General features: G+C 40.8%; 2 pseudogenes; one reads left to right on the plus strand and one right to left on the minus strand.

Annotated features, from left to right (window-relative positions):
- Positions 1 to 9,588: 9,588 nt before the first annotated feature.
- LOC120302712 lies at positions 9,589 to 12,201 on the minus strand (annotated as a pseudogene).
- Positions 12,202 to 13,942: 1,741 nt separating this feature from the next.
- LOC120302687 lies at positions 13,943 to 36,964 on the plus strand (annotated as a pseudogene).
- The last annotated feature ends 35,125 nt before the right edge of the window (positions 36,965 to 72,089 follow it).

Below are 72,089 nucleotides of genomic sequence, written 5' to 3' on the forward strand. Positions count from 1 at the left end.
AAGATGAGCCCCTCAGGTCGGAAGGTGTCCAATATGCTACTGGGGAAGAGCAGAGGACTAGTACTAGTAGCGCCAGAAAGAATGAAGTGACTGGGCCAAAGCCGAAAGGACGCTCAGCTGTGGATGCAACTGGTGGTGAAAGGAAAGTCCGATGCTGTAAAGATCTTTTCTCCATAGGAACCTGGAATGTAAGATCCATGAATCAAGGCAAATTGGACTTGGTCAAACAAGAGATGACAAGACTGAACATCAACATCTTAGGAATCAGCGAATTCAAATGGACAGGAATGGGTGAATTTAACTCAGATGACCATCAGGTATACTACTGCGGGCAAGAATCCCTCAGAAGAAATGGAGTAGCCTTCATAATCAATAAAAGAGTAGGAAAAGCAATACTGGGATACAATCCCCAAAATGACAGAATGATCTCAGTTCGAATCCAAGGCAAACCAGTCAATATCACAGTAGTCCAAATATATGCCAAAGCCACTGGTGCTGAAGAGGATGAAATTGACTGGTTCTATGAAGCCCTACAGCACCTTATAGAATTAACACCAAAAAATTATGTCCTTATCATCATGGGGGATTGGAATGCTAAAGTAGGAAGCCAAAAGATAACGGAATAACAGGCAAGTTTGGCCTTGGAGTACAAAATGAAGCAGGGCACAGGCTGATAGAATTTTGTCAAGAGAATACAATGGTCATAACAAACACTCTTTTCCAACAACCCAAGAGATAGCTCTACACATGGACATCACCAGATGGTCAACACAGAAATCAGATTGACTATGTGCTCTGCAGCCAAAGATGGAGAAGCTCTATACCAGCGGTTCTCAACCTGTGGATCGTGACCCTTTTGGGGGTCGCATGAGCCTTTCACAGGGGTTGCCTAAGACCATCGGAAAACACACATTTCTGATGGTCTTAGGCAGGGCTTGTCAACCGCCTTCTCTCCCTTCCCCCCTCCACTCCACCTCACTTGTTTGTGGAAAATATGCTGCTTGGCGGCAGTCTGCATGAATTCTACCAAATGTGCCCTGCAGGGGGCGCATGAAGAGCGCAGGCGCAGAGCAAGGCCCCGCTCTCCCCAGAGACTCATTGTGCAGCAACCGGATTGACTTCTTCTCGTGCACTCAGGTCAGTGAAGGGGAGGCCGCCGCAGCACCCAACTCCTGTGCCCATCAGCTGGCAACCCCCAAACTTGCGCTTGTCAGACGGGAGGTCTGACGATGGCCACCAGTCTCCTTTGCCACCCTGCCCATCCTCGACTCCTCCTCCACCCGTTCATGTCAAGCCCGCCGGGGTTTGACAGGGAGAGAGAGAGGGAAGGAGGAAGGGACTCCTCCTCCTCTCCTAAGCTTCAAAGCACAATCGGCTTCCCAAGGGCGCCACAATCCTCATGAAAGCAGAGGGGAGAGAAGCAAAGGGGGCAAGAAAGCTTGTGGTGGGCTCGAAGGAGCACCTGTCAGTGTTGGTGATGAGAAATTCCCCACAAACCCAGGGAAGGGGTGGAGAAAAGGAGCCCCCTTTGGGAGGAAACTGCCACCTTCTTATCCTTGGCTTTGTGCTCTTCTGTTCCTCGGCAGCCGGGCTATCAAGCCTCTGCTGGCTGGAACTTCCTTTCCTTCCCTCCCTCTTGGTCTCTTCCTCCTTCCCTCCCTCTCCCATCCCTTTCTTCCTTCTTTCCTTCCGTTCTCCTCCCTCTTTGTCCCTCCTTCCCTCCCTCTTTCCCCTTGTCCCTTCCGTCCTTCCTTCCTTCCCTCTTGTCCAGGATCAGGGCAAACCTCTACAGCTGATCCGCGCTTCTGCAGAACAGAGCAGCCAAGAAGCAGGTCAGCTGTAGCTGCTCTCCTTGACTCCTGCCCAGCAACTTGCTCGAGCTTTGCTAGAAAACATTCCGCTTGCTAATTTAGCAGAAGCATGAATCAGCTGTAGCCCGGCGCTAATCCTGGGTCTTCTGCTAACTTAGCAAGCGGCATGTTTTCTGGCAAAGCTGAGCAAGTGAGCTGAGCGGAGCTCTCCTCTGCCTCTGGCAGCCTGCCCCTCTCCCCTTGTCCCTTCCTGGGCACGGAGGAGGGGAGGAAGGAAGGGATGAAGAGGGAGGGAAGGAAGGGACAATGAGAGAGGGAAGAAAGGAAGGAACAATGGAAGGGAGGGAAGGAAGGAAGGGACAAAGAGGGAAGGAAGGAAGGGACTAAGAGGGAGGGGAAGGAAAGGAAGAAAAGAAGGAAGGGACAATGGGAAAGGGAGGGAAGGAGGAAGAGACTAAGGGAGGTGAAGGAAAGGAAGGAAAGAAGGAAGGGACAATGGGAGAGGGAGGAAAGGAGGAAGAGACTAAGAGGGAGGTGAAGGAAAGGAAGAAAAGAAGGAAGGGACAAGGGGAGAGAAGGGAGGGAAGGAAGGCAGGCATCCACCCCAGTCCCATCCCAGAGACCGACAGATTCCCCCTCACAGGCACTCTGCAACCTGAGTGATCAGCTGGCCACGCCCCCTGGCCATTGATCACATTCATACTTATGACACTGTGAACGTCATAAGTATGAATCAGTTGTCAAACATCTGAATGTAAATCACATGACCCTGGGGATGCTGCAACAATCATAAGTGTGAAAAATGATCATAATTCGCTTTTTCAGTGCTGTTGTAACTTCAAACAGTCACTAAGCGAATTGTTGTAAGTCAAGGACTACCTATACTTTCCCATTTTCTTCCTCTTTTTTGGTCAAGTTTTTGATACCCCCTGGCCAGCTGGATGGAGGGTTGGGGGTCACCACAACATGAGGAACTGCATTAAAGGGTCGCGGCATTAGGAAAGTTGAGAACCACTGTTCTATACAGTCAGTAAAAACAAGACCAGGAGCTGACTGTAACTCAGATCATGAGCTTCTTGTTGCAAAATTTAGGCTTAAATTGAAGAAAGTATGGAAAAGCACTAGGCCACTCAGGTATGAACTAAATCATATTCCTGATGAATATACAGTAGAGGTGACGAATAGTTTAAGGAATTATATCTGATAGACAGAGTGCCTGAAGAACTATGGACGGAGATTCGCAACATTGTACAAGAGGTAGCAACTAAAACCATCCCAAAGAAAAAGAAATGCAAGAAAGCAAAATGGCTGTCTGAGGAAGCTTTGCAAATAGCTGAGGAAAGAAGGGAAGCGAAAGGCAAAGGAGAAAGAGAAAGATACACCCAATTGAATGCAGAATTCCAGAGAATAGCTAGAAGAGATAAGAATACCTTCTTAAATGAACAGTGCAAAGATATAGAAGAAAACAATAGAATAGGGAGGACCAGAGATCTCTTCAAGAAAATTGGAGATATGAAGGGAATGTTTCATGCAAAGATGGGCATGATAAAGGACCAAAATGGCAGGGACCTAACGGAGGCAGAAGAGATTAAGAAGTGGTGGCAAAACTACATAGAAGAACTATACAAGAACAAACTTAACGTTCCAGATAACCACAATGGGGTGGTCACTGACCTTGAGCCAGACATCCTAGAACGTGAAGTGAAATGGCCCTTAGGAAATCTGAGCAACAACAAAGCTAGTGGAGGTGACAGTATTCCAGCTGAGCTATTCAAAATCTTAAAATATGATGCAGTAAAAGTGCTACACTCAATTTGCCAGCAAATTTGGAAAACTCAACAGTGGCCACAGGATTAGAAAAGGTCAGTTTACATTCCAATTCCAAAGAAAGGCAATACCAAAGAATGTTCAAACCATTGCACCATTGCACTCATTTCACATGCTAGCAAAGTTATGCTTAAAATCCCACAAGCTAGACTCCAGCAGTATGTGTATCGAGAACTACCATAAGTACAGGCAAGATTTTGAAGAAGCAGAGGAACTAGAGATCAAATTGCTAACATACGCTGGATCATGGAGAAAGCTAGGGAGTTCCAGAAAAACATCTGCTTCATTGACTATGCTAAAGCCTTTGATTGTGTGGATCACAACAAATTGTGGTAAGTTCTTAAAGAGATGGGAGTACCCGACCATCTTATTTGTCTCTTGAGAAACCTATATGCGGGTCAAGAAGCAACAGTGAGAACTGGACACGGAACCACTGATTGGTTCAAAATTGGGAAAGGAGTCCGGCAAGGCTCTATACTGTTGCCCTGCCTATTTAATTTATATGCAGAGCACATCATGAGAAAGGCAGGGCTAGATGAACCAAATGTTGGAATTAAGATTGCCGGGAGAAATATCAACAACCTAAGATATGCAGATGATACCACTCTAATGGCAGAAAGTGAAGAGGAACTAAAGAGCCTCTTGATGCGGGTGAAGAAGGAGAGTGCAAAAGTTGGCTTGAAACTCAACATTAAGAAAACCAAAATCATGGCATCCGGCCCTCTCAATTCCTGGCAAATAGATGGGGAAGAAATGGAGGTAGTGACAGATTTTATTTTTCTGGGCTCAAAGATCACCTCAGATGGGGACTGCAGCCAAGAAATTAAAAGACGCTTGCTCCTGGGGAGGAAAGCTATGGCAAATCTAGACAGCATATTAAAAAGGGGAGACATCATCCTGCCAACAAAAGTGCATATAATCAAGGCCATGTTTTTCCAGTTGCAATGTATGGATGTGAAAGTTGGACCATAAGAAAGGCTGAGTGACAAAGAATTGAGGCCTTTGAACTATGGTGCTGGAGGAGACTCCTGCGAGTCCCTTGGACTGCAAGGCGTTCAAACCGGTCAGTCCTAGAAGAGATCAACCCTCTTTAGAAGGCCAGATCCTGAAGTTGAAATTCAAATACTTTGGCCACCTAATGAGAAGAAAAGGACACACTGGAGAAGAGCCTAATGCTAAGAAAGATTGAGGGCAACAGAAGAACAGGACGACAGAGAATGAGGTGGCTGGATGGAGTCACTGAAGCAGTAGGCATGAGCTTAAATGGACTCCAGAAGATGGTAGAGGACAGGAAGGCCTGTAGGAACCTTGTCTATGGGGTCGCGATGGGTCGGACATGACTTCGCAATTAACAACAACAAGTTACATGGATCATTTTTATTGCCCTTTTTATACATTGGTACAATAATTGCCTTTCCCCAATCTCTTGGCATACATCCAGTCTGATTTATAAATGTAAAGAGAGATGCTAAAAGGGGTGTCCACCAGTTAAGGTTATTTTTAACTATTTCTGGGAGAATATAATCAGTATCGGAAACCTTATTAAACTTAAGGGATCTGATCAGCCAGGATACCTCTGTGATGTAACTGGGGCCAGTAAGAGGCTGAGTGTCCAAATTAATCTGGCTCTCATTCATTTCCTGGGCAGGATCCATATATAATTCTCTAAAGTATTCCTCCAAGGCGTGAGTTGATATTTGGTTAGTTGGGAGCGGGAGTGATTTTCCCAGTCCTCCAGTAATGTGCCCAAAAAGGAATGTATCTTTCATCCTCACTGTTAAGTCCTTCATTTGATGGCGAATGAAGATCACACATGGTTGAATCAACAGCTCTTTATTTCTCCTTCTATTCACTACAACACCAACAGTGAGACTCGCAGGTCTCTGCTTTAGTGTCTGGATTCCCGGGCAAAATAGTAGTAGTAGTGAAGTAGTAGTGAAGTAGTGAAGTAGTAGTGAAGTTGGAAGGGACCTTGGTAGTAGTAGTGAAGTTGGAAGGGACCTTGGAAGTCATCTAGTCCCACTACTCAGGCAGGAAACCCTATACCATTTCGGACAAATGGCTGTCCAGTTTCTTCTTAAAAACTTACAGTGTTAAAGCATTCACCGCTTCTGGAAGTAGGTTGTTCCATTGGTTAATTGTTCTAACTGTCAGGAAGTTTCTCCTTAGTTCTAGGTTGCTTCTCTCCTTGATTAGTTTCCATCCGTTGCTTCTTGTCCTGCCTTTTTATGTTATATGGTTTGCCTGATATCATTTCTTTACATACTAACTATTGCGTAGTGGGCTTCAGTAGGCAAGGAGCAGACCAGCATAGTTACAACATTATTTATTGCCTCACTAGAACTGGAGAACTGCAGGCAATTGCCTGTAATTTATATTCTGAGACCACAGGGTCTTAACCAATCACAATACTTGAAATACCCGCCCAAATATGAATGTTCAAAGTTTCCCTACAAAACAGTTGGAGTTAACAGTCAGGGTCATCTAAAGGTTAGTTTCATTTTAGCTTCACAAGCAGCTGGAGTTAAGTTAGTTTCACTTTAGCAGGGATTAACACAACTTTATATATATTCAATACATAACACTAACAGTCTGGACATCACATTCTGCAATTGTTGAAGGTAGCCCTGCATAGCAGTCCAACTCACTCTATAATCATGGAGTGAGCTACCATTGCAAAGACTTTCTGGCTCCAGTAGAATCATAAATGGCAGACTACTGAGCTGGACAAAGATGCCTAATTCACAACTTCCACTTATTCATGAGGTAGGAATTCTGTGGCCAGGAGAATCACTAATTGTGGAACTGCTCCTAGGGAGCACAATCCCTTGCAGAGCAACTACCAGAATCAAATTTATATGGAGATTTTGTCTCCATAGTTGTTCCAAAGGTGCTTTTTCCAAAAGCTTTCTTGGGTGTTTTTGTCTTTGAAAATATTTAGCTTCTCATCCAAGAAGCTTCATCAATTTATTCAAACTCCCTCAAAGTTCTTGGAAGATGTTTGTGGCTGAATAGCATCTCCATCTTTCTAAGGTTTAGTCTGAGACGTTTTTTTCTTCCATCCAGTCATTTATAGTCTGCAGTAGTAGTTCAAATTGTACAGTATCTCTGGCCTGTCCTGGGATGGCAATTTATAAATGTGTACTATTAATGTACTGCTGATGCTTCACTCCAAATCAATGGATGACCTATCCCAATAAGTTTATATAAATGTTAAATAAGGGGAAAAAAGAACGATTTCTGCAGGATTCCACACAGTGGTGGGATTCAGCTGATTCACACCACTTCGGCAGAACCGGTAGCTAATTTTTTGTTGCCCAGACCCAGAATGGATTTCTAGAAGTGGCATCCACACAGAGAACTGGTTGTTCACATATTTGAATCCCACCACTGACTCCACATCGGCACAACTCTGGTCACTCTTTTCCTTGTGTTTCTTTTTTTTTAATAAAAATTTTTTATTTTCCATTTATCCAGCATAATTATACAACAAAATTCACTTATCAAAATAAAATAGATTCATAATCATAACTATAACCATAGGTGCCGCTTGCTCATTCCCCCCAAGTTGCATCCACCCTCTCTAATAACTTCCCTACTTCCCTCCTCTTTCTCTCCTCCCCTCACTACTCTCTTCCCCTCCCCTTCTCCTCTTACCATCCTACTTCCTCCCTTCACCTTCCTCCCCTCTCATCCCTCTCAAATACAAGAATACAGCGTAGGGGAAGTGCCCAAGCAGCACCTATCCATAAATTACCATATCTATATTATCCTATTCTACCTATTTACCCACCCACTCACCTGTGTTTCTTGACAGGAACTATTCATTCAGGAGCAGAAGGATGCTTCCAATTCCAGCCTTTGCAGGTTGTCACATCTGATGGAACTGAATGCCATTAAGGTCCAATTGGACTATGAGAAGTACATGTCTCATCAAGGTCTCAATAATCTTTTTTTTTTGTTATCATACTGATATAATCTTGTTGTTTTCTTTTTCATTGTTTTATTATTATTCTATTGTTTTACTTCTTTTTGTAAAACACTATTTTCATTTTTTCTTTTTTATTATTGTAAGCTGCCTAGAGAAGTCCTATGGTGAAATAGATGGCAAATAAATTGAACAAAGAAACAAATATACACTATCAATGCTGTTTCTATCCCATCTCTGGGACAGATTCTAAATTCTGACTGAAAGAGATCTAAATGCTTACATTCTTCTAAGTTCCTTTGTGAATGATTCCCCTCCACCTTCTGAACAATTTCCTCACAAAGGAGGATTCAGAGACTGAACAGAAGTTGTCCAGTATGACTGGACTGAGAGATTATCTCTTTGCTAGAAGTCCTATTGTTGCACACCAACAGCATCTCAATACACAGAGTTTGCTCAGCAGCCCAAAGGTGCCAAATGGGACATAAACTCCAGCCATATGGCACAATTGATACTGCAAAGCAGTTTACCAACTTCATCATATTTCATAAGCCAATATCACTATGCAAAATGTTTTCCTATTCACATAGCTTTACTCTACATACATACTGTTGAGTCCGTCGCGCAATGGTAAGACACGAGAAGCAGTTGTAGTTCTCAGGAAACCTTTATTCTTCAGTTCAGCTTACATTGGAATATGGCGGCAATGCCCAAAACTCTCGGCCTCCTTTTATAGGCCTTTCCCGGGTCAATCTGTTACTTTTGGCGCGCCAGCACCCGCGCATGCGCACATGTACTGGCGACAGCCTGTCTGGTCCCGGGCAGCTTGCACCTGCCCGGGACCATCCGCAATGCCCCGAGCCTGCTTGCACAGGCTCAGGACATAACACCGGGGCTAAAAACTATTCCTTATATCATAATAACACATAACTCATTTCTGTAGTGTAGTGCCATGTTCCCAATACCATCGGTCTCTGTGCCTCTATTGTTACTGGCTCTGTTTTGCCAATAGTGTTATGTAATCTTCTAAGTACTTAGGAGATTTCCTCGCTCTCTGTGACCTCCTAAGCTCTGGGTGCTTGCCAAGTACCCCTTGACTGAGGGATGATGCGTGCCTGTCCCCCTCGTTATGCCTTGGTGATTCCCAAGGGCTGTGCTCCAATGCCTGGCCTGCTTGCTTGCCCACCGGGCTCGTCAGGCCAGGGCTTCTTCCAGTGTGTGACCTGGTTGTCCCGCCTAGCTGTAGGCTCTCTGGCCCTTCTAAGTGACTGTCACTGTTGGGCATTTCTGTAGAACCTCCTAGGTCCGTCCAAGACCTGTCAGGAGGCTGTCTATCCCCTGAATCCCGTTCTGTGTCCGGGCTTGTGTGGGTTTCAGTACTGTCCCAAAACTCAGTTTTCCCCTGAATGTAGTCAGAGGTGTTGTAGTCGGGATTTGGTTCCTCGACCACCTCCCTATGTGTTTGCCCCCTTCTAGGGATAGGGTTGAAGTCAGGCCAACTAGGAGGAGTGTGTGCCAGCTCTCTTGCAGGGAATGGATTGTTAGGATGCTCCCGGGTATTCTCTCTGACTGGAGTACTGAGTGATGCGGGTGAGAAGTGATCATGCCCCCGGGGTGACTCCCTGGCTGGAGTAGGCATTGATGCCTGGGTTCTAGTTTGGCTCCATGACTTCCTGTTGGGAGCAATTGTGGAATCTCGGGATGGGCTGATTGTGGCTTCCCCATTGATAATGGGCATCATTCCATGCCTCTCCCTTTGCCCAAAGGGCTCCCCCTCCCCCCTGGAAAAGACCCAGGAGTCTCAGCGGGAAGGTCCCGTCTAGGGCGAAGTTGGTCAATGTGCCAACGCAGGACATGACCGTTGTCCAGGGATACCTCGTAGGATAGAGGACCTGTGACCCTGGATATAGATGCGGGGACCCATGTATGACCAGGCCCGTAGTTACTAGTCCAAAGCGGGGCACCCACAAGTAGTTGCCTAGGTGCCCTGGGGTGTGAGACAGAAGGAGGCAGTCTGTCCGGATGCAACCGGTCAAGCTTGGTAGTCAGTTTGCGCCCCCAACGAAGTTCAGCTGGGCTTCTCCCTGTAGAAGTGGACGGTGTGGTGTGATAGGAAAGGAGGAAGTCAGCCAACCTGTGATGCCAGTCCCCATAGGTGAGCCTCTTCAAGGCGTCCTTGGTGATGCGAACCATGCATTCAGCCATACTGTTGGTGGACGGGTGGAAAGGTGCAGAAGTGGCATGACGAATCATGTTAGTCTGCAAGAAAGCTTGGAATTCAGAGGAAGTGAATTGAGGGCCGTTGTCAGACACAATGACGTCTGGAAGCCCGTGTGCAGCAAAAATCCCCCTCAGTACTTGAATAGTCTTTGCAGAGGTGGTGGAAGAGACAGGTACAACCTCAAGCCATTTTGAATGGCTGTCAATGAGGACCAAGAAGAATTGACCCTGAAAGGGCCCAGCGTAGTCAATGTGCACCCTAGACCATGGAGACTGTGTTTCCTCCCATCTATGCACAGGAGCTTGGGGCATTTCAGGGCGTGAGCGTTGACAAAGGTGGCAAGCATGCACCTTAGCTTCTATGTCTTTGTCTACACCTGGCCACCACAAGTGGCTGCGTGCAAGAGCCTTCATTCGTACAATGCCAGGATGACCCTCATGGAGGGAATTTAAGACCCTAGTCCTCATTAAGATGGGAATGACAACTCTGCTTCCCCAAAGCAGACAACCCTGAGAGGTGGACAACTCGTTCCTTTTAAACCAGAAACTCTGAAACTCAGGATAGGACAGTGCTCAGGCCATCCAGACAAAACCCAAGAAAGGACACGTGAAAGTGTGTGATCTGTGCCTGATTCAGTGGCTACATCCCTGGCATTCAGGGGGGACTCGGGCAAGGCTTGAATGGAGAGAATATTGATGGCTGGTGCAGGGTCAGCCTCTATTACCGGCAGGGGTAATCTACTGAGGCCATCAGCATGGCCCATTTCCTTCCCAGGCTTGTGAAGTAGGGAAAAATCATATGCAGACAAAAAGATAGACCACCTGAGCATCCTGGGGGAGATGATTTGGGGAGTTTGTTTACGTGTGGTAAACAGTCCCAACAAAGGCTTATGGTCAGTGAAGACCGTGAAATGCCTACCATATAAAAAATCATGGAATTTTTTAATTCCAGCAACAACAGCTAAGGCCTCCCTGTCTATTTGAGCATAATTGCGCTCAGCTGAAGACAATGTCCTGGAGTAATATGCAACAGGAACCTGAGTTCCATCAGCCCTGAGGTGGCTCAGTACAGCACCCACCCCATAAGGGGAAGCATCACAAGCGATGCACACAGGAAGGGACTCATTGAAGTGAGCAAGTACACTGTTAGAAGTGAGCAAGGCCTTGACCTCATTGAAACTAGCCTCATGTGTTTGTGACCACTGCCACACTGCCTGTTTATCTAATAGCCTGTGAAGAGGCTCAGCTACACTAGCCTTGTGTGGAAGAAAGGAATTGTAGAAATTCAGAAGGCCCAGAAAAGCCTGTAGTTCGGCCTTAGACTTTGGCCTAGGGGCTTGCATAATGGCTTTTAGTTTGGATTCAGCAGGATGAATCCCAGCAGCATCAATTTTGAACCCCAGAAACTCAGTAGAAGGCACCCCAATTTTACATTTGTCCTTCTTGAGTTTGAGTCCCGTTTTCCTGAACTTTAATAGGACAGCCCTTAGCCTTTCAGCTAGAATGTGTGTGGAGTCTCCTGCAATTAAGACATCATCAAAATAGGAGCAAACCCCTGGTATACCCCGTAGTGTGTTTTCCATTACGCTTTGGAAAATCCCAGGAGCGACATTTACTCCAAATTGAAGTCTTTTTACCTTGAAAGCCCCTCTGTGGGTCACAATAGTCTGAGCTATAGCAGCGTCATCATCAACAGGCAGCTGTTAATATGCTTGAGCTAGGTCAAGCTTTGTAAAAACGCGCCCCCCCCCCCTTGAGGGAGGCCAGGATATGACTGACCACAGGAACAGGATAGGCATGTTGCTGCAATGCCTTATTTAGAGTGCATTTGTAATCTGCACAGATGCGAATGTCCCCATTTGCCTTAAGAGGCGTGACAATGGGGGTCTCCCATGGACTGGAGTCAACTGGTTCTAGAATTCCTTGTTGGATCAGTTTATCAAATTCAGTGTCAATTTTACTCTTTAAAGCAAAAGGGACCCTTCTTGCTTTAATTCTAATGGGAGTGACAGTGGGGTCTAGCTTTAAGGACACAGGAGGTCCTTTGAACGTGCCCAGCTGGGGGCTGAAAACATCTGCAAATTCTTTGCAGACTTCCTGTAGGTCGAGTGTTTGTAGGCTGTTGAGCCCTGTGACGTGTATTCCCAAGGCCTCAAACCAATCGAGTCCTATGAGACTCGTTCGTTCACCCCCTACTACTAATATGTCTAGTGGACCTTCAAAATCCTTATACTGTACGTTAAGGGTGGCCTCCCCCTTAACACACACTCTGGAGTTTTGAAAGTCTGTTAACACAATATCAGAAGGCCTCAGCTTGGTCTGAGTTCCACTACCGGAACAGATCTTCCTAAAAGTGTGCATAGAAATGATCGAAAGTGCAGACCCCGTGTCCAGTTCCATAGTTAATGGAACCCCTTGTAGCTTCACTTTAAGTGACAGCTTTTTCTTAATGGGCTTGTGTGTGCCTGTCCTGTAGATGCTTCTTCGCGAAGCGCAAAACCCCACCCTATTCTGGCTGGGGACCCTGGTACCTTTCAGGCGCAATTCTTCCTGAGGTTGTACCTTCTGACGGCCCAGGCACACAGCTGCAATGTGTCCTTGTTTTCTGCACGCCTGGCAGATAGTGGAGCGGAACTTGCAGTCGGCTCGCTTGTGGCGACCTCCATAACCGATGCACTTGGGGAGAGCTGAAGAGCTTCCTATTGGTTTTCCTTCCTTTGTGGGGTGGAGACGGTCCACTTCCTCGTCCGGATCCTCCTCGGAGTTTCTTTGGACTTCTTCCTGGTGCACGGACGCAGCATCTGGACTGTTTCTGATCGGCCGCATGTTCTTGATGGCGCCGCCTGCTGCTTCTTCTGCAGTGACCTCTCTCAAGGCATCTTGGAAAGACAAGTCCTCCTTGGTGAAAAGTCTTTGTTGCAACTCTCGATGCCTTAGCCTGCACACAAACCGGTCCCTCAGTCGTTCTTCGAGGTCCTTGAACTCGCAATGTTTGGCGGCTTTCCTCAGTGCGGCGATGTACTCCTTGGCCGATTCTCTGGGTCGTTGATCCCTCTGCTCGAAGGTGTGGCGCCACGCGATGACGGACATCTTAGGTTGGAAGTGCTCCTTCAGTAACTTCTTTAGATCTGTGTAGCTGACAGACTCTAAAGGAACAGGTGCTGCGAGGTTCTCAGCGATTTCGAATGCGTCTTGACCGCAAATGCACAGCAGGGTGGCAGCCTTCAAGCTCTCTTCCCTCACCTGGTTCACTTTAAGGTAGTTTTCCACCCTGGCTGCGTAGGACTCCCACCGCTCTGGATGTGAGACGTCGAATTCCGAAAGCCTTCCAATCTTCGCCATTTCGTATCAGGAAGGGTCTATCAGCCAGCCTACCCTTGAATGCACGCTGGATTGGCGGGTAGCTGCCGAGTCAACGCCGTTCCTGCCGCTCCGGACTCACTCGGGTAAGCTTACACCTTCTCTTTTCCGATGTAAGGCAATCCCACCTTCGTCGCCAGTGTTGAGTCCGTTGCGAATGGTAAGACACGAGAAGCAGTTGTAGTTCTCAGGAAACCTTTATTCTTCAGTTCAGCTTACATTGGAATATGGTGGCAATGCCCAAAACTCTCGGCCTCCTTTTATAGGCCTTTCCCGGGTCAATCTGTTACTTTTGGCACGCCAGCACCCGCGCATGCGCACATGTACTGGCGACAGCCTGTCTGGTCCCGGGCAGCTTGCACCTGCCCGGGACCGTCCGCAATGCCCCGAGCCTGCTTGCACAGGCTCAGGACATAACACATACCGTGTTTCCCCGAAAGTAAGGCCTACCCAGAAATAAGCCCTAGCTTGATTTTTGGGGTTGGGCCTAATATAATCCCTAGCCCCAAAATAAGCCCTATTTTGGGGTGAGGTACAGACCTAAAAATCAAGCTAGGGTGGGGTTAGGGGTATAGAGCTGCCCCACGTGCCCTGCACCCACTTACCTTGCAGCCAGGCCTTTCCTCGTGGGCGCACCTCTTCTGCAGCATCCTCTGCAGCCAGGCCTGCATTTCTCAGTCACAGGCCTTTACAGAAGGCTTCTGCAGTCGAGAACTGAGCTATGGATTCAATCCATAGCTCGGTACTTGGCTGCAATGGCCTTCCGGAAAGGCCCGACTGAGAAATGCAAGCCGGAATGCAGCTGCAGAATGCAGCTGCTCCTTCGGCTGCAGAAGAAATGGACCGGCTGGGCGGGTTGTTGATGCCGGAGGTGAGTATAAAAGATATCCCCCAAAAATAAGACCTGGTGCCTCTTTTGGAGGCAAGGAAAAAAAAAAAAAGACCTGGTCATATTTTTTGGGAAACATGGTATTTACCTAGTATGGCTCTATATACACCACCATACTGGCATGATGCATTGAGTAAAATGACAATCTCCAAGGAACATCATATACTCACAAAAAATATCTGAATGAATGCCCAAGGCAGGAAACTGAGAATATAATAAGAGTGAAAAAGTACAAGCGCTTCATGGCATTCATCACCATTCTTTTTAAAATATAATTTGTATTAAGAATTTTAATTACATTAGTAAAAACTAATACAAACTAAACTCAGAAAAAGAGAGGAAAAGAGAAAAAAATAAAAAATTCAAGAAAGAAGAAAAAGGAAATAATATAATATAAGAACAAATGAATATTTAAGAATGTGATTTCCAGCCTTCATCACACCAGCTATAAACAAATAATAACTGGTACTTGTTGTGAAAACAGTCCTGTATTTTCTTTCTTGAGATGGTGGGAATGTTCACTGGATTCAATGACCTTAAGAGCAACACCAATAGGAATGTGAGAAACAGTTAGGGTCACATCAAATTATAACCCATAGCAAAGGTAGAATGTTGCAAGTGGGGGACAGCCCAATTCCCTGAGAAGAAACTCCAAACTCAAACAAGAAGAAGAAAATGGCAACCCATTATCAGGAGAACTCTATGGATGTGCATCCTTCAATTTTTGGCAAATGTAAAGCAAGTTTTCATGTTGTATATAACCTAGAAAAGGGAGGAACGTATTAAAATTTTATGCAATTTTTAAAAATTTAAAAAAAACAGATTACTGGAGTCAGAGCAAACAATAGACATATTTTGCCATTATTCTTCAGTTACTGATATTCAGAAGCATGCGACCCTGGAGACAGCAAATAGCTATCAATTTGGGGAACTACTGATTGGCTTACGCTCCACCAATTGCCTAAGTGTTTTTTCAAAGCTATCCTGATTGGTACCATTATCACAGCATCTTCTGGGGGTTATTGTTTGAGATGTGCTGACTCCTCCCTCCTACCGGGCAATGATAGGAGATGTTATGAAGATGCCCCTTCATTGCCAGCTCCGGAAATACATGTGTGTGCCCACCTTGGTCTGTCTGAACTCTGGCATGTAATTAAAACTCCCCCTGGCAGATGGAGCATAAAGACAGGAAAGAGACCTTGGCAGTTCTTTTGGATACTACCTCTCAGTAAAGAGATTTTGTACTCTGTTATTTGTAAATGCTGAAGAAGGCAACAGAATCTCTCAAGCAAGCTAATTGGAGGGGGAAACAAGCAGTTCCTGAACAGAGAGTGATCGCCAGTAGTCATTAGGCTTCCATGATAATGGGCATTTATCCTGCTTAATTGTTACCTGCCTCATAACACTGCTCCCTACTCGGTGTTTACATTCATTGTTTCACATATGTATAGTCCTTACTGGATCATTAAAAAGAATTGGTAGGATAACAATGGGGAAAATTGCCCTTTGAAGCACTGTGCCAATTTGTGTATGAAGTAATATCTGTGAGAATGACCTCAACTATAGACAAAGTTGTCTTTACTTCTACTACACTATTACTTTGCTTTTAAGATAAGTTATTATTAGCATTTTCTCTCTCTTTCTCTCTTCCAAACTTCTGAAGCTTCTTATAGAACTGAGATGATATTTATAAATATTCAACATTTGTTGAATCATCCAATTAAACAAAATTAGTGAGGTTTTTTATACTGAATTTTTAATTTAGACTTCAACCTTTGAATGTTTTTGGACTTCATGCTTTTCCAGTTTTTTGTAGCATGGATTATAAAGTTTCATTTTGCCAATTGCTCGGCTATATTAGAAGCATTTATTAAGCTTACAAACCAGAATTGTTCTCAAAAGACAGGTTCAGACCTTGAAGTTTCGTGAACTTCTAAATATTAAGACTTTTAGCTATGTCTAGGTACAAATTCATCTTAATGTTGTTTAGGTGGCAATAGCTATATAATACCTAATTCAGGGCAGATAACTGAAATGTCCTCTGTGTGGGTTCTCTTTGCTCTAGATGTTTCAACAGGTACATATTACTGGAGCCCAGTTCCTCACATGGACCACGCAAGAGCAGTACTATAGAATGTGTCAGAACCCATTTCTTTGTTGGGGGATTTGATTCGTCCCTTTCTGGTTTCTTTCTGTGCGTTCTGTCATTCTCTTGAGAGGGAGGGGGAGGCCTATGGGATGCATTATTTCCCCTTTCGCTTTGCTACAATTTATCCTCTCGGCTGTTTCTATATAATTGCTCTTAGAACTGTTTCCCCTCAATGTCACCCTCGGGTGAGAAAGGACTATGCCTCCGGCCATCTGGCTTATCTCTTGTTGCAGAAGACAAAGGTGCAAAGACCCAACAACATCTTCACAGGCATGGGAACGGACTCCGTTATCAGCCCCTCTCCCACAATGGACATAACACTTGGGGATTGGCTTGTTTGAATTGACCAGATGAACTATTGGGGTGGGGTTCGCTTGAGGCTCTTTTAACCTATTGATCTGAGTGGGAAACCCTCAGATCCTGCCTTCTATGCCTGCTATCAGCTTCTCTTAATAAAAGTTCCTTTTGGAATGAAACTGTTCCAAGAGTCCTGCTTCCCTGGGATGGGACTTTGAAGCGGGTCCTTACATTAATGCCTTTTTTAATGTCAGGTGCATTGGTTGCCAAATTGTTTCTAGGTACAATTTAATATAGTTGTTGTTATTTAAAACCCATCATGAACATAATTATTTGTTAGGCTGTTTCTACCCAGTACTCTCCTGTCCCTCCTCCAAAAAGCTGTCTGGTCCTTTCCTTACTCTTAGAAATTAATAAGAATCGATGGTTTCTTTTTCATTAACTCTGACTTTAATGGACTAAAGCTAAAATATTACAGAGTAGTCATTGAGTCAAACAAAAGAGGAGTAAAGAAGAAGAATTGTGCTAGCTTCAGAATTGATCCCTATTTTGTCACAGTAGTAAAACCAGAAAATGGCACTTCATTTTTCCTCCCACCAATTGTCGCCCATTGATGGAAAAACAACAGCAGCAATCCTGAGTAAAGATAGATACAGGTAATCCTTGATTTATAACCACAACTGAGCCCAAGATTTCTGTTGCTAAATGAGATATTTGTTAAGTGAATTTAGCCCCAATTTATGACCTATCTTGCCACAGTTGTTAAGTGAAGCACTGCAGTTGTTAAGTTGTTAAGTGAATCTGGCTTCCAGTTGTTAACTGAATCTAGTTTTCCCATTGACTTTGCTTATCAGAAGGTCACAATAGGTGATTATATGACCCCAGGACACTGCAACTGTCATAAATATGAGTTAGTTGCCAGGCATCTGAATTTTGATCAGATGACCCTGGGGATGTTGCAATGATCATAAGTGTGAAAAATGATCATAAGTCACTTTTTATTGCCATTGTAACTTTGAATGGTCACTAAATGAACTGTTTTAAGTCAAGAATTACCTATACTTAGAATGGCAGGCCCAGCCATAATGTGCAGGGTGGAGGGGAGGCTCAATGTAGTAGGAACTGCTCCTAATATGCCTCAATCCTTCTCAGTTGGGCTATTTCCAAATACAGGTATAGGACTACTCTGAAGAATGATGGATCTGTGCTAATTTCCTTTGCTGGGAGGTAATAAGTACAGAGATAGTACAAGATAAAGCTGGGAAAGAGATCAATTATTAATCAATACTGTCATGGAATTACAGCACTAGCAGCAAGTGACCAGGTGTAAACAGTAAGAATGATAACTTTAATAGAAATATGCTAGAATCACTATCTGGGCAAAGGGGGCCAAAGCATTACTTAAGCTTGGAGAAATAAAATTAGCATTTGAAAGCAGCTCCAGCAGACTCCCCCCTGATTCACTGGAGTATAAAAAGAGGGAGAAGGTACAGCATAATCAAAGTTGCAAGATTCTGGCTTCCGGTTTTACTCAGTAGCACAAGTAGCCAAGTGATCCCAGGGCTCTGCACCCTATGGCTGATTCCTTTCTGTTTGGGGACCCTAAATGGGCTTAAAGTCACACCGGAGAGGCAACAAAGAAGAAAGGAAGCCCTGCCAACCACGAAGAGACAGGGGTCGATCCGGTCATTCGGGGAAAGCTCTCCAGAAACCAACAGAAGAAAGGCTAGCTTCATTCCAGAGTCTAGCCCAAGTTACAAGCAGCCAAAGCCAAAAAGTACTAAGTTAAGCTTGATCGTAAACAATGTGTTTGGAACTGGGTAAGAATACCGATTCTCTCTCTTCTACTTGCTAATTGATTTCCTAAAAAAAAAAAAACAAGAAGCAAAAATCCTCCAAAAGTGAGAGGAGGAGATTTTTGCTCCACCCTAACACAGACGGAAGTGGTGATTTAATTTTTATGGGGGACGGAAATACTGAAATGAAATGGATATAAGACTTAAATCTGGATGTGTGAAATTGGTAGAATTGGTTAAGATTTTCTTTTCTTTTTTTAATAAAAATCTTTATTTTCCATTTATCCAGCATAATTATACAACAAAATTCACTTATCAAAACAAAATAGATTCATAACCATAACCATAACCATAACCATAGGTGCCTATGGTTAAGATTTTCTTGGCAAAAGATTATTGATGAAAACAGAAGGCAATTGCCTGTTTTGAAAACTGAAAAATGAACTGGTGCTGACATCTAGTGATGGATGAAAATATACAATTATAGCTGCTCTAATACAGGAACTGGTAAGCCCAGGAAGAGATAACTTGATTTTGCGACTTTCAATGCTTTAACTAAACAAAGAACTGCTATAATAAAGAAAAGAAAACATTTTGGGCTATCTACAAAGCAAGAACCATAAAACTTAGGGGAAAAAATTGACCTTCCTAAATTATAGACTTATTGAACTGTTTGCAGACTCTATAGCTCAGTGGTTCTCAACCTTTTTAATGCCACGACCCCCAACCAGTTGTAAGTCGAGGACTACCCAACTGGTCGTAAGTCAAGGACTACCCCTGCCCGGGAGTCCCGCGCATGCGTTGTGCCGCCCCCTGCGCTGGCCGAGGCATAGCTGGCAAATGGTAGAGATGGCGCAGGCCACCAGCTGGCCCAGCCCAAGGGAGGTAAGGCACCCGCCAGGCCCCATGTGCACCACCACTATTCAAGAGAGTCTATTCTATTGGCTTTCAAAAGCCAATAGAATAAAAGGGAGTAGCACAGCTAAGGAAAAGGGGGAAAAAATGGCAGACTGCATTGTTTGGCGACCCACGTGAAATGGTTGTTCGACCCCAAATGGAGTCCCAACCCACAGGTTGAGAACCGCTGCTATAGCTGTTATAGACTCTACAGCTATATAATGAAAAGCTGCTGGAATTGGGTATGTTTAGTTTAATGAAGAGAAGGATGAGGGGGGATGATAGCAGTATTCCAATATCTCAGGGGCTGCCACAAAGAAGAAGAAGTCAAGCTATTTTCCCCTGTTCTGAAGGCAGAACAAGAAGCAACAGATGGAAACTAATCAAGGAGAGAAGCAACTTAGAACTAAGGACAAACTTCCTGACAGTTAGAACAATTAACCAGTGGAACAACCTGCCTCCAGAAATGGTGAATGCTCCAACACTGGAAGTTTTTAAGAAGAGACTGGACAGCCATTTGTCTGAAATGGTATAAGGTTTCCTGCCTGAGCAGGGGGTTGGACTAGATGACCTCCAAGGTCCCTTCAAACTTTTTTTAATTATTATTATTACTATTATTATTATTATTATTTGCAGAGAAAGGAAAACTTTGATTTTTGGCCATCATGGCACATCAGAGATCTGCAGAAAAAACATATCAAGAAAAAAAAATACTTTCCAGGAGGAAATGTATGCTATGTTACAACTAATACAAATGACAATGACTTCAAACCATGAGGAAATTAAAAATAACTTTGAAAATTTAAATGAACACAACTTCAATTTAACTTCACATCAAAAAAACTCTCAGAAAAAAAACAAAGTTGCAAGATTCTGTTATTAAATCAATCTCAATAAACATAGAAACAGAAAACTAATGGCAGAAAAAGGCTTAGTGGTGCATCAAGTCTGCACTTTAAAGGAATTTGTTTTTACATTTATTTATTATAATATTTTAATTTTAATTTACTTTTTAATTTTTGTTGGATGATAGATATTTACTTAGCCCAAAGATGTTTAATCTCAATGATAATTGATTTGTTACCTCCACTAGAAGTTGGTTCCAAGCTTCCACTATTCTTTCTGTGAAATAATACTTTCTAACATTACTTTTGAATTTCCCTCTTGTCAGTTTGATATTATGTCCCTGTGTTTTTTACTTTTGCTTAATATTGAAGATATTGCCTTTTAGAACTTTATTCACATCCTTAATATATCAAATCATGCCCCCCTTTCCCTTCTGTCCTCCAAGCTGTACATATTCAGTTCCTTCAGTCTCTCCTGATATATTTTGTTCCCCAGATTTTGCACCATTTTTGTTGCATTTTTGTCTCTGGACTTGCTCAATTTTATCAATATCTTTTTTTTAAGTGAGGTTTTCAGAATTGGAGATGACATTCCCAAACAGGGTCTAATTACATCTCTAAGTAGCAGGATCAGGACCTCCTTTTTCCTGCTGCTGATCCCTCTAGTGAGGCATCCCAGAATTTTGTTTGCTTTCACATCTGCCTGGCCACACTGTTAATTCATTTTGCATGCTTGATCTATGAACACACCTGAATCCTGTTCTTCTGTTGTTCTGTCTAACACTGTATTGGAGGTACAGTACTCTGCCAGAGGATTCTTTTTTCCCAAATGCATTGACCTGCAGTCTCCATATTGTTGACCAATTTTCCAGCATGCCAAATCATTTCCATATTATGAATACCCTCAGGAAGGTCAATTCTATTATACATTTTTATGTCATCAGCAAAAAGACAAACTTTATCTGCAGCCTTTGTGTTATATTACTTACAAGCACATTGAACAGAACAGAACCTGAGGCTGAGCCTTGTGGTATACCACTAGTGACTGGTCTCTGTTCAGACAGTGCCCCTTGACAATCACACACTGGGATCTATCCCTGAACCAACTTCCTATCCATTAAACCATCCAGTAGTTAAGCCCTAATCTGTACAACTTTTTTATGAGCTCATTTTGTAGAACTGTATAAAATGCTTTGCTAAAATCCAGATAGGCTATGTCCACAACCTTCATTCAATATACTGTATTTGTGACATAGTTTAACAAGTCAATTAGATTAGTTTAATGTGATCTACCCTTAGTAGAGGCATGCTCCTTTGGGTCTATCAAGTTGTGCACTTGTAAATGTCCATTAACTTCACTACTATGAATGTTAACTTACTGGCCTATAATTTCCAGCTTCTTTCCTAGATCCCTTCTTGTGGATGGGTAAAATATTAGCTGTCCACCAGTCCTGGGGAACTTCATCTGTTAGAAAAAAAAACTGGTTAAAAAGATCAGTTAATGGTCCAGCGAGCACACCTAGAAGTCCTTGAAACTCTGGGATGAATACCATTTGGACCCATTGCTGTATTAAACTTGAAATTGAAGAAGCAAAATCAGCTCTGGTTTTCCTGCGTGAAAAATTGCTTAGTTAAACAATAGCTTTCCCTGCCTCTACCCATCGGGTACTCCCATTGTTCAATAATAAAACTTTAGACTTCTTCATCAAACACCTGTGTTAGTGATCTTGGCATTCCTGCAGGCTGTCACGATCTGTAGATGGCTTCTTGGAATCCCGTTTCCTCCCTGCGCTTTCTACCTCTTCCCCCTTTTCTATGGCAAGTTGATTAAAAGTTAGCAAGTCTCAAAGCGGTTCAATCTTGGCAACTGATATGACTTCCCCAACCTGTTTTTGTTACTGGCATCCACTTCTGAAAAGACTCTGCAGAAGTATTAGATGGTTTGCTATAGCTAGGTCTCCCTTAACATAAGAATTGTTTACATTTTTTTATTTTGGTGATTGCACAGTTTTTTCTTCTTTTGTCACTAATGTACCTAAAAAAAGGTTTCATTCCCCTTTTTAATAGAATAAGCCAGTTCCTCCACTTTAGCTAGTTCCACCTCATAAAAATAGTTTTAATCTTCCCTTGTTGATTTCCTGGTCTGGTTTATCTAGTGGCGCTGACATCAAGTTCAGCAGCATTTGAAAGTAGTCAAAGGAAGGCCATAGAAAAAAGACATATTATAACAAATTACCAGAGTCTACTGCTGTGAGTAGCCTGCCCTAAGAAAACCAATAATGTGCATAGAATCTTATGCCACAAGAGACCATAATGGAATGGCCAAAATGCTACCTATACATCTCTCCCAAGTCCACTAAGGAATGTCCATGGAAACATGGAGACTGGAGACCTCTCCATAGTCCAAACAATTAAAGATGAAAGTATCTGCAGCCCTTGCCAGTGCCAAAACACTCCTCTAAAACTCACTGTTCAGAAAAGGAGAGCAATGACATTCCTAGGAAGGGAACCAAATGTCACCATCTTGCTGGTATATAAAGGAAGATGCACAGACATCCTGAACACAGATGAATACAATGCCAAGATGGACAGTCTTTTGAAGGACACTGCTACATATGGCATTCAGAACAGAGATCCTATCAGAACTTCACTCAGACCATTTGTCAGCAGCATCAACACCATTACCTACAACATTGCAAAACATGTAACCATCTTACTAGGCCCTCTGGTAGGCAATACCACCTTCACATCAACAATTCACAGGACTTTGTCAGCAAGTTTTCAAAACTAAAACTGGATCCAGTTGAGACTATGGTTTCTTATGATGTGACTTCACTCTTCACCTGCATTCCAACAACTAAAGCTGTCACTGTAGTGAAGAAATGACTGCTACAAAACAGCACATTAGTTGACAGAACCGACCTCAGCCTAGATCATATATGTACTTTGCTTGACCTCTGCCTGACCACTACGTATTTTAAATGCAATGAAGGTTTCTACAGACAAAAATACGGCTGAGCCATGGGTTCACCTGTGTCCTGCATTGTGGCCAATCTCTACATTGAAGAGGTAGAAACCAAAGCCCTAAACTCCTTCACAGGAATTCCATCCACTCACTGGTATAGGTATGTGGATGATATTTGGGTCAAGATTAAAACACAGGAATTGGAAGCATTCAGCAAACACATCAACTCTGTGGACAGATACATTAAATTCACTCAGCATGATGTTAAAAAAAATAGTCTGACCTTACTGGACTGAAGTTTACAGAAAACCCCCACACAGAGATCAATATTTACATTTTGATTCTCACCACCCACTGGAGCACAAAATGGGAGTAATCAGAATTGTTAAGTCCTTCGTTCGATGGCGAATGAAGATCACACGTATTAGAAGTAATGGTTCTTTATTTCTCCTTCTACTCACTACAACAACAACAGTGAGACTCGCAGGTCTCCACTTTTGTGTCCGGATCCCCAGGCAAAAAGGCTACAGTTAATGGCTCGCTTTCACGCTTCGCGCATGCGCGCAAGGCTGGCGCCTCTCAGTCTGGCCCCAGGCAGCTTGCAGCAACCCCGGGACCATAGCAATGTCCCAAGCCTGCTCAGGACACAACACCCCTTTCCCCCAGATGAAGCTTTCTCCGCACACATGTGCGACCTCTATGAAGGGACGTGGTATAAGATTCCGTTAATCAAATGCATGGACTGTGAAACATAGATGTTACTCTAAAACCACATCTTTGTGTTATACCATGCTATCGTTTTGGGAATAATTGTATCTGACCTCCAAAACAAAACCAAATAACTTCACCATTCATTTATGGCATTTCTACCTTGTTTCCCTGGGAATTGACAGCAATGTCACAAACTCCCTAAGGTGTTTGGGTGGGTATTTAACCCACTGCGATCTTCTCGGACCCAGGGAACACTCTTGGCTTTTCTGCTCCCCTACTGGGTTAGGTGTGCCCACTCTTTGCTGCCTCTGGTACCCAGGTGACCCTGGTTCTGTTGCCTGGCCTTCTTGCTCGCCCACCAGGCTCGGCAGGCCAGGACTGTGCTCATTCCCATACCCGGTTGACCTGCCCATCTGTTGGCTGGCAGGACTCTCTAAGTCCCAATCAGCGTCCCTTGGACTTGTGGTATTCTCCAGGTCCACAATGGACCTCCCTTGGGAACACAGCCCCTCATCCCCTATCCCGGCAGATGGATTGTCTGGGGTAGTTGCTGTGCCCTAATGCTTTGTGGCCCCCCAGTCAGTGCCAGAGGTGCCAGAATCAGGATTTGCCTCTCTGTCTACTCCCCTTCCAATTGACTTCCTTCTGGGAGCAGTTGTGGAATTGGGCCAGTTCCCTTGAGTTGATGCCAGTTCTCTTGTATTTCTTGATTTGTTTGGATACCCCCAGTCAGTCTCCCTGTCTGGAGTGCTGTATGATGAGTGTGAATAATGTGGGTACCCCCGTGTGACTCCCTGGCTGGAGTAAATGATAGTGTGGGGAATGTTCCCCATCCCAATGAATTCCTGTTGGGAACACTTGCGGAAACTTTAGATGGGCCTTCTCCGGCCTCCTCAGCGGCCAGTGACTGCTGATAGTGATCCCCAAAATGCACAATATAACCCTCTTCCCCCCCTCCAGATCAGAGCACGGAGCGGCAGAGGAAGAGTCCAGTCTCATACGCAGCTGATCTATGTGCCGCTGCAGAACGCGGCTGTCACCCAAGGACACCTCGTAGGATAAAGGTCCAGACACCTTGCAGACCACCGCTGGAATCCAAAGATGATCAGGCCCATAGCTCCGAGTCCAGACCGGAGCACCCACTTGTAAGCTCCTTGGTGCCCTAGGCTGCGAAGCCTGAGATGCCACCAGATCAGAGTGCAGTCTGTCTAGTTTACTTATGAACCTGCGGCCCCAACGTAGTTCAGCCGGACTCTTCCCAGTACAAGTACAAGGTGTAGTGTGATGTAAAGAAAGTCTGCTAACCTGTGATGCCAGTTACTGTAAGTCAGCTTCTTGAGCCAGAAACTTTGGAACTCAGTACCTGGACTCCTGTCAGGCCAACCTGACAGCACCCATGACAACACACGTGTAAGAGTGTGATCGATGGCAGTTTCTGCAGCCACATCCCTGGCATTGAGAGGAGATTCAGGCAACTCCTGAATAGAGAGAATATTGATGGCAGGAGCAGGATCTGGTTCCACAACTTTGAGAGGTAGCCTACTTAGGCCATCAGCATGGCCCATTTCCTTATCTGGTTTGTGAACTAAAGTATAATCATATGCTGACAGGAAAATGGACCACCTCAGCATTCTAGGGGATATAATATGAGGGGCTTATGGTCAGTGTACACCGTGAAATGGCGGCTATATAAGAAATCATGAAATTTCTTTTTTTTTTGTAAAAGATTTTTTATTTTCAATTTTTCATTACATTCATAAAGAGTACTTCAGATAAAGAATAAAGTAAATTTATACACACAACTTTCGGTATTGCTCACCCATTTCCCCCCAAACCGCATCCACCCTCTAACCTCTTCTCTCACTTCCCTCTTTCCCTCTTCTTCCTCACTCTCTCCCTCTCCCCTTCTCCTCAACCTTCCTACTTACTTCTCCCCTTCCTCTTATCTTCTCACTCCGGATGCAGTCCAGGGGAAATGCCCGAGCAATTCCTCTCTCCAAATTAAAACATCAATATTATATACAAAAAAACCCTATTTCTACTTATCTGACCTATTTAACCTCCAACCCATCCTCCCCCTCTCCCCCCTCCCCCCACCCCCGCCCCTCCTCCCCCCTCCCCCCCAACTTCCCAGAGCCAAGTACAGGGTTATACAAACATATTAAACATAATCTACTTAAGTTTATTAATTATGCAATAACCAAAATCACACTAACCCTTAACTCTCTTCAAACTTTAACATCATAATTTTATAAACAAATCCATTACTCATAAAGTAAATGAAATTTTGTAGTTCCATATTTCCTCTGAACATATTCTATCCATCTTCTCCATACAATAACATATCTCTCTTGTGAATGATCCTTTAAATAAGCAGAAATTTTAGTCATTTCTGCTAAATTAGAAACCTTAAATACCCATTTTTCTAAAGAAGGCAGAGAGTCTTTCTTCCAATATTGACCCACCAATAATCTTGCTGCTGTTATTAAATTCAACATTAAAATAGTTTCTTTAGCATCAAAGTCCACAAAAATACCCAAAAGAAATAATTGGGGAGTAAACTTAATCTTCCTTTTAAAAACCTTTTGAATGTTCCACCAAATCATAATCCAAAAGGCTTTAATATTTTTCCAGGTCCACCAAACATGAAAATAAGTTGCATCCAAGCTACCACATCTCCAACATTTAGGTTGCTGGTTCTTGTACATACAAGACAACTTTTTAGGATCCAGATGCCATCTATAAAACATTTTATAAAAATTTTCCCTCAAATTTTGAGCCTGCGTAAATTTAACATTTCTAATCCAAATTAACTCCCATAAATCCAATAGAATCGGTTCCTGAATATTCTGAGCCCATTTAATCATACAATCTTTTACTAACTCTGTTTCCAAATCCAATTTTATTAACTCATTGTAAATTCTTTTAATATGAGCATATTTCTGATCTTTAATCTGAATTACCAAATTTTCATCTGCTAAGGTAATTCCCACTTTCTTATCTAAGGTCCATCTCTCCACTATTAGCAAATATTGAAACCATGATTGTAAAATATTTTCTTGCCTTAACAAATCTGAAGACTTTAGTTGCCAATCAGTACCCGACCAAATAAGTAATTCTTTATACGAAATATTATCAAAATTCACCCCCTTAGAAATCCCCTGAATTGCTTGTCCAGGAATCCCCCAAATAGGTATTTTATAATTTAACTTATAATAATACTTCTTCCAAACTCTAAGTAAAGCATTTCTTAAAATGTGTGACTTAAAAACCAGATCTACTTTCTTGTCAAAAATTAAATATGCATGCCAACCATATAATAAATCCCAACCTTCAAGAGCAAGAATATTTTTATTTGTTAAATTAAGCCAATCACTTACTAAAGTTAAAGTGGCCACATCATAATATAATTTCAAATTAGGTGCTTTAAGTCCACCTCTTTCTCAAGTGTCTTGCAAAATCTTAAACTTTACCCTTGATTTTTTTCCCACCCCAGATAATTTTTTTTTTCGAAGATAATTTTTATTAAATTTTTGACATTTTACAAAAAACAAAACAATCTCCCCCCCAACCTCCCCAACCCTCCCATTCCCTCCCCCGACCTTCCCAGAGCTGGATATAGGCTTAATTAAAATTTCATCAAAAAATCTTTAAAAAAGATATAAACCATAAATAAATCTAACATTAGTTAAAAATCTAAATACATTAATTAGAAAAATTATAAAATAATTAACAATAGTATATATATAAAGAAAACATGAATACAAAAAATAAATGTTTAGAAAAGAGAAGAATGAAAAAAGGGAACAAAGAACAAAGAAAGAAAAAAAAACCAAAATATTCCATTTTAAATATAAATTGTTAAAAAACTAAATAATATTTTTATATCTAACTTATGTTGTATAAAATCTATCCATTTTTTCCATACCGCAACATACTTCTCTTGCGATTGATCCTTCAAGAAAGCCGAAATCTTTGCCATTTCCGCCAAATAAGAAACTTTGAGAAACCACTCTTGCAAAATAGGCAAAGATTCCTTCTTCCAACATTGCCCTACTAACAACCTTGCGGCTGTAATTAAATTTAACATCAGTGTAGTCTCCTTAGTATCACAATCAATAACGATACCTAACAAAAACAATTGTGGGGTAAATTTTACCCTCCTTCTAAAAATTCTTTGAATATTCCACCATATCTTAATCCAAAAGGCTTTTATGTTTTATACGACCACCAAATATGATAATAAATAGCATCCAAGCATCCACATCTCCAACATTTAGGCTGTAAGTCAAGGTGCCATCTGTAAAACATTTTATAAAAATTCTCCCTTAAATTCTGGGCTTGTGTAAATTTGACATTTCTCACCCAAATAGTTTCCCAAGTATCTAATAAAACTGGTTCAACAAAATTTTGTACCCATTTAATGATACATTCTTTAACTAATTCTGATTCTGAGTCCAATTCTATTAACACCCCATAAATTCTCTTAATGTGAGTTCGTCTTTTACTTGTTTAAAAAAATTCTCATCTTCTCTAAGCAAACCCACATTACAATCTACCTTCCATCTATCCACAATTTGTCTATACTGAAACCATGAATATATAATATTTTCTAGTGCTAAATCTTCCAAAGATTTTAACTGCCAATTTTTACCATCCCATCTAAGTAATTGTGCATAAGAAACACTATCCATCTTAACTCCTCTCCTTATCCCCTCTATCGCATGCCATGGTATGGCCCATAATGGAATTTTAGAATCAGTTCTATAATATTTCCTCCAAACCCGAAGTAAAGAAATCCTTATAATATGAGATTTTAAAACCCTATCAACCTTTTTATTAAAAATTAAATAGGCATGCCATCCAAAAACTAAGTCCCAACCCTCCAAGAGGAGTATTTCTACGTTTGTTAAATTAACCCAATCACTAATTAATGTTAAAACCACAGCATCATAATACAATTTCAAATTCGGTACCTTGAGTCCACCTCTCTCACGAGTATCTTGTATGATTTTAAGTTTTACTCTTGGCTTTTTCCCTGCCCAGATAAATTTATTGATACCTTTCTGCCATTCATTTAAGTTAACCTCATTCTTTAAAATAGGTATCATTTGAAATAAAAAAAGAAACTTTGGCAGAACATTCATTTTAATCACCACAATTCTTCCCAGAAGAGATAATTGCAACTTCTCCCAATTTTTCAAATCTCTTTGTATCTTGACCCACAGCTTTTCATAATTATTTTTATACAATTTTGCATTAGAGACAGATAAAGTAACCCCCAAATATTTTACCTTATCAACAACCTCAAAATCTGTCAAATTAACCAAAGTCTGCTTATCGAGATTAGTCATATTTTGGGTAATATTTTAGTCTTATTATTATTAATTTTAAAACCCGAAACCCGTCCATATTGATGTATCAATTGTAATAACTCTACTACAGAATAAATAGGTTGTGATAAGGTAACCACCAAGTCATCTGCAAAGGCTCTTAATTTATATTCTTTTTTATTGACTTCTATTCCTTTTATTTGCTGTGATTCTCGAATTTTAATCAACAATATTTCCAAGGTTAAAACAAACAGCAATGGTGACAATGGACATCCCTGTCTAGTCCCTTTTTCTATTGTAAAAACCTTTGACAAACCCCCATTAACTATAAGTTGTGCCATTTGTTTTTGATAAATAACACCAAGAGCTTGTTAAATTTTTCCTTCAAAGTTCATTTTCTCAATTAATCTTAACATAAATTGCCAATTCAATTGATCAAAAGCTTTTTCAGCATCTAAAAATATCAATCCTGCGGAAACTTGATTATTTTTATCTAAATATTCTAATAAATTAATGATTTGTCTAACATTATTCTTCATATACCTTCCAGTTATAAAACCTGTTTGATCTGTGTGTATAACATGATGCAAAACCCTCATAAGCCTATCGGCTAAAATTTTCGCAAAAATCTTATAGTCTACATTCAAAAGAGATATAAGTCTGTAGTTCTTTGGTAAAATAAGGTCTTGATCTTCTTTTGGAATTAAAGATATAAAAGCTCTACCCCATGACGGGGGAATCTCTAAGCCCTGTAATATATTATTAAAAAGTTCACTTAAAGGTTGAACCATCTCTTGTACCAAAGTTTTATAATAAATAGATGTCAAGCCATCCGTACCCGGTGCTTTACCTAATTTTAATTCTTTAATCACCATCTCAATTTCCTCATTAGTAATCAAACCATTAATTTCTTGTTTCTGATCTTCTGTTAGTTTAGGGAAGTTGGCTTCGTTTAAATAATTATCTATATCTGAAACCTGTACTTTGGTACTCTTATATAATTTTTGGTAATAATCTAAAAAAGATTTCTTAAGCAACTCCTTCTGATAAACCAATTTACCATTATAATTTATTTTATCTATAATTCTCTGTCTCTGTTTCTTTCTCAATTGATATGCCAACCATCTCCCTGGTTTGTTAGCATTACAAAATGTATTTTGTTTCATATACAATAAGTTAGTTGCAGTTTGATCAGCCATCAACATATTAAATTGTGATTTAAGCATTTTTATAGATTCTTTAACCTTCTCATCTGTAGGATTTAGAATCAAAGTTTTTTCTTTTAATTTAATCTCATTTTCCAATTCCTTACGTTTCTGAATCTGCTTCTGTCTTTGAGCATTATTCATTTGTATCAAAATCCCTCGCATAAAGGCTTTACCTGCATCCCATACCATAGACATTGAAGTTCCCTTATGCATATTTAAAACAAAATAATCCTTTAAATGCTCCTTTAATTTTTGGATGTTCTTTTCTTGTCTAAATAAGTTTTCATTCATCCTCCACGATCTCCTCTCCTCTTTTTCATCAACCAACTCCATCCAAACTGGACTATGATCCGTCAATATCCTAGGAAAATTTTTAACGTTCTTTACCCTGAAAAATAAATCAGTTGTAATCAAGAAGAAATCAATTCTTGAAAAAGATTGGTGTCTATCTGAAAAGAAGGTGAAATCTCTCTCCTCCTGATTGCGTTCACGCCAATAATCTCTCAGTTCCCAGTCCTCTTTCAACTCAAAGAAGGCTTTAGGTAATTTAACTTGTTTGAAAGAAGTAGAAGATCCTTTTTTGTCTCTTTGAGTATCTGACACACCATTCCAATCTCCCATTAATATAACAGATCTGTAATCCAACAAAGTTAATTTCTGATGTAGCAATCTATAAAATTGTTCCTGTTGTTGATTTGGTGCGTACAATCCCACTATAAGTACTTTCTTACCATATAAGGCAATTTCAATCATAACATATCTCCCTTGAAGATCAGATTCTACCAAACAGGCTGATAAGTTTTGCTTAACATAAATAACTACTCCTCCTTTTTTCCCCAGGAGCAGAAAATACAAAATGAGATCCCAAGCGAGCGTTAACTAGATATTTTTGATCTTTAAGTGTAATATGTGTTTCCTGCAAACAAATAATATCATTATTATGTTGCTTTAAGTAGTGAAAGATTTTCTTTCTCTTTTGAGGGGAATTAAGGCCATTAGCATTCCAGGTCAGGAGCTTTACCATCTCCCTTAACCAGAAGCCTGGAGAAGACTGCTTGAAGATCTGCCATTGAAGAATGTGCTGCAGAACTCTTGGGTCTTGCTCCTCCCACCGGCAGTGAAACAATTTCTTGAAGAGATTCTTTAACTTCTTTCTTCTGTTGTTCCTTTTCCTTACGTCTATGTGCCGCACGGGTCATTCTTTGCTCTTTGATCTCTGTTTGTCGCGACCACTCCGCCTGTAGCTTTCCAGCAACCATCACACCTAATCCTTCAGACTGCTGTTCCACCTCTTTATCATCCAGACCTTTCTGCATCATAGATGATGGTGAGCCTGCTCCCAGGACCGAACTGTAAAACTCCTTTGCTTTAGTAACTGTATTAAGTCTATAACGCGTCCCCGCATGGCTCAGAACAATACCCATCGGAATCTCCCATCTAAATGGCATCATTCTTTTTTTAAGCTCATTAGCTAAAAAGGCAAAGTCTTTTCTCTTTCTTAAAATTTTAGATGGGATCTCCTTTAAAATAATGACATCTTGAGCAGCAATCTGGAATCTCTTATTATAGAAAGCTTGTATGATTTCATTACGCAGAGATCTCTTTGCAAAATAAATCACCACATCTCTTGGTAAATTTTTTTGTTTTGCGACCCAGGAGTTAACTCTGTAAATTTTTTCCACTTCTCTAAATATCTCTTCTTTATTTCTATTCAAAATAACAGCAAGGTCATTTACCACAATCTCTGTCAGGTCCTGCTGCATATCCTCTTTCAGCCCCCTAATTCTTAAAGCATATTCCATTTCCCTATACTGAGACATAACAATATCATCTTGTGAAATTTCCATCTTTTTTTCCATGCCTTCAAACTTGTTTTCCAGAATATCAACCTTGTCTGAAACCTCTTCCACTCTAAAATCTAGCTTCTCAACCACAGAAGCAAGTCCTGTTAATGCCATAACTATGTCTTGCCTCAGAATAGTATTGTTCTGCTCCAAAAGCTCCTTCATTTCCCCTCTGATTTGGATTTTATTCTGCTCTAAAAGCTCCTTCACTTCCCCTCTGATTTGAGATACAGCATTTCCCATTATATCTTTCATATCTTGTACCGTTATTGTTGGCAAAGGAGGAGACAGTGGTGGTGTAGCTTTAGGTTGTTGTGCCGGTAAAATCGCAGGAGAAGAAGCCACCTTTGGAACTGTAGAAGCTGCTTGTCTCTTTGAAGCCATTTAAAAAAAAACAAAAAAAATCTTGTTTCTTCTTTCTTCCTTCTTAAAAAAAAAGCAATAAAAAATATCCTCAAAAAGAATAAAAAAACAAAGGAGAGTTTAAAAATCTCAAATCCACCTTTTAAAAAAAGGAAAAAAGTTTAAAAGAAAGCTATATAGTCCATAACGTTCCGTTTGACTCACTTTTTTCCGGAAAAAAAAACTTTCAAATCGCCATTTTACTTTCACTCTCCACTCAAACAAAACAAAAAAAAGGAAAAAAAGAAAATCAACCTAAACTAAAAATCAAATAAAAACCAATAAGTTCAATCCTTTACCCAGCTCTGTCTGCTTTAAAAATAACTCACTGGGTTTCTTTAAGCACGGAGGTGATAGCAGCGTTTTGCTTTGTTCCCAAAGGATCAAAGACAGCTGGGGGGCGGAGGCAACCCGAACTCCGAGGGAGCTCTCTTTTCACCCCCCAAGAAAAAAATTCCTGGGGGGGGGTTGAGAGGCTCTACCTCTATTCGGGTGGTTCTCTTCCCCCCCTTCGCCTGGGAGGGGGATTTCAAGCCGCGGGACAGCTGATATCTGCTGCGCTCCGCGGTTCTCACGCTCTCCCAGGAGGACAGCTACAAGGTAGCCACCATCATCGACGCTATCCACTGGAAGTCCACCCCAGATAAATTTATTGATACCCTTCTGCCACTCATCCAAATTAGCATCCTTTTTTAAAATAGGTATCATCTGAAACAAAAAAAGAAACTTTGGTAGAACATTCATCTTTACTACTGAGATTCTCCCCAGCAACGATAGTTCTAATTTTTGCCAATCATTTAAATCTTTTTGTACTTTTACCCATAAGCGTTCATAATTATTCTTATACAATTTTCCATTAGATGTTGTGACATATACTCCTAAATACTTAACCTTATTAACTACTTCATAACCTGTTGCTTCAGCTATAATATCTTTTCCCTTCATAGACATATTTTTCAATAATATTTTAGTTTTGTTCTTGTTCACCTTAAAACCAGAGACCTGTCCATACTGCGCTAAAATTTCAACCAAGTCTCTGACCGAATCTGTTGGGTGGGATAACGTCACAACCAAATCATCAGCAAAAGCTCTCAGCCTATAATCAATCTTACTTATTTTTATTTCTTTTAATCTAGATGAATCTTGAATTTTAATAAGTAAAATCTCCATTGTTAATACAAATAACAATGCTTCCCTGTCTATTTGGGCATAATTACGCTCAGCAGAAGACAGAGTCCTAGAGTGATATGCCACAGGAACCTGTGTCCCATCAGCCCTCAAATAGCTAAGTACAGCTCCCACCCCATAAGGAGATGCATCGCAGGCAATGCAGACAGGTAATTGTTCATTGAAATGTGCAAGCACAGCATTAGATGTTAGTAAGGCCTTGACCTCATTGAAGCTTTTTTCGTGGACTTTTGTCCACTGCCACTTTTAGACTGCTTGTCCAAAAGCCTATGTAGTGGTTCTGCTACAGCAGCTTTGTGAGGAAGAAAAGCATTGTAAAATTTCAAGAGGCCCAGAAAAGCCTGCAGCTCACTTTGAGACTTGGGGCTTGGAGCCTGCTGTATAGCCTTCAACTTAGATTCAGCAGGGTGAATACCTTGGGCATCTATTCTGAATCCTAAGAAATCAGTAGATGTGACTCCAATCCTACACTTATCTTTCTTCAACTTACGGCCTGCTCTTCGAAAACGGAGCAAGACAGCCCTTAACCTCTCTGCTAAGTTTTGAGATGACTCCCCAGCAATAAGGACATCATCAAAATAGGGGCAGATTCCAGGGATACCTCTAAGTGTGCTCTCCATGACACTTTGGAAAATGCCAGGGGCTACATTTACACCAAATTGCAGTCTCTTGACCTTGAATGCACCCCTATGCGTTACAATTGTCTGTGCCTCAGCAGCTGCTTCATCAACAGGTTATTGTTGATATGCCTGTGCCAGATCTAGCTTTGCAAAAACTCACTCCCCTTTGAGGGAGGCCAAGATATGGCTGACTACTGGTACTGGGTACACGTGCTGTTGCAGCGCCTTAACCCTGATGGGTGTGATAGTTGGATCTAACCTCAATGAAACTGGAGACCCCTTATAGGACCCAAGCTGTGGACTAAACACATCTGCAAACTCTTCACAGACTTCTGCTACGCTCAGTGTTTGCAAATGTTGTAGTCCAGTAACCTGGATTCCCAAGGTCTCAAACCAATCGAGTCCTATAAGACTTGTTCGTTCACCCCCAACAACCAACACATCTAATGGACCCTCAAACTCCTTGTGTTGCACTGTAAGGGTGGCCTCCCCCTTTATTTTTGAAAATCTGTTTGTGTTATGTTGGGTGGCCTCAGTTTGGCTTGAAAATCACTGCTGTTGCAAATTTTTCTAAATGTATGAATGGAAATAATGGAAAGAGAGGACCCAGTGTCCAGCTCCATGGCTACAGGAAACCCTTGCAACTTAACCTTAAGTGACAGTTTTTTCTTGAGGGGTTTGTGTGTACCTGTTCCGCAAATACTCCTGCACAATGTGCAGAAACCCACCCTATTTTGGCTGGGGACCCTTTCAGACGCAATTCTTCTCGAGGTTGTACCTTCTGGTGACCCAAACAGATGGATGCTATGTGGCCTTGCCTGCCACACGCTCTGCAGATGGCGGAACCAAACCTGCAGTCGGGTCTTTTATGGTGTCCTCCACACCCGAAGCATTTGGGCGCTGTTAGGGCTTTTTCTTTGCCTTCCTTCTGCCTTCTTTCTGCTGACTGGTAAGGCCAATCCACCTCTTCTTCAGGATCTTCCTCCAATCCTTCTTGGATGCCCTTATAGTGAACAGTGACTGCCTCCGGATTGTTTCTGACGGGCTGCATGTTCTTGACTGCCCCACCTGTTGCTTCCTCAGCCATCACCTCTCGTAGAGCATCTTGGAATGAGATATCTTCCTTTGCAGAGATCCTCTGTTGTAAATCCCTGTTCCTTAGACCGCATACAAAATGGTCTCTCAGCCTTTCTTCCAGATCTTTGAACTCACATGGTTTGCCTGCTCGTCTCAAGGCCGCAATAAACTCCTTGGCTGATTCACCTGCCCTCTGGTCCCTCTGTTCAAATGTGTGTCTCCATGCAATAACAGACATCTTGGGCTGGAAATGTTCTTTCAATACCTTCTTTAAGTCTGTGTACATTATAGACTCCAGAGGAGCAGGGGCCGCCAGATTTTCTGCAATTTCAAACACGTCCTGACCACAGACACACAACAGAGTTGCAGCCTTCAAACTGTCTTCTCTGACCTGGTTTACTCTGAAGTAGTTTTCTACTCTTGCAACATAAGACTCCCATCTCTCTGGGTGTGAAACATCAAATTCAGATAAGCGACCTATCTTCACCATCCTTGCTTCTTTTCTTGGGAAGAAGTCAATCAGCCGAGCTTATCTCCAGTGACGCTGTACTGGCTGAGTTTAACGCTGTCTTCCCTTCTTCAGGACTCCTTGGGTAAGTCTTTACAGCTTTTCTTCTTTCAAGCTTGCAAGATCCCACCTTTATTGCCAGTGATAAGTCCTTCGTTCGATGGCGAATGAAGATCACACATGTTAGAAGTAATGGTTCTTTATTTCTCCTTCTACTCACTACAACAACAACTGTGAGACTCGCAGGTCTCCGCTTTTGTGTCCAGATCCCCGGGCAAAAAGGCTACAGTTAATGGCGCGCTTTCGCACCTCGCGCATGCACGCAAGGCTGGCACCTCTCAGCCTGGTCCCGGGCAGCTTGCAGCAACCTCAGGACCATAGCAATGTCCCAAGCCTGCTTTTGCAGGCTCAGGACACAACAAGAACCTACACAACTGGGCTGAAAGTTTGTCTACCAACAAAAATGGAAAAGGAAAAGAACAAAAACACATCAAGGAAGCCCTCCGAATGTGTGGCTATCCCAACTGGGCTTTCATCAAATCCAAAAGAAACCCCAAACCCAGCAGGTTTTTCCTCTATAACAAAGAAGAGAATAACAAATGAAGCAATATTGCAGTAATATCTGAAAAACTCAGGAGGATTTTCAACTAACACAATATACATACACATTTTAAACCCAAAAATACACTAAGACAGAAACATGTCCATCCCAAAGATAAAACACCCAAACACAAACTGAGCAATATGATATACGCAGTACAATGCAGTGAGACATGTACAGATCTGTATATTAGAGAAACAAAACAACCACTTCACAAATGCATGGCACAACATAAGAGAACAAACCCATCAGGACAAGATTCAGCAGTCCATCTGCATTTGAAAGACAAAGGTCACTCTTTTGAAGACAGCAAGCTCCACAATCTGGACAGAGAGGACCACTGGTTTGAAAGAGGGGTCAAAGAAGTCATCTACATCAAAATTGAAGAGCCCTCTTTCAACAGAGGGGGAGGGATACAACACCACCTATCTCCCATTTACAATACAGTCCTTTCAACACTTCCAAGAAGGTTCCACATCCATTTGCACTACTCAGATGACCCTGAGGGCACAGATAACCTCCAAGTGGCCTCAAGGACTCTCAGAATGAGTGCTAACAGATGACTACAAGGAACATATATCCTCCCACCCTCCACCATTTAGTCAGAACTGTAGAAGCTTCTTGGATGAGAAGTAAAACATATCCAAAGAAAAACAAAGTCCAGTTGCCTTTTGAAAAAGCACCTTTGGGTCCAAAAAGGAATGTAAGTAGAGAAACTGCAGCTGATGTAGACAGTTTCTCAGAGCATTGCCCAATTAGCACAATTGTTGTAGGATATTTGCAGTTCATGTATCATGCCAGAAATAGTAACAGCTAGCAACACACAAAGGTAGAGACTGATTCTAATTTCTGGGTTAAATTAATGTACAGGACTTTTTTTGAAAAAGTGTGAATCCTTGGTATATAAATAACACGCTAAAGACTTGACAAGCGATATGGGAAATACCAATCAGACATCACTGGGAAAATCCCTTTTCAGAAACCAGGTGTCCAATCTCCGTTGCAGCCTAAGAGAATGAAGGATAGTGCCCAGTGAAAGGAAATGCCTACAGCACCCTAAAGTATTCAATGGAAGCTAATTAGATTCCAACCCTTGACCACCTCAGTGACAAAATAGTCAATATAGTGGGTAGGATCATATCTATGAGAGACATTGTTAGGAGAAGAGTAGAATGCTGGAACATTAAACGATGGCTTTAAATTTAAGGTTAACTCATAGCATTAAGATCAATCTTTTTATTATGGGCACAAGATTACAAACAAAAAAACAATAATAATACTAAAAAAATAAAAACAGGCAAAATAATATATTACAAAGGGTGGTGGGCTGTTAATGAGCAGTTAGAGTCTGCTTAATTTTGCATAACAGAATTTGGCCACATTCAGAGAAATTACTTCCTATTGATCTGATTACAGTAGTTGCACATAAATGAGATGAGTATTTCCCAGATATTTTATTAGGCAAGGTGTTGCAAATCATGAGTCCTTAAAAAAGGATGCAGTATAGCTGGACTGTATGAGCTGTAGTTTCAATGGTCCCTTGTCCACAGGGAGAGCATTAAGATGTGTTGATCCTAATATTTAATTTTAATTTTTTTTTCTTGAAGTAATGAAAACAGATTCTTCTCCTTTTTTCTCCATATAGAGAGTTAACAGACCCGAGGCTATAGATGCTTCCTCTAAGCATTGATTGCAGATCTTAAACCTGGCCAAAAAAAAAATGGTGTTCAATGGTCATACCTCATATGATTGAATAGTATTATTAATATAGGGAGGAAATGGTTAACTATGTTTAATTAATAACATATAATTTAAATGTAATTGTCATTTAAATAAATCAGGTTTAGTTTTGTCCAGATTTATCCATGTTTTTCTTTAGTTCAAAAAGGTGTAGTTTTGTTATTAATTCTACTGTAGAAGTGAGAGGAAGCAGCATTGTAGATTTTTAAAACAAAGGCATTTGGAGATGGACAAAGGCTCAGACTAGTTTAAAAGTCCATTTTTAAATTTAATACATGATACTTAGCAACATGATTTCAAAGCAACTTTGCAACCTGCCTTCACTTTCTATTTTGCTTCTACACCTGCAAAGAAAGACTTCTCGATAATCTTTCCGTCATTCAGTGTGCTTTAAGAATATGCAAGAAATGGGGAAAGTGTAGTTTTGAACTCTAAATCAGTGCATTTTTGGAAGATTTGCTTGTCATTCATTCTATATGGTCTGTGGTTCAGCAGAACCTAAACCTAGAATTTTTGCCTGTTACAAATTTTGGCAGAAACACAAAGTTGGGTCTTATGGGGTAAGCATAGTTTGATCTCTTTTCTTCTCCATTCTTCTGCCTTCTCTGTGTGTGGATTTGCCCACTGATCTTCTTGAATCCTTTCCCTACTTATCCATAGCCACTGCTGCCTATATCCTTGGGTCTTCTTTGTCTCCATCTAATCTTCCTTTGTATTTTGCTGTGCCCCCACAATAAACTCACATGTTTTGTCCAGACTGTATTCCTCCTGAAGCAGATGGTTCTGTGCATGGAATATATTAAAAACGGAGTGTTTAATATGGGTCTCCTGTGCATTTCTCCAAGAACCTCCAATAGTCCATATTGTACTTGTGCTGTTTTTTTCCTCCTCTCTTCCTAATTTTAGGAAAAAATCAAACATGTTATTCATGAAAAAAACAAGCACACTTTCAGAGCTATGCTTGCAATAACAATAGCAAGAAGTAAGAAGGGGACAGGAGTTTCTTCTCTGCATTGCCAACTTATTATCATAATCCTTTAAAACAAATAAGTAATTATGCTTGTAAGAGGCAGCTTTCATTGATGAAGAAGTTCATGATTTTCCTTGTCAAGGCAAAAAAAGGAAACAATCGGTCTCAATGATACACTTCATGCCATCTCAAAGCTTCTCTGTTGCCTCTTGTCTTCTCACCTTCCTCTGTCATAGGACTTCACTTGGAGCAAGTGAAGTATAATGAGTTTGGTATTGAAGTTAGGGAATCATTGATATCTGGGGTCTTTAAACCCAATTGGTAAGCTATCCAAGCTAAAAAAAATAGGGCCATCAACCTATATGTGATTTAAGTATTGGATTTAAAACATGTTTTATCTCTTAGAACAAAAACAATCATATCATTTGTGAAATATAAGAACTCCAGCTGCTGCAGTTAGAACTGTGTTTGGAATATATACATTATGTTCCCACTCAGAAATAAGGATATATAATTATTGGCGGAGACATACTTCTTTGGAAACTCCCCAAATTTTGCTTGATAGAAGAGCTAAGCTTCAATTAGACTCTTCCTGGATAGTACAAGTTACAAATTACGCTAGGAGTTGTAGGCTTTGTGCCACTTTCTTAGCAGCATCAGGACAAGAAGTTAAGAAAATTGTTGCACAAGGAATCCTTGTTATAAAATATATAGCTACTCTCAACTTCTCTAGTATGCTGAAATGTATTAATTGCTTCATGTTTAGCATATTTATTTATTTAAATATGCAAGTATCCTATGAAGGAGTTTATTTATGAGAGCCAGTTTGATTTAGTGATTAAGGCACCAGGCTAAAATTATGAGTTCTAGTCCTGCCTTAGCCATTGGAAGGCAGCTGGGTGACCTTGGGCCAGTCACTCTCTTCCAGCCCAACCCAACTCACAGGGTTGTTGTTGTGGGGAAAATAGGAGGAGGAAGGGGTGTTGGATATGTTTGCCACCTTGAAATATTTGTGAAAAAATAATAAAAGCATAATATAAACAAACAAACAAAATTTAAGATTTAATAATGTGAGATTTAGACAGAACAATAAACAGGGAAGCTTTAAATGAGCCCCTCTTCATGAAGGTACATGTATCTGTGGTGAACTGGAGACTGGGGATGTAGCACAAACTTTATTTGAATGCCAAAACTTTATGTGAATGCACAAAAGTAGATCATTACATAAGACAAACAGCCTGCTGGGACCCATATCTCAGACTGAAATATTTTGCTTGTCTTGGCACATAAATATCACCTATGAAATGCCTTCCTTGCTGAATAAAACCATATAACTGGGAGCTGCATGTGTTAATCTAATTAAGCTAAATAGTAAGGGTCATAATCAGTGGTGGGATTCAGCCACTTCACACCAGTTTTGCACAACTGATATCTAGTTTTTTGTTGCCCAGGCCCAGAACAGACTTCCTGAAGTGGCATCCACACAGAGAATGGTTGTTCACATATTTGAATCCCATCACTGGTCGTAATAATATATAGGCTGAGCTGTAGATTTTTAATTGTGATGCTATGAATGATTGTATTTAATCATTTGTACTTTGATATGGTCATATGGCTAACTAATAAAATGTTACTGCTGTCAGTTTCCTTTATTGCTTGGAAAAGCCAAAGTATCATTCTTGGTAAGAAATACACATGTGTAGAAACTCCTTGGGACTTTTGCAAGTGCCAGGTGACTCTAAGAGAGTCCTGCCCAAGAACATGGATTGCTCCTAGCTTCCTTTGGTACATCTGGGAAAGCTTTAAGGAGCCTCTGCTCTTAATTCTAAGACTCACGGGCTATGTTGCTGTGCAGAATAATGGGGCTAGAGGCTGCTGGAGCATCAATCAAAGGGAAGCATACCCACTGAGTTTTATACAACTCTACAAACAAACATAAAATATAAAAATAATGACCTTTCAGGGTTCTTAGAGACCCAGGCAAGACTTCAGAAAGAAAGATAAAAAATGGCAGAGAATATTGAAAAGAAATGTTTTTAAAGAATATTTAATTCATCTATTTCTTATATTTTTTAAATACATACATTTAGGCTATAATTATATGTTCATTTGCCTAAGAATAAACCCAGCTACACTTATGGAATTTGTTTCTGTGTATTTATATACCAAATTACAGTTAAACACTTTGAGAAGTTTTATATATAATTCACATTGTCTTAAGAGAGCTTTGATGTGAAAGAGAGCATGCATCTATTTGTATATTTCAAGCATACTTAGTTTTGATAGAATAGAATAGAGCTGGAAGGGACCTTGGAGGTCTTCTAGTCCAGCCCCCTGCTCAAGCAGGAGGACCTATATCATCTCAGACAAGTGACTGCCTAACCTCTTCTTAAAAATCTCCAGTGATGGAGCGCCCACAATTTCTGGAGGCAAGCTGTTCCACTAGTTAATTGTCCTCACTGTCAGGAAGTTTCTCCTTAATTCCAGGTTGCTTCTCTCTTTGATCAGTTTCCAACCATTGTTTCTTGTCCTGCCCGCTGGTGCTCTGGTGATTAACATGACCCCCTCTTCTTTGTGGCAGCCCCTCAAATACTGGAATACTGCTATCATGTCATCCCTATTTCTTCTTTTCTTTAGACTAACCAAATGCAAGTTCTGTAGCCGTTCTTCGTATATTTTAGTCTCCAGGCTAAAGTTGCTCTTCTCCAGAGGTTGCTGGAAAAGCTGAAATCTGTGAGTTAAGAAGGGGGAGTGCAAAGGACAAAAATAGCTGAGATTCTGATTGGACCCCCATTGCATTTAAACTGCTCAGAGGTTGCTGGGAGAGCTGAAATCTGTGAGTTAAGAAGGGGGAGTGCAAAGGACAAAAGTAGCGGCCCGCACGCCTAACGGCGCACAAATCACATAACTAAAAATCAAAAACAGCAGCAGTATATACAGGGCAAGTGCATCTGAGATTGTGAGTTCCTTTCATTCAGAATGACTGGCTTAGTTCAGTGCAACACTTGTTTTGCAACTGTCTTTCGCAGTACTATTTTCAAACTTGGAAACTGTCCTATCTGTGAACAAATCACTAGTCTACAAGGACAGATTACTTATCTAGGGTTTGTAATCTGTACTCTTCAGGCAGAAATTAGATGCCCTTCTGCTCTATTAAGCTGCCGCGACCCCCCTCTATCATAAAGATCCTGCAGGAGAAGGGTAGTGTGGACAACCATGGGATATAGCAAGGTGAGAGCTGTTAACCACAAACACAAAGCTTTTGCTGTGTCCCTGCATAACAGATACAGTGCCCTTGCTGACCTTAATAGGGACACTAAGGAGACAGGTCAAGGTAATTGTGATGATGATAACTCAAATAAGCAGGGGATTGTGGTCTGAGAGGAAGAATTAATTTTGGACAGGGGAAAGTGTGAATCAGGTATTACACATCAGTCATGCAAGAAGAGCAAGGCATCCAAAAAGAGAAGCCACTTTCTGATTGGTGATTCAGTTATAAGGGATGTAAATTTAGGGAAGGATACAGAGGATTCAAAAGAGTTCATGTGTCTTCCAGGTGCTATTGCCAGTAGGGACAAGAAGCGTATTTGTAAGATAGTCAAGAATGCCAGCAAGGACTGTGATGTGGATACTATTGTATACCTTGGCACTAACAATCTGTCCCAAAAAGATGTAATCTCTGTGCAGAATGATTTCCAGAGTTTAAGGCAGGAATTTAGCAGGATAGGCTGTAAGCTTACTTTTTCAGAGGTTTTAGCATTGTATAAGGAACAAAATGGAAAAGGGCAGGGTACAGCACAATCCAACATGTGTCTAAAAGAGTGGTGTAAAGGGGAAGGCTTTGGTTATATGTGTCATGATGTCTGCAGCTGGTCTAATGAAAAAGGGTACAAAAGTGATGGTTTGCATCTATCAAAAAAGGGACTGAGTTACTTGGCAATAAATTCACAGATATTCTGAAGAAATATTTAAACTAAACAATGGGGAAAGTGAGTTAATTGATACAGAACATTCCTGTCCCCGGCAATCTAAAAATTATAGGATTATCAGTGCATGTAACATAAGGGTGTGTATGGGCAAGAATATCAACCAAGCTGTTAAGCAAAATCAAGCTTTTAATAGTGAATGCCACACCAAGTGCACTAATCAAACAGGTGGTAAGAAAATAGGGGAACTTAGGCACCACACAGGTTATGTAGAAAGTAAACACAAGGTCAGTCAAAAAGGACTCAAATGTCTATACACCAATGCACAGAGTATGAGCAATAAACAGGGTGAATTAGAAATTCAGGTTAATGAGGGCAGATATGATATTGTTGCCATTACAGAAACTTGGTGGGATGAAACCCACAAATGGAACACATAGCTAGAGGGATTTAAATCATTTAAAAGAAACAGACCAAATAAAAGAGGAGGTAGAGTTGCTCTCTATATCAGAAATAACTACATCTCTACAGAATTAGAGCAAATCAATGATTAAAACTGTCTTGAATGCATTTGGATCGATATAAAAGGGGGGGGAATGACATTGCCATAGGTGTATACGGGGCTTTTTTTCTCATAGAACGCCCAGAACGGAGTTCCGGCACCTTTTTTGGATGGAACCTTGTAGGGTAGGCAAGGTGGGTTGTATGATGTGTGTGAGTTCTGGCACCTTTTTTTTTTTTTTTTTTTTTAGAAAAAAAGCACTGGGAGTATATAATAGGCCACCCAACCAAACAGAGGAGATAGATGAACTTTTTGCTAGTCAGTTAACTAAGGTATGCAGGAAGCACTTCACAATAGTAATGGGGACTTTAATTACTCTGACATCAACTGGGAGACAAACTCTGCACCAAGTGGAGGATCAAACAGATTCCTGACAAACCTAGCAGACAACTTTGTCTCCCAAAAAGTAGAGAAGGGAACTAGGGAATTAGCCATATTGGACCTAATTCTCACTAATAGAGATGAAATGACAGAAGGTGTTTGTTGTGTTTTTGGTTCGGCGGCAATTGATGAAGACACATGGGGGAAAATAACAAGCTCTTTATTTCTCTCTCCTACAACCAAGCAAACAGCAAAAGGCACGCAGGCCTTTTATAGGGGCAGAAAGCCAGACAGTGTAAACCAATAGGAATTGAGCATATTCGCGCCTTGCGCATGCGCGCAAGGCTGGCACCACTCTGTCTGGTCCCGGGCAGCTTTTGAAATGCCTGGGACCATTTGCAACATTCTGAGCCTGCTTTCAGCTCTTGCAGGCTCAGGACACAACACCCCTCCCCCCTAGATGGAATACACCTAGTTTACGCACAGGTGTGTTGTCCCATGCAGGGAGATTGGCACAAAGATGCATTATTCAAATGCAAGGAGGGTGGAAATGCTTGGGTCTGCACACAGGCAAACACCTTTTCAAAATAGTTCTTAATTCAAATAAATATATCCAAAATCAAAATAATATATGAGACTCTTACTAAGTGTTAACCCCCTCATTCAGCGACCTCATAACAAGATTCCTTATGTGTTGACAAGAACCTCACATATTATTTTAGATGTTTCGGCGGGCACTTTGCCCGCTGCGACCTTCTAAGGGCCGATGAGGGTGCCTGGCCTACCTGCTTGTCTACCAGGCTAGACAGGCCAGGACTTTGGTGCCCTAGATACCCAGGTGACCCTGGTGAGGGTGCCTGGCCTACCTGCTCACCTACCAGGCTAGGCAGGCCAGGGCTTTGATGCCCCAACTGCCCAGGTGACCCACCCAGCTGCTGACTGGCTGGACCCTCTGAGTCCAAGCCAGCATAACTTGGAGGGATGGAAGTCCCTGAGTCCACAATGGACTCCTCTTGGGAACCCTGTCCCTTGAGCCCAAGGCCAGCAGTTGGAGAGGCCTGGGTGGCAGAAGCACCCCAGTACTCCATAGCCCCTGAGCACATGCCAGAGGTGCCAGAGTCAGGAGCTGCCTCCATGGCAAACCCCCTTGCTACTGACTTCCTTTTTGGAGCAATTGCTGAATTATGAAAGTGCCCCTGATGGAATTCCCTTTCTATGGATTTATGTGATTTACGTGGATACCCCTGGTCAGTCTCCCTGTGTGGAGCACAGTCTGACATGTTTGAATAATGTGGATACCCCCGATGTGACTCCCTGTCTGGAGCAATAACGGATGTATGGGATGACCCCCTATCCTGGGAATTCCTGCTTGGAGCACTTGCGGAATCTTGGGATGACCCCCAAACAGCCTCAGCAGCTTGTGAGGCCCTGTTAGGCCTAGGGACCTGTGACCCTGAACCCCTGGGAATCTGTGACCCAGAATGCATATTATGGTCCTCCTCTCCCCCACAGAGTAGAGCCAGGAACGGAAATGTGGCTGTCCAGCCTCCAACACAGTTGGTCTATGTGTCTGCAAAGAACACGGCCATCCTCCAAGGCAACTTCGTATGACAATGGCCCAGAGACCTTGCAGACCACAGCTGTGACCCAGAGATGTCCAGGCCCATAGTTCCTTGCCCAAACTGGATCGCCCACCTGAAGTCTCCTAGGTGCCCGCGGTTGTGACACCTGTGAAGCCACCCGGTCTGGGTGCAATCTATCCAGTTTGGTGATGAGGCGGCGACCCCAGAGGAGTTCTGCAGGGCTTTTCCCTGTGGCTGTGCATGGTGTGGTGCAGTATGCAAGAAGGAAATCTGCTAACCTGTGATGCCAGTTACCGTAAGTCAGTTTCTTGAGAGCATCTTTGGTAGTGCGCACCATTCTCTCTGCCTGTCCATTGTAGGATGGGTGGAAGGGAGCAGATGTTGCATTTCGGATCAAGTTGGCCTAAAGAAAAGCCTGGAACTCAGAAGAGGTAAATTGAGGGCCATTATCTGAAACCAGGACATCTGGAAGCCCGTGCGAGGCAAAAATTCCTCTCAGCACCTGGATGGTCCTGGCAGTAGTAGTGGAGGAAACAGGAACAACCTCTAGCTACTTGGAATGGCTGTCAACAACGATCAGGAAGAATTGCCCCTGAAAGGGCCCAGCATAATTTATATGCACCCATGACCATGGGGTTTGAGTTTCCTCCCACCTATGTACTGGGGCCTAAGGCATTTCAGGCCGTGACTGTTGCCAAAGTTGGCACCCGTGCACCTGAGCCTTGATGGCTTTATCGAGCCCAAGCCACCAGGGCTTGATGAAAGCGCAAGCGCTTTCATCCTTACTATACCAGGATGTCTCTCATGCAGAGAGAGCAAGATTCTAGACCTCAATGAGGCTGGGATTACTACCCTGCTACTCCATAACAGACAACCCTTGAAAGTGGAAAGTTCATGCTTCTTGCGCCAGAAGCTTTGGAACTTAGGATCTGGGCACGTGTCAGGCCATCCAGACAACACCCAGATCAGCACGTGTGTAAGCGTGTGATCAGTGGCAGTTTCAGCAGCCACGTCCCTAGCAGTTAGGGGAGATTTAGGCAACTCCTGAATGGAAAGAATATTAATGGCAGGAGCAGGGTCTGCCTCTACCTGTTTAAGAGGTAATCTGCTAAGGCCATCAGCATGGCCCATTTCTTTTCCAGGTTTATGAATTTGAGTGTAGTCATATGCTGACAGGAAAATGGACCATCTCAGCATATGAGGAGAAATGATATGTGGTGTCTGTTTGTTAGTGGTAAACAAACCCAGCAGAGGCTTATGGTCTGTATAGACCTTGAAGTGGCGGCCATATAAGAAATCATGGAATTTCTTTATGCCAGCCACTATGGCCTAGGCTTCTCTGTCAATCTGAGCATAATTCCACTCTGCAGATGACAGAGTCCTTGAGTAGTAGGCCACAGGGACTTGTGTCCCATCAGCCTTCAGATGGCTAAGTACTGCTCCCACCCCATAAGGAGATGCATTGCATGCGATGCAAACAGGCAGTTGCTCATTGAAATGCGCTAAAACAGCATTTGAAGTGAGCAAGGCCTTAACCTCATTGAAACTCCTGTCATGGACTTTAGTCCACTGCCAAGGAGCCTGCTTGTCTAAGAGCCTGTGTAACGGCTCTGCCACTGCAGTCTTATGTGGGAAAAATGCATGGTAAAAATTTAAGAGCCCCAAAAAGGCTTGCAGCTCACTCTTGGATTTGGGGCTTGGGGCCTGCTGAATAGCTTGCAGTTTAGATTCAGCAGGGTGAATGCCTTGGGCATCAATCCTGAACTTTAAGAAGTCAGTGGAAGTGACCCCTATCTTGCATTTACCCTGCTTTAATTTAAGGCCTGCTTTTCGAAAATGAAGCAAGACAGCCCTTAACCTTTCTGCTAAATTTTGAGATGATTCCCCAGCAATGAGGACATCATCGAAGTAGGGACAGACCCCAGGAATACCTCGAAGTATGCTCTCCATGACACTTTGGAATATGCCAGGGGCTACATTTACCCCAAATTGCAGTCTTTTGACCTTGAAGGCCCCCCTGTGAGTTACAATAGTGTGGGCCTCTGCAGCTGCCTCACCAACAGGTAGCTGTTGATAGGCCTGTGTCAGGTCAAGTTTTGCAAAAATGCACCCCCCCCTCCCTTGAGGGAGGCCAGAATGTGGCTTACAACAGGCACTGGATAAGCGTGCTGTTGCAACACTTTATTCAGTGTGCATTTATAGTCTGCACATATACGGATTTCCCTATTAGTCTTTAGAGGCGTTACTATGGGGGGTTCCCATGGACTAGAATCCACAGGTTCTAAAATTCCCTGCTGGAGCAATTTGTCCAGCTCAGCATCTATCTTACTTTTGAGGGCAAAAGGCACCCTTCTAGGCTTGACTCTGATGGGTGTGATAGTTGGGTCTAACCGTAGTGCAATGGGAGGCCCCTTGTAGGATCCTAGCTCTGAACTAAACACATCTGCAAACTCCTTGCAAACCTCTGCAAGGCCCAACATTTGCAAGTTGTTCAGCCCAGTTACTTGGATTCCCAGAGCCTCGAACCAATCGAGTCCAATAAGATTCGTACGTTCACCCCAATTACCACCACATCCAGGAAACCTTCAAAATCCTTATGCTGTACCTTGAGTGTGGCCTCCTCCTTTACACAGACCTTAGAATTTTGAAAATCAGTAAGTATTAGATTTGATGGCCTGAGTTTTACTTGAAAGCCACTACTACTGCAAATCCTTTTAAAGGTTTGTCCATTGGAATGATTGTTAGAGCAGACCCTGTGTCCAGCTCCATCAATAAGGGAACCCCTTGCAACTTCACATCAGTGCGGGGGCTTGTGTGTCCCTGTCCTCAGAATACTCCTGCACGATGCACAGAAACCCACCCTGTTTTGTCTGGGGACCCTGGTACCTTTCTGAAACAATTCTTCCCGAGGTTGGACCCTCTGGCGACCCAAACAGACAGAGGCAATGTGGCCTTGCCTTCCACATGCCTGGCAAATGATGGAGTGAAACCTGCAGTCAACTCGCTTATGACGTCCTCTGTACCCGAAGCACTGAAATGATGCTGGGGCCATGTCTAGATGCCCCTTTGGCCTTCTTTCTGCTGGCTGGTGAAGTCTGTCCACCTCGTCTTCAGGATCCGCTTCTGATTTTTCTCAAGCGTCCTCTTGATGGACGGTATTAGTGGCTGGAGGGTTCCTGGTGAGCCGCAAAGCCTTCACAGCACCGCCTGCTGCCTCTTCAGCTGCCACCTCTCATAACGCATCTTGGAAGGAGTCATCTTCTTTTGCAAAGATCTTTTGTTGTAGGTCTCTGCTTCTTAAGCCACACACGAAGCGATTGCGCAGCCTTTCTTCCAGATCCTTGAACTCACAAGGCCTGGCTGATTGCCTTAAGGCAGCAATAAAGTCCGCAGCAGATTCACCCGGCCTCTGGTCTCTCTGCTCAAACGGGTGCCTCCCAGCGATGACAGAAAACTTCGGCTGGAAGTGTTCTTTCAGCATCTTCTTCAAGTCAGCATATGTTACTGACTCCAGAAGTGCAGGGGCCACCAGATTTTCCGCAATGTCAAAAGCTTCTTGTCCACAGGCACACAAAAGAGTTGCTGCCTTCAGGCAGTCTTCCCTTATCTGATTGACTCTAAAGTAGTTCTCCACCCGTGCTATGTAGGAATTCCATCTCTCTGGGTGAGAGACATCAAAATCAGTCAAGTGGCCAATCTTCAACATCGTAAACTTTACGATCTTCACTAATTGCCTTCTTTGCAAGATGTTTGGGAAAGTGTCCTTTTGCCAAGCTCACCTCCAGTGACGCTGTACTGGCAGGCTGAGACGCTAATGCAGACGTTGTCTTCCCAATTGTCAGGACTTCCTGGGTGAGTCCTTAATTCTTTTTATTGCTTGCAGGGATCCCACCCTCGTCACCAGTTGTGTTTTTGGTTTGGCAGCAATTGATGAAGACACATGGTGGAAAATAACAAGCTCTTTATTTCTCTCTCCTACAACCAAGCAAACAGTAAAAGGCACGCAAGCCTTTTATAGGGCCAGAAACCCAGACAGTGTAAATAGGAATTGAGCATTTTCACACCTTGCGCATGCGCACAAGGCTGGCGCCACTCTGTCTGGTCCCAGGCAGCTTTTGGAATGCCTGGGACCATTTGCAACATTCTGAGCCTGCTTTCAGCTCTTGCAGGCTCAGGACACAACAGTGTTGAAGCCACAGGAACCTTGTGGGGGGAATGATCATGCAATATTGGAATTCAACATTATGCAAGCACAAGCAATAGAACACAATCAAACTAGAGTCTTGGACTTCAAGAGAGCTAATTTCAATAAACTTAGAGAGAGCTTGGGAAGGATTCCATGAATGAAAATCCTCAAGGGGAAAATAACTCAAGAAGCTTGGGAAATTTTGGAAAGTGAGATAATAAAAGCCCAGTCTAGCACAATACCAACAAAGAAGAAAAATAACAGCTCTCAAAAGAAACTAGCATGGCTGCATAAAGAACTCTGATAAATTGAAAGACAAAAAGGATAAGTAGAACAACTAAGGCAGAATATCAGCAGCCTGAACCTGCAAAGATGAAGTGAGGAAAGCTAAGGCTTGCAATAAAAGTCAAAAATAACAAAAAGAGCTTCTTTCAACATGTAAAAAAACATTAGTGGGAGAAAGTGGCAAGAAAGTGACAAGCAACAGGGAGAAAGCAGAACTATTTAATTCATTTTTTGCATTTGTCTTTACACAAAGGGAAAAAACAGCCCAACCTATTAAAAACAGTACTGCAAAAAACAGATTACAAACACAAGTTAAGATAGGCAAGAAAATGCTAAGTGAGCACCTGTCCAGCCTAGACAAGTTCAGATCACCAGGACCAGAGGTTCTTAAGGAACTGGCAGATGTGATCTCAGAACCACTGAACTATATCTTTCAAAGATCCAGGAGCACTGGGGAACTACTGGAGGACTGGAAAAGAGCTGATGTAGTTCCCATCTTCCCCCCCCCCAAAAAAATGAACCCAGGAAATTACAGGTCTATCAGCCTGACCTCAATACCTGACCTCAATTATCTTCTGGAAAAGATAATCAAACAACAAATCAGCGAACACCTAGAGGCAAACAAAGTCATTACCAAAAGCCAATATGGGTTTGTCAAAAACAGATCATGCCAGACAAATCTTATCACATTCTTTGACCAAGTGACAAAAATAGTGGACCAGAGGAATGCTGTGGATATAATTTATCTGGACTTCAGTAAGGCATTTGATAAAGTAGACCACAACCTACTACTTGATAAGATAGAAAAATATGGGTTAGACAGCATCACCACCAGATGGATTCATAGCTGGCTGACCAGCTGTACTCAGTGTGTAGTCCTCAATGGAACTGCATCTACATGGAGGGAAATGAGTAGTGGGGTGCCCCAGGGCTCTGTTCTGGGCCCCGTGCTCATCAACATCTTCATCAATGATTTGGATGAGGGGGTAGATGGGGAACTCATCAAATTTGTAGACAACACCAAGCTGGCAGGAATAGCCAACACTCCAGAAGACAGGCTTAAGATACAGAAGGATCTTGACAGACTTGAACACTGAGCACTATCTAACAAAATGAAATTCAGTGGTGAAAAAAGTAAGGTTCTATATTTAAGCAAGAAAAAACAAATGCACAGGTATAGTTTAGGAAGTATCTTGCTCAATAATAGTAACTGTGAGAGGTATCTTGGAGTCCTAGACCTAGTGGACAATCACTTAAATATGAGCCAACAGTGTATTGCAGCTGCCAAAAAGTCAACACAGTGCTAGGCTGCATTAATAGAGAGATAGAATCAAGATCACGTGAAGTGTTAATACCACTTTACAATGTCTTGGTAAGGCCATATTTGGAATACTGCATCCAGTTTTCATCACCATGATGTAAAAAAGATGTTGAGACTCTAGAAAGAGTACAGAGAAGAGCAACAAAGATGATTAGGGGACTGGAGGGTAAAACAAGGAACAGTTGCTGGAATTGGATATGTCTAGTTTATTGAAGAGAAGGACAAGGGGGGACATGATAGCAGTGTTCCAATATCTCAGGGGTTGCCACAAAGAAGAGGGAATCAAGCTATTCTCCAAAGCACTTGAAGGCAGGACAAGAAGCAATGGATGGAAAGTAACCAAAGAGAGGAGCAACATAGAACTAAGGAGAAATTTGCTGACAGTACAATTAATCAGTGGAACGACCTGCCTCCAGAAGCTGTGAATGCTCCAACACTGGAAGTCTTTAAGAAGAGATTGGACAGCCATTTATCTGAAATGGTATAGGGTTTCCTGCCTGAGCAGGGGGTTGGACTATATCAGTGATTCTTAAGCTGGGCGATATTGCCCCCGGGGGGATAGAACAAAAAGGGGTGACGTGGGGGCAAAGGAACGAAAAGGGGGCAATATGGGGGCGATGGAGCGAGAAGTTTTGGGGACACTTTTGAGATTTTTTCGTACAGTGAATCGCTTTATATCTGTTGTACAAAAACATCAGATGATTGCTATTAGTGGATTGAATTGTGTTTTCAAATGTTCCTCCAGCTAGCTTCAGTACAGAATGCTGTACATATGTGAATATGCATCGCTTATCTTCATGCGTGTTGCGCAGCAGCCTCTACCCATACAGTGGCACGCCATTGGCCAGAATATGGGAGATATGGGAAAAAGACTGGAAATAAATTATTTGGATCGATATGTCCTGATGACAATTTTAAAGAAAACAAAAAAAGAGTTTGCATAAATTGAAGAATTATTTCCTATGTTGTGATTTAGAGGTTATGTTGGGGGAGGGGGGCGATGACAACTTCCTCATTGGCTCAAGGGGGCTATTCATTCAAAAAGGTTAAGAACCACTGGACTATATGACCTCCAAGGTTCCTTCCAACTTTATTATTGTTGTTGTTGTTGTTATGCCAGCCAGTCAAACCAGGAGTCCTACATCAGCACATTATAGTTTGTATGAATTTCTGGAATAAGTTTGTGTTGTTATGGTTGGTGGCATTAACTTTCTGAGGATTGTAGTATCTTCCGGTGAAAGTAATATTAGACAGCTAAACTGATGTTGTCTGTATACAATATCTGTATTTTTGGCATGAGATCTGAAGTAAAGATACTATCTGCAGTAATCAAAGGAGCTGTATTCATGGCCAACTGCCAAGCACATGATTATATTTTATCTAAGTTAATTTGGCAGTCAAATAACTCACATTTCAGAAACTGATGGAAAATTATGGTGATACTTTTTATTACAGACAGTTCTCGAAATGAGTTGCACACATGCCTATATCTTTGAGCTCTCTCTCTCCCTCTCCCTCTCCCTCTCTCCCTCTCTCCCTCTCTCCCTCTCTCTCTTTCTCTCTCTCTCTCTCTCTCCCTCCCTCCCTCCCCCCCCTCTCTCTTCCTCTCTCCCTGCCTCTCTCCCTCTCAGATGGATTTTCTTCCTAATGACATTTTTCCTGCAATAAATTTGCCTGAATAGCAACTTTCAAATTGATTTTTCTAGGTTTCCATGGTAGAATTCTTAATCCCCAGCAGGGCTTGGAAGCATCTTTTAAAATAAATGATGTTGACAGTTTATGACTTGTCTTACACTATGCTCCCTTCCCATTTAACTTTGTTTTGCAAAAGGATCTAAAATATAAATGGTAAATGTTGCAAGGAACCTGTTGGTCTTCCATGTAATTATCCATGGGCAGACTGCTGTCCATAAGCACTATAACTCCTATGCAATAATTCTAAGAAGTGCTTCCATTCAAGGAAACTTTGAATGTCCTCATAACAGTTCCCTTCAATCATATGATGCCCTTGTTTCTAAAAGTAAAATGGCCTCAGCCTTTTCCCAAAAACCTTTCTCTAGGGCAAAGGGAGATGCCATTTTCCACCAGCCAATGATATGTAGGCTGGAGAGTTTTGTGTGTTAATAATGCTGTAAGGCAAATGGTAGGTGCCCCCAGATGCTCAGGGAGGTCATCTAGCCAGGCAATTGCAATCTGTAATATGAGCTGTGCCCAAAACATGCACTTAAAATATACCTGGTCTCTTTGCTGACTTTACAAGAAAGTCAGAAGGGCATCACGCTCATTTGGAAAATATTATGGGTAAATGTTTTGGCAAATGCTATTTCTGGTGAAAACCCCAGATTGAGAACAGGCACCAACAGAACAAGATTCAAGGAGTTGCAACTTCTGGTGAACTTAAGTCTTTACTAGCAACCTAAGTTTTTACTAAAGAATTTCAGTCTCTCCTAGCTAATAAATGCACACCTTATTTATAATAAAATCAAGTTGTAATATCTTGAACTTTTTTCTCCCATCCCAATTGTGCATTCGACTTGAAGCCATTCTCTTTTTGGATGGAAGAGATAGTTATTGTTTGGAAATGGACTAGTTTCGTTTTCAAGCTATTTGCTTTTCTCCTTGTTTTCTATGTTAGACAGTGGTAGAACATGCTGTGTGCAATTCACAGGACAGACCCCTGATGGCACAATGGAGTATTGCAGCAAATTCTGCTCACAGCCCGGAATTCAATCCTGATGGCGCTCAAGGTTGACTCAGCTTTTCATCCTTCCAAGGTCAATAAAGTGATGATTCGGGTTGTTGGGGGGCAACATGCATATAATGTTTACATTGTAAACTGCCCAGAGAGTGCTTGTGAATCACTATGACATGGTATATGATACCGTGCATGTTGAATATCTTTCTGGCTGGATAGCTCCAGTACGCTTGAGATAATCCAGAAATTATTCAGCCTGAAACACTTTGCCCAATGTTGTAAGAAATGGCGAAGATAAGCCTTTTTTTTTTTTAACCACACTGACCCAGGCTGGTTCCAGACCCCTGGTTTATTGGGGTAAAGCAGGTAGCCCCTTCATTCTGATGATGTGAATCGTGTTGTTTCCATGATGCATGGCATACAACCATTCTGTTTCAATATTAATTGCTCTCTTAAATAATATTCAATTTTTTTAAAGTTGACTTCTTTAGTGTAGTGATTCATAAGTTAGTACTGGATAGACTACAGCAGAAACAATGGATTAAGTCAGCAGACTTTTCAGGTGTTTATGTGTGAATCTTGATCAAAGAAAAAGCATTAAGTCTTTCTGATGTGATCTGACCAAGAGCCTTGCACCATGGAACCAAAGAGTGATTCCCTGGCTTGAGGCAAAGCTTCAACGTGACTTACATAGATGGAAGAGATCTTGAAGATTCACACAACCCTTATGTGAACTACTTTCCTCATTTACTGTCACAAAACATTGCAGCCAACTAGGTTATCTCTTTGGAGTAGAAGAACTTACTTTTCCAAAAGGATTACTATAATCTCTTTTTTCCTCTAATAACTATCTTCATATCCGACCAGCTCGCATGCTGGAAAATGAGTGCAGGTGTGGGCCATGCTTTGTTGATCACAATCCCTTTTGCAGAGGAAGCTTTGAATATGTTTGACATAATCGGCGCACATACTTTGCCCACTCTCTTTCATAAACAGGCTATTTTCACGTTCTTTTCATGGGATCCGACAAGCGGAAAAATAATTAATGTTACCTCAGCCTAAGAGTGACCTAGCTGGGATCCAAAAAGGCAGCCTGTTGCATGAATGAATCATTTAACTGAGGGACAGAGAAAGATGACATGTATCATTTCTGCCACTGTGCACTGAAAGAAACTACAGGTTTGATGAAGATTGGTTGCTCTCAGAGCCAAAAGGAAATTTTTATGGATGGAAGGCTATGCATGAGCATAGGAGGAGGAGGGAGCACATTTGTGTGATAAATACGCAGAAGGTCAGGAATCAATTGCCCCCCAAGATGTTATTAGATTTCATTTCCTGACAATTGTTCATTCTGATTGCAGATCATGCGAACTGGATTCCAACAATCAGAAAGTTACAGGACTTCTACTGAAGAGATGTTAGAAATAAAATGATAATTCTGTTCTCAGTCTAGATTGTCCAATTACCATATGCAATACCAGAACAGAACAGGAAGAGATAGGAAATCTTATCTTTGGCAGGTTCTCCTATGCACATTGTATTGAAAATGAAAGGAATGGAGAAGAGTGTCAAGCTACTGTGGGGTTACTGTTCTTTGCAGGATGAAAGGGGAAAAGCTGCAAGGACAACCTTAAAGAAAACATAAATAAGTGGAGATGCATTGTACTCACCTGAGTTCTTCCAACTTATTTTCAAAACATGAATTACTCCTGATATCAGAATAGCTTAACTGATACATTCACCAGGAAGTTGAAATCTTACTGGGAGTATCCTTCAAACGAAACATAGCAGCCTGGAGGATGCCAGAAAAGGAAAAGAGAGAATTCAGGTTTTGGTTTCACTTAGAAGAAGAAGACTGCAGTTTGCTTCTTGCTTGTTAAGACTTCGTACTTACAAATAAAATTTTGCCAAAAAAGGCGCAAATTTACAATATTTTCTTTGCATATGCATCCTCTGATAATCAGTTTAGCTAGTCAGTTAAGAAGGAAGGAAGAAATGTAGGTAGCGGTTACAAAAAAATTAATAAGCTATTTTTCTCTTGGTCCTACTTGGATTTATGGATTCAGTTCATAAATAGTTAATGCATTATCAAAAGCAGAAAAGAATTTCAAATGAACACATAGTTAAATACTATAGTATAATATATGTGAAGCTTTCTGAAAATCTGCAAAAATCTACAGCAGTGATTTTCAAACTTGGTCGCTTTAAGATGTATGAACTAACCCTTGAAGAGATTCCTTAACCTTTTTCAATGCCAAGTTTGGAAAATACTGATCTAAAGGAAATCGAAGGTTGTTACAATTTAGAGAAAGAATTAATGGTGCACTCAGGTTTTAGGTCATCAACGCGTATCCCAAATATAAAAGGGTGCTTTTATGTAAACACATGATCCCTTTGTTCATGTCATTCTACTCTCCCAAAAATTTCAGGGTGCTTCAGAGAATATTTGAGCTGGGAAATGGGAATAGTGCCATCTGCATGGAGTGCTTTTCTCCTTAATTCTGCTTGAAATATTTTGTCTGAAAAATGTTCCTTCATAAATCCCTGTCAGGGTTTTATATATTAGGAAATTTGCTTAGGAAAAAAGAAACTGAGATTGCTCATTGAAGATGATGGAAACTACATTTTGTCACATTCACAGATGCTCTTATCATATGTTGGATATAGGCTTAATCATGTTTAGAGCAGACACATTGAAATCAATGGGAGTTAGGCAGCCATGGCTAATTAGTGATTTCAGAGATTCTGTTTTACAAACATCTACAGGCATGTAATCATAGCACAAATATAAACTGGTAACATTTTTCTTTCTGTTGAGTCACCAGAATATTTATTTATTTATTTGATTTTCATCCAGTCTTTATTACCTTATAGGTAACTCAAGCACTGAAAATACATAATACTTCCTCCTCTTCTTTTTTTCCACACAATAATCCTGCGGAGTTGGGTGGGCTGAGAGAGAATGACTGGTCCAAAATAACCAGCTAGCTTCATATCTAAGGTAGGACTAAAACTCACAATCTCTTGATTTCTAGGACAGCACCTTAATCACTACAGCAAACTGGCTCTCATATCATTTTGTCTTCAATTCATGGGACAAGCAAATGACTTCCAGAAAAAGATCATCCTTAATAGTACTTGTATTAAAATAATACTTTCCCCTTTATTCCAATCCTAGGACATCCTAGGGCATCCTCAAAGTGTATAAAAGATTTATAATTATGTCAGTTTTGATGGGAAGTCAAGGTTATAACAGAGGCAGGGTAAAACAACAAAATTAGTATTTTCCTTGTGATCACTAGAAGTCAAGATGAAGTCACAAGACTACATCTGATTTATTTTGGCCATGTCATGTGTGAAAATTTATTGGAGAAGTCCGTGATGCTAGGAATGGTTAGTAGATCAAGAAGGAGTAAGCAAAAAACTTTTTGGCTTGATGTCATCAAAGCTGATACAAAGATGAACATCCAACAACTGAAAGAAGCTATTCTTGACAAGGTAGCATGGAGAGCACTTTCCCTATAAAGTCACCAAGAGTCAGATACGAGTGAATAGTGGAGAATGAAATGATTTTTTTTCTTGTGGCTCAAAGATGGATGGATGGCATTTTAACTCAGCAGTGAAGGCTATAAATCTGACTCCAGCCCTCTATTCCATCATGGCTCCGTGATTAAATTATATGCTACCAGAAATGCGACATTTGCATTTTAACATGCAAATTATTTCCTATGCATAAGTTGAATTTCTAATATTTGCTTATTTTTACTACTGTGTAATTATTTTTGTACAAAACAAACCTATCACGCTATTTTAAAAACCTAATCTATTCTGTCTTTGCCTCTTGGGAAAACTCAACCAGTAATAAACACAAGGAAGCAATATAACAGGTAATATTTATTGCTTATTGCAGACGTTGAGCTTTATGGACCACAAATAGTTTGAAATCTCCAGTTAGAATGGTATACAAAAAGGCTGGAAAACCAGTGCTTTTTTTTTTTTTTTAAGGTGCCTGAACTGACACGTCATACAACCTGCCCTGCCTACCCTATAAGGTTCCATCCAAAAAAGGTGCCGGAACTCCGTTCTGGGCATTCTATGAGAAAAAAAAGCCCTGTGCAAAACATTCAAGAAATCTGTGTACTTGATTCTCCCACCAGCCCAGCCCACTCTCTTTCTCTTGGTGGTGCAAAGAATCAATGTCTTTTTAAAATAAGGAGTACATAAATCCTTTATAGAACCCATACATTTTAAATAATAGATTTCTGTTCCTGTCCCAAAGCCATTTTTCCTTAGGGAAACTTTATTTCTATCAAGAATTTAATCCCCCTTCTTTCCCCTAAACAGAGCTGGAAATATCAGAGAGACAATCGTGGCCATTCCTGATGGAGAAGACTGTCTGTGTTCCTTTGTTCTTCCAACTCCCTCTGTCATTGCTTTGCCCTTCTTGAAAGGTGAAAAGGGAGCAAGTACAATCTTGGAATCTATGGCAGACAGAAATTTTCAACACTTCTTTTGAAGAGAAAGAAGACTGACTATCAGATTTTTAAAATGTTGTTTGTGACAGCTGGAAAAATACACAAATAAATTGAATGACTGCCTCAAGGGTTAAAAAAAAAATTATCAAAAAGGAAACTATCACTCAACTCCAATGACCTGTTGAACTACTGCCCAGAATCTAACCTCCACTGCTAAGGCAGGCCTGAACATAGCTAGAAAATAGACCCCACTGCCATTTTTCAGCTGCCATTGTTTGAGATCCATCTGAAACAAGAGATCAGAATCAACATCAACAACATCAGCAATGTCCATTATTATAGCTACAGGCTAGGAATATTAAAGATTAATGAAACAAAACATGGGATCTCATGGAATTCAACAAATAAGCCGATTTATAATTATGACAGAACTTGCATTACTTGGTGGGGTTATTTTTAATGCCACTGTATAGTATTTTGTCATCATCTGGGTTACAGAGGATTTGAAATTTGAGAAAAGTAAACTCATATAGAAGCTATCTGTTCTCCATGGTACAAATGAACCAGGGCTAAGATTTCATCCATCTCAAACAAGTAACTCTAGTTGGTATACAAGGACTAAACACACATATACACACACACCAAAAAATATGACTCATTCACAGAAACACACTGACAACAGCAAATTCATCTAATTACTTGACCCAAATGACTGAGAAAATAGCCAGGTCTTCAAAGCTTTTTGAAAGACTAATAGAATTGGGATCATTTGAATTTGTGGAGAAGGTTGGTCCATAGCGCAGGTGCTGCCACTGAGAAGCCACAACTCCAGGACCCAATAAGATTATATTGTTCATGGAAAGGAATTACCCTTCTGCTAGATCTGGTGGAGTGAGCAGAAACATTTGAAGGGTCCAATCTTCATGACCTATAGAAACTACTTCCAAGCAAAAATCACTAGATAACCAATCACATAAGAAGGAAGGGAGTAAAGAGAAAAAAGAAATAAAAAAATCTAATTAAATAGAGAGTGATGGAAAGGATTTAAATCCCAGTTACAAAGTAGGAGATATAAGAAACATACCCAAGACCAATAAAGAACTCAAATACATATATATTAATGTTCAAAGTTTAGTAAACAAACAGGGTGAACTTGAAATATTAGTACATGAAGGCAGATATCATATAGTTGTCATTACTGAAACTTGGGAGATGAAACTCATAACTGGAATGTACTGATGGAATTCAAAAGAAACAGACCTAACAAAAGAGGAAGTGGAGTTGCATTTTATATATTAAAGATCATTATATCTCTACATAAATACCCAAAATCAAGGATGAAAATCTCCTAGAATCCATATGGGTCAATATGAAAGGAAAAAAATGACATTGCTATAGATGTATACTATACACACAACCAAGCAGAAGAAATAGATGTAGGAAACATGCCACTGTAGTAATGGGAGACTTCAACTACTCTGATATCAACTGGGAGACAAACTCTGCAGCAAATGGGGGATCAAACAGATTCCTAACAAAAAGTAGAGGAGGGAACTAGAGGAAAAACAATATTGGACCTAATTCTTACTAATAGAGAAGAAGTGATGGAGGGAGTTGAAGTTGCCAGAATCTTGGGCAAGAGTGACCATGTCATACTGAAATTCAATATAATGAAAACACAAGCAATAGAATATAATCCAATCAGTGTCTTAAACTTTAAAAAAGCTGATTTTAACAAACTTAGAAAGAGCCTAAGCAAAATTTCATGGATGAAAATCCTAAAGGGGTAAACAATTCAAGAAGCATAGGGGATTCCGGTGTGATCAAGCAGCTACGATGGCTGCTTTTCACAAAGCAGCCCGTTCCTGGGTTGTGTAAAAGCCGCGGGACTTTGACAATCAGCTGTCCCGCGGCTTGAATCTCTTCCCTGGGAGAAAGGGAAGAGAAGAGCCGCTCAGATAGAGGTAAGAGCTCCCCTGGATCCCCATAATTTCGGGGATCGGAGGGTAGAGCTCCCTCGGAGCCTGAGCCAATTCCACACTCCAGGATGTCTTTGTCCCGAAGTTCTGGGATGAAGCAAGGCGCCACTCCCACATCTGCTTTTTTGGGAGGCTTGTGAGTATTCAAATGCAGACGGAGCAGACCAGGAGAAAGTGGATTTAAAATTGATTGTGACTTTAACTCCTGCAAGCATCTTCTCCCCCCCTTTTTTTGTTTACTTTCCCTTTTGAAGAAAGGGAAAGTGAAAGGCAAAATGGTGACTGTCTTTCTTGTTTGACTTTGCAACAAAGTTAAAAGTTCATGTTTTAAATATAGAGGCAAGAATTTTGTTCCTCTTTCTCTTTTTTTTCCTTTTTTCTTTCTTTTTATTATTATTTAAAGAACTGTGATATTATAGAGGCAAGAATTTTGCTCCTTTGAACTTAACAGAATGGCTTCAAAACATTTGGTCTCTGTCCCTAAAGCTTCTATCTCCTCCCCAATGACTCAGCCTGCTTCTCAGTCTAAACCAAAATCACCCCCACCCTCTCCTCCTCCTGCAATCTCTCTCAAAGACTTACAAGAGGCTTTAAAAATGACTGCTTTTGATATTAAAGAGAAGGTAAAAGATCTTATAATTACAGAGAGGGCTATTACAGAAGAATTATTGGAGAAAAAGAACAAGCAGGTCAGAGAAGACATATTATTTGCGTTTTCTGGTCTTGCCCTGCATATTGAAAGGATTGACGATAAAATGGAAGAGATTATTGAAAATGCAGCAAAACTGGAATTTAGAATGGAGGAAGTAGAGAATAAGATAGAAGTTACACAGGATGAACAAACTATTTCACAATACAGAGAAATGGAGTTCGCATTGCGTATCTGGGGATTGAAAGAAAATTCCCAGGAAGATTTGAAGATGCTTATTGTTAGAGATATCACTTTTAATCTTGGTTGGAGACCAGAAGAAGTTGGGAATGAGATAGAAAAAATCTTCAGAGTCAACTCACAGGTTGCCAGACAGAGAAATTTACCAAGAGATGTGGTTATTTACTTTTCCAGAAGATCTATTTGTAATGAAATTATACAGGCTTTTTATAAAAAGAGGTTTCAAATTGCAGCTCAAGATGTGATAATTTTAAAAGAAATACCTCCAAAAATTTTAACAGGTAGAAAAGATTTTACTTTTCTGTCTGATGAGTTAAAACGTCGTCAAATCCAGTTCAGATGGGAGATTCCAAGAGGAATAGTAGTGAATTATGATGGAATACGTTACAGATTAACTACAGTTTTAAAGGCAAGAGATTTCTATCACTCTATTCTAAAGGCAAGACCGTCTTAACCTCCACAAACAAGGATAATTGAAGAGCCCGTTATGGCAGGAGCTTCCTCATTGATGGTCATGGAACAAGCGGTGTTGCCTGTACAGAATCTTGAGATAAAAGATCAAAGGATGACACGAGCTGCCCATAAACGCAAAGAAAAAGAGCAGCAGTAGAAGAGTGGCGATAAAGTAGAAGGAATGGTTACTACAGAGCCTGCGGGAGGGGCAAGACCTAAAAGATCTTCAACAGTTGATCTTCAGGCTATGTTTCAAAGGCTTCAGGATGGTGTAGATGTCCAAGTTCCTGACCTGGAATGTTAATGGCTTAAATTCACCTCAGAAACAGAGAAAGGTCTTCTACTATTTGAAACAACATAATAATGACTTGATATGTTTGCAAGAGACTCATATAACTTCAAAGGACTCAAAATATTTGACAAATTCTCATTTGGGATCACATTTTATAGCTCCAGCTCCAGGGAAAAAAGGGGGCGTTGTAATTTATGTGAAGAAAAATTTATCGGCTAAATTAATTGAGGTTGATCTTGAAAGAAGATATGTCTTTGTGGAACTACTGTTACAAGGCAAGAAAGTTCTTATTGTTGGATTATATGCCCCTAATCAACAACAGAAGCAATTCTATAAGCTTTTGCATGGGAAGATATCCCAGTTGGATTATAAATCTGTAATTTTGATGGGTGACTGGAATGGAGTTTTGGATATAACTATAGATAAAAAGAGCTCTTCAAAAAATTTTACTCAAACTAAATTACCCAAAACTTTTTTTGATTTGAAAGAAGAGTTGGAACTTATTGACATTTGGCGAGAAAGGAACACAAGTAATAGAGATTTTACCTTCTATTCAGATAGACACCAGTCATTTTCAAGGATTGACTTCTTTTTGATTACTAGTGATTTTCTTTCTAGAGTGAGAAAGGTAAAAATCTTTCCCAGGATCCTTTCAGACCATAGTCCTGTGTGGATGGAGCTATACTTGGAAGATGGGAACAGAAGGCCTTGGAGACTGAATAAGAATTTGTTTACCCGGGGAGAGTTTGTACAAAAATATAAAGAGTATTTAAAGGAGTTTTTTACTTTAAATATGAATAAGGGTACATCGATGCCCATGGTCTGGGACGCCAGTAAGGTGTATTTTAATTCATTTAAATAAAGTTTCTAGGGATAAAAGGATGCAAAGACGTAGAGAAATAGAAGATGAGATTAAAATAAAAGAAGAAGCTCTTGCTCTTAACCCAACTGATAATAACTTAAAGGTTTCTATAAAGATGCTTAGGGAACAATTTAATATGTTGATGGCAGAACAGGTGGCTACCAATTTGCATTATATGAGACATAATACTTTTTGTAATGCGAATAAGCCTGGGAGATGATTAGCTTATCAGTTACGAAAGAAACAGAAAGCTAGGATTATAGAGAAAGTAAAATATAAAGGTACTGAAGTTTTTCAGCAAAATTTGATTAAAAGGAGTTTTTTAGATTTTTACATAAAACTATACTCAAGTGATAATATAAAGGGAATGGATATAGATAAATATTTACAATCAGTACATTTTCCTAAACTTTCTGAGGAACAGCAAAATGGGATGAATTGTTTAATTACTGTGGAGGAAATTGGCTTAGCTATCAAGCAGTTAAAGGTGGGAAAGTCTCCGGGAACAGATGGATTGACGTTGATGTATTATAAAAATTTATATGAAGAAATGTTGGAGCCATTAAAGGAGCTTTTTAATAGTATCTTGCTGGGAACACAAGTTCCTCCTTCTTGGAAAAGAGCGTTTATATCATTGATTCCGAAGGAGGATCAAGATCTTACAGAGCCTAAGAATTATAGGCCAATATCATTATTAAATATAGATTACAAGATTTTTACAAAAATTTTGGCAAATAGATTAATGCAGGTTATGAAGGATTTGATTCACAGTGATCAATCAGGATTCATAACAGGGCGATAGATGAAATATAATGTTAGACAAATTATTAACTTAATTGAGTATTTGGATAAGAACAATCAGATTCCTGTGGCTTTTATATTTTTGGATGCTGAAAAAGCCTTTGATCAATTAGATTGGCAATTCTTATTCTCACTGGTAGAGAAAATGAATTTGGGGAATAATTTTTTACATGCACTTAAAGCTATATATCAGCAACAATCTGCTCAAATTGTTGTTAATGGGGGATTGACTGAGACTTTTAATATTGAAAAAGGGACAAGACAAGGATGTCCATTATCTCCATTGTTATTTGTTTTGACATTGGAGATTTTGTTGATCCAGATTCGAGAATCAATGGTAATCAAGGACATAAAGATAAGAAAAAATGAGTATAAATTACGGGCTTTTGAGGATGATTTGGTTTTGATTTTGGAACAACCAATTAGAGCAGTTGATTGTCTATTAGAACTTATAACACAGTATGGAAAAGTTTCTGGTTTTAAAGTCAATAACCATAAGACTAAGATATTATTTAAGAATATGTTAGCCAATGACAAGGAAAGTTTGGTTAAAGCCACAGGTTTTCAGATGGTGAAAAAGGTTAAATATCTGGGAGTATATTTAACTGCCTCAAATGGAAAATTGTATAAAAATAATTATGAATTACTATGGGCAAAAGTGCAAAAGGATTTAAATGACTGGAAAAAAACTGCAATTGTCATTGTTGGGGAGAATTTCAGCTGTAAAAATGAATGTTCTACCAAAGTTTCTTTTCTTGTTTCAGATGATACCTATTTTAAAAAAAGATGTAAATTTGGAGGAATGGCAGAAGGGTATCAATAAATTCATTTGGGCTGGGAAAAAACCAAGGGTTAAGTTTAAGATTTTGCAAGATGCCCGAGAAAGAGGAGGACTTAAAGCATCTAACTTGAAATTATACTATGATGCAGCCGCCTTAACTTGGATAAGTGATAGGCTTAATTTAACAAATAAGGATATTCTTGTTCTTGAAGGGTGGGATTTAATGTACAGTTGGCATGCATATTTAATTTTTAATAAGAAAGTGGACTGGGCTTTCAAATCACATATTTTGAGGAGTGCCTTACTTCGAGTTTGGAAAAAGTATTATTTTAGATTAAACTATAAAATACCTATCTGGGGGATTCCTAGACATGCAATTGAGGGGATTTCTAAGGGGATGAACTTTGATAAAATTTCGTATAAAGAATTATAAACTTGGTCAGGTTCGGATTGGCATTTAAAAGCTCTAGATGTAGTAAGGCAAGAAAATATTCTACAGTCATGGTTTCAATATTTACAAATAGTGGACAGGTGGACCGTAGATAAAAAAGAAGGAATAACACTAGAAGATGGAAATCTGGTTATTCAGATTAAAGATCAGAGTCAGGCCCATATAAAAAGAATTTACAATGCTTTAATAGAATTAGACTCTGAAACAAAATTGGTTAAAGACTGTATGATTAAATGGGCTCAGAATATCCAGGATCCGATCTCATTGGACTTATGGGAGACAATTTGGATTAGAAATGTTAGATTTACACAAGCTCAAAATTTGAGGGAAATTTTTTATAAAATGTTTTACAGATGGCATTTAGATCCTAAAAAATTATCTTGTATGTATCCAAATTTACAACCTAAATGTTGGAGATGTGGTAATATGGATGCGACATATTTTCATGTTTGGTGGAATTGTAAAAAGGTAAAGGCTTTTTGGATTATGATTTGGTGGAACATTCAAAAGATTTTTAAAAGGAAGATAAAGTTCACCCCTCAATTATTCCTATTGGGTATCTTTGTGGATTTAAATGACAAAGAAACTACTTTAATGTTGAATTTATTAACTGCAGCAAGGTTATTAGTAGGCTCGTATTGGAAGAAGGACTCATTGCCTACTTTAGAAGAATGGATATTTAAAGTTTCTAACTTTGCAGAAATGGCAAAAATTTCTGCTTATTTGAAGGACATACACAAGAAAGATATATTATTGTATGGAGAAGATGGATAGATTATATTCAGAAAAAATATGGGACTATAAAGTTTCATTTATTTTATGAGTAAATTTTATAGTAACTGTTGTAGAGATTTCTTTATATGACTTAATTTAAGGGGAGTTAAAGGTTAAGTATGATTTTTTTCTCTTTTTTTCTTTTTTCTTTTTTCTTATTGTTAACTTTCTTATTAATAACCCTGTACTCTGCTCTGGGAAGCGAGGGGGGGAGGGTTGAGGGTGGGTGGGTGGGTAATGATAATATAGTCATGGTAAACGCTTGGGCATTTCTCCTATGCTGCGTTCATGTGTGTGAGAGGGATAAGAGGGGAGGAAGGGGTAGGGAGGAAGTAGGATGGTTAGAGGAGAAGGGGAGGGGAAGAGAGTAGGAGGGGAGGAGAGAAAGAGGAGGGAAGTAGGGAAGGATTAGAGAGAGTGGACGCAGCCTGGGGGGAATGGGCAGGTGGTACCAGTGGTTAGGAATTTAATTGTATTTTGTATGAATAAATGGAAAATAAAAACTTTTTAATAATAAAAAAGAAGCATAGGAAATACTGAAAAATATGATCATAAAAGCCCAGTCCAACACAATACCACTAAAAAAGAAAAACAAGAAATCCAAGAAGAAACCAGCATGGTAGCACAAAGATCTCTCTGATAAACTGAAAGACAAAAAGAACAAAAAATGGAAAGAGAGATATATAACTAAGGCAGAATATCAGCAGATAGCCCAAATCTGCAAAAATGAAGTCAGGAAAGCAAAGGCTCAGAATGAACAAAGACTTGCAACAAACATCAAAGATAATAAAAAGTCAAGGAAACACTGAGTCTACTAAAGAGAGAAGATAACAAGGAACTAACAGGAGTAGAAAGAAAGCAGAGCTGCTTAACTCGTTCTTTGCATCAGTATTCACACAAAAAGAAACTATAGCCCAACCTACCAAAAACATAACTGTAAAAGATAGACTAGAAATAAAAATTTAAAATAAACAAGAAAATGGTAAGAGAACACCTGTCTGATCTTCATGAATATAAATCACAGAAACAGATTATATCTGAGTTCTGAAGCAGCTGGCAGATGTTAGCTCAAAATGATTGTATCCTATCTTTAAAAAATCTTGGAGCACTGGAGAAGGACCAGAGGATTAGAAAAGGTCTGATGTGGTTCCCCTCTTCAAAAAATGGGGAAAAAAACCAGACCCAGGAAACTACAGATCAAATAGCCTAACATCAATACCTGGAAAGATACTGGAAAAAAATAATAAAAAAACAAGTCTGTAAACATCAAGAAACAAATAAAGTTATAACAAAGCCAGCATGGGTTTGTTAAAAGCAGATCATGCCAAGCCAATCTTATTTCATTCTTTGACAAAGTGACTAAATTAGTAGATCAGCGAAATGCTGTGGACATAATATATTTAGACTTCAGCAAAGCATTTAACAAAGTAGACCACAACCTACTTCTTGGGAAGTGGGATAGACCAGATGGATTTGTAACTGGCTGACAAACTGTACTCAACTAGTAGTCCTTAATGGCGCTATATCTATATGGAGGGAAGTAAGCAGTGGGGTACTACAACGTTCTGTCTTAGACCTAGTACAATATCTTCATAAATGATTTAGATGAGGGAATAGAAAGGGAATTCATCAAATTTGCAGACGACACTAAGCTGGCAGGAATAGCCAATACCCTAGAAGATAAGCTGAGGGTCCAAAAAGATCTTGACAGACTTGAACAATGGGCCCTATCCAACAAAATAAAATTCAATGTGGAGAAAACTAGGTTTTACACCTGGACAGGAAAAACCAAAGGTACAAGTACAGATTAGGTGAAACATAGCTCAAAAACAGAAACTGTGAGAGAGAGCTTGGAATCCTAGTGAATGATCACTTAAACATGAGCCAGCAATGTGCAGCAGCAGCCAAAAAAGCTAATACAATCCTTGGTTGTATAAACAGAGGCATAAAATCAAAATCACGTGAAGTATCAGTACCACTTTATAAAGCTTTAGTAAGACCACACTTGGACTACTGCATCCAATTTTGGTCACCACATTACAAAAAAGATGTTGAGACTTTGGAAAAAGTACAAAGAACAACTAAGATGATTAAAGGCCTGGAGACTAAAACATATGAAGAACAGTAGCAGGATCTGGGTTTGGCTAGTCCAGAGAGAGAAAAGTCTAGGGGGAACATGATAACAGTAGTCTAGTACTTGAGAGGCTGCCACAAAGAGGAGTGAGTCAATTTATTCTCCAAAGCACCAGAGGGCAGGACAAGAAACGATGGAAATTAATCAAGGAGAGAAGCAACCTGGAATTAAGGAGAAACTTCCTAACAGTGAGGACAATTAACCAGTGGAAGAGTTTGCCATCAGACGTTGTGAGTGCTTCATCACTGGAGATTTTTAAGAAGAGACTGGACAGTCACTTTTCTGAAATGGTATAAGATCTCCTGCTTGAGCAGAGGGATGGACTAGAAGACCTCCAAGATCCCTTCCAGCTCTATTCTGATGCCATATGAGATCTTAAAATATCTTCACTTCAGTAGTTCCAAATGTAAAATATTATGCCTAGCCCACCCAAAAAAAAAAAAAATTCCTTAACTTGGGAAATATAAGTGAGGAGAGATAGTTGGCTGCTTCCCAGAAGCTTTTTGCCACCCAGATCCTGCTTCCTTGTGCCAAACTGTTGACTTGCCTCTAAAATTTAATATTGTTTAATCTCTGAAGAAGTATGTGTGTGGTATGATCATACCCAGCTATCCTATAAACCCTGCTGTGACCCTCAAGACCATTAATTTTTGTTCTGAAATATTGCTCCAGTTTGATAGAAAATGATCTATCAGTATTAAAGGAAGTAAATCTGAAGGCAAAAATTAGAGCTTTAGCCAACTACTGAATAACAGCCCCATATACTCTGATGTCAATGTTAGGAATAGGCAGAGAACTAGCTATTGGCTGGGTACAGCAAACATAAATCTCAGATATTTGGTTTGAATGACCTGTGGAGCATTTTTCCAACATAAAGACCCATCTGGCCTCTGTACAGTACAATTTAGATTTAGAATGGGTTTAGCTTAGAACAGATATAAGGCAGATGGTACTAGTTTGCCTTTTAGTAAAAAGATACCATTTAATGGCTGTTGCAGTTTTGATTAGTTTTGATTAATTTTTGGCATATTTTGATACTTTGACCCTATTCCATCTACTATATTGGTCTATAGAGCTCACTATATTTCTAAGCCCTATAGGAGAGGAGGAAATAAGGGCTGCATTTTCTGCACATAGCAGCCCCAAAGTCTTACAATTTGCTAATTTGGCAATGTGCCACAGAAAGAAAGGCAGGTGCCATATTAGGTATGGCATTTTCTAGAGCTGATCATGTCAACATGTTTTGAAGATTTTATTATTTGGGAAGATTTTATATCAATCTGATATTTAACCCTGGTAAACTATTGAAACATGTGTTAGCTACCCCTGCTCTGGTTAATGAACTACATTATACAGAGAATAGGATGCTGAGATAGCTATTAGATATCTGCAGTTGTTTTGTCTTGTCCTGTGAACTAAGTCATAAGATCACACAGCCTATGAAGAATCTGAGGAGGAATTGTTATACTCAAGTAATTTCATATTCATATCTTGGTTTTGGAACATTCATGGAACATTTAAGGTACATCATCTGCATTATCTGATAAGCTTTTCAATATTCTTGTAACATAAGCTACAGTTCCATTTTCCTATTAAAAATGAGACCACAGACTGAAGGAAGGTAAGCTAGTATAAGGCAACATAAGGTCAAAATAGATAACATAATGGAGGAGGAAAAAATGAGCTGAGAAATTATTTTTATCAGAAGAATGTTTTTTTAAGGAAATGTTTCAGTTAATTTAAGTTAATATAATTGAGACCCCTGACAAAGACATGATTCAGACTTATTGTTGATATCTTCTAGTAAAACACCAAGCCTCAATTAATGTTACCAGTAATAAGTGATGCAAGTCACAATTTTTTATATGGGAAAATCACACCGTATTGAATGTTTGAATTACATTAATTCATGATGTATATGGTCAAATCAAGCAATATTTTTAATTTGTGAAAAAGTGTCTCTGCCTTCCTTTTGTAATTAAAGTACAGGGTGAATTTTACTGAAATCCCAGCACATGGGGAAATTTGATCCTTTCCTTCCTTTTACAATCTTAGCAAAACTATCCCTCCTGTGTGGCAATTAAGCTTAGAAAACTGCAAGGGAGGGGTGTCCTATGGTTAATTGTCACTTGGGCAGAGGGGGATTTTCATCAAGACTGCAGGCAGAAAGGGAGAGGTCATGTCTCCCCATGTGCTTCTAGTCTTACTAAAAATCATGTTTCCCCATGCTTGGTTTTGTTCTCTTTTTTAAACTGATGGTTGCTAACTGAAGCATAAAAGTGTTTGGCTCTAGACTTCATTTCAGCTTGTGAGGAATAAAACGCCTGTTCAAACAGATTCCACGATTTTGCAACATAAATAAGCAAATATTGAGCAGAAAAATTGAGCAGAAGCAACAGTAATTGCGTTGCTAAACAAACACCACCTTGACTATATTGATGGAGCCTTCATAACAAAAACATTTTTCCTATGATTGTGTATTAGGTAATCACAGACATCTGCTGTGAATAGATGGCTTTCTTTGTTATACTGTGAAAGAATAGAGATGTGTTTATAAAGTTACATGATGAGGTTGTTTTATACCATTTTCATATGGGTTAGTTCTTCTTTTGCAACAGGTTTTGCTATCTTTGTCTCTGTATACATCTCGAACAAAGGCTGGTCATCTCATATTAAACATATCCATAACTGCATGGAGGAAATTGGTTCAGAGTACAGGGAGGAAATTAAATTATGTTGCTCAGATTCTTCCAATTTTGATTTTAAGCATCTTAAACAACAACTCTGGGTTCATGCAGATAGCTTTTCCAACTGTATTTAAGTATTGTTATAGACTGGACCAGTTTTTGTCAATCTGGCATCCTGGTTGCAGATGATTTGGAGTCAGATCAAATCTGGGGGCACTCAATTAAATACTTTTCCAAATGGTAATACTAGCGTGTCTTCCCAGCAACAGCTCTTCCAGCTCAGATGTACATAGAACAATAGGAAATATATATTTTTAAACAGTGGCTTTTCTGGGCCTGGGCCTGTTGTCCTATTCTCTATGTCTTTTCAGTTCACTAAGTGCTAATATGTCAGCCCTCCAAGGTAAACCAGACACAATTGTATGAACTCATTCTACTTTATTGTAAGGCTACATTAACAGAATCTTTAAAGTCTGAAGGTACAAACTTTCTGAGTCTACTTTTAATTGCTTGATCCATTAGGGTGGGAAACCTCTCTCTCTGATGGTTTCCTAGGCAGCATCTCTTCCCCTTGTTCTCACACATTCCATTCCATAAAGGAAACACTTGGGTCCTTTTTGGCTTTTTGCATAGCAGACTGCTCCACAAAGTGCATCCCACCATTGTGGGAACTCTAGGGTGGTTCTAGAGCAGGGCTTTTCAACCAGTGGTACGGGTACCACCTGTGGTACATTGGCACCTGGTAGGTGGTACACAACAACCATCCTAGAAAAGAGGTAGCGGGGGAGAGGAATGAGCTGAACTGGTGACAGCACCGCACAAGCTTGAGCGAGAGACGGCTGGAGCTGTAGGGCTGTCAGGGCTCAGTGGAAGCACCAGGATCAGCGCTGGAGCTTGGCACTGACCCTGGGGCTTCTGCTGAGCCCAGAAGAAGCGCCGATCAGCTGGAATGTTGCAGCATCTCCAGGATCTTGTGATTTACATTCAGATACTTGGCAATTGATTCATATTTATGATGGTCACAATGTCCCGGGGTCATGTGAAGTGACCAAAACCTGCTGCAACCACCCAGCAGACGGGGGGGGGAATAAAAACCAAACACCCCCCACCCCACCCCCGCTGCCAATCCTCAACAGAAATGTTCACAACAATGAAAACCAGACAGGAGGAAGAGCGCCACTGGGCGGGCAGGCAGGTGTCTTGCTCAACTGTGGCTTGGGAGGCCCTTTTTTCAGTGCCACTGTAACTTCGAACAGTCACTAAGTGACCTGTTGTAAGTCTAGGACTACCTGTACTTCGTCACTTTTTTCCTTTAGGGGGGTCATCAAGTTTTAGACACCTTGCTAGGCGACTGGTGGATACTGCCATATCCTAAAAGTGGTACAATGGGTGAAAAAGTCGAAAACCCTGTTCTAGAGTTCTTGGGGAGAACAAGTACTGGAAAGG

The sequence above is a fragment of the Crotalus tigris genome, unplaced genomic scaffold, assembly GCF_016545835.1.
Source record: "Crotalus tigris isolate CLP2741 ecotype Arizona unplaced genomic scaffold, ASM1654583v1 scf7180000024437.13266115, whole genome shotgun sequence".
Lineage (NCBI taxonomy): Eukaryota > Metazoa > Chordata > Lepidosauria > Squamata > Viperidae > Crotalus > Crotalus tigris.